Source organism: Coffea arabica, chromosome 4c (assembly GCF_036785885.1).
Source record: "Coffea arabica cultivar ET-39 chromosome 4c, Coffea Arabica ET-39 HiFi, whole genome shotgun sequence".
Classification (NCBI taxonomy): Eukaryota; Viridiplantae; Streptophyta; class Magnoliopsida; order Gentianales; family Rubiaceae; genus Coffea; species Coffea arabica.
Window position 1 is genome coordinate 11,728,025 of NC_092316.1, and position 70,637 is coordinate 11,798,661.

The 70,637-nt window shown below is 36.3% G+C and overlaps 1 protein-coding gene, 2 non-coding genes and 1 pseudogene across 3 annotated transcripts; 3 read left to right on the plus strand and 1 right to left on the minus strand.

Annotated features, from left to right (window-relative positions):
* Positions 1–13,014: 13,014 nt before the first annotated feature.
* LOC113738983 (galactinol--sucrose galactosyltransferase-like) lies at positions 13,015–15,572 on the minus strand (annotated as a pseudogene).
* A 5,421-nt stretch (positions 15,573–20,993) lies between these two features.
* On the plus strand, positions 20,994–21,407 carry LOC113738984 (self-incompatibility protein S1-like). The gene has a single exon (XM_027266240.1). The coding sequence runs from the start codon at positions 20,994–20,996 to the stop codon at positions 21,405–21,407; it is 414 nt and encodes a 137-aa protein (XP_027122041.1).
* A 15,687-nt stretch (positions 21,408–37,094) lies between these two features.
* Positions 37,095–37,201, plus strand: LOC113740483 (small nucleolar RNA R71). The gene has a single exon (XR_003460479.2). It is a non-coding gene; the product is annotated as a small nucleolar RNA R71 (small nucleolar RNA).
* Positions 37,202–51,613: 14,412 nt separating this feature from the next.
* Positions 51,614–51,719, plus strand: LOC113740505 (small nucleolar RNA R71). The gene has a single exon (XR_003460500.1). It is a non-coding gene; the product is annotated as a small nucleolar RNA R71 (small nucleolar RNA).
* Positions 51,720–70,637: the final 18,918 nt, after the last annotated feature.

Here is a 70,637-nt window from a genome sequence, read left to right on the forward strand (position 1 = left end):
AATGCTCCTGCCATCTCGCCTTCTCAAATGCTGATTGCAAGGTCGCAGGTTTGTGGATCTTGACCACAGACTTAATCTCCTCCTTTAGGCCACTTAGGAAACTGGAGATGTAATATGATTCAGTAAGACCAGGGACCTTGAGCATCACGGCAGCTCGCAGCTCTTCAAACCATTCTTGGTAGTGAATTACTGTGGAAGTTTGATGAAGCTTGTTAAACTCCTCTATAACGTCATCCTCCCCTAAATTCCCAAATCGACTACAAAACTCTTGGCTGAATCTATCCCATCGTAACTCCCCCTTGTCCATCTTGAAACCTTGATACCAAATACTAGCTTTCCCATCCAGATGCAATTCCACTAAATCCATATGCTGCGAATCAGGAATGCGACATAAACGGAAAAACTTCTCACATCTCCTGACCCATTCTCTGGGGTTAGAGCCATCAAATTTGGGAAATTCCACCTTAGGAGTCCCTACAGGTAGGAAATTCCTCTCTCCTTGATTGGATAGCCCCAACTCCAAGTTTCTCTGAGGCCTTTGGACAGGTTGCCTCTCCGTATTGTCTGGTGAAATTCCTAAGATCCCTCGGTCGCTTTGCAAGCTTCTCACAAAAGCGGTGTATTGAGCATTCATGGAAACCATGAAATTTTTCATCTCAGCTGAGTTCGCTTCCAAGAGTGCCTTCATATCAGAGTGATTTGTTGCCAATTTCTCTTCCAGTGCTAGTCGTTCAGCTGCATTGGCTTCAAGGATGCCCTGGATCCGAGAATCCTGCTTCCTCAGTTGTTCCTCGAAGCCTTTCATTCTGGTGCCCTCCGCCATAGTCAGCTACAGATTCGGTAGCTGAGCTTGCAGATCCAAGGACCGCAAGCGTCTGATACCAATTGTACTGGACCTGCCCAACAAGGGACGGATTCAAGACAGAAATTGAGAGAAATGCAGATACAGGGGAAATGAGAAGAGAGAGCAGGGGAAGACTAAGATAGTATAGACGGGAAATGAGAATTGTTACATCCAAAAACTACATCCCTTCTCTTCCTCCTCTGCTTTATACTAGTTTCTGGTATTCTAACAATATAACTAACGCATGCAATATGAAAGGACTCACATGCTCGATCAATTAACCGACACATGCAATCTGTTATTTGGAATATCTTCTACAACTAACTTCCTAACGTCAAATAACTAGACTCCAGCTCGGTCATTACATTATGCTTTGATTTTTTGCGAGTATGTTCAAACTCAAGTCAAGTACTCGAACCCGAGATCCTTGTCCAATTCCAGAAATGTAATCAAGTGCTGCTACTCCATTGTTGTGATTAGAGATGTAATCAAATCGAGTCTAAATCGAGTATCGCGGTACTCGAGCTCAGCTCGATAATAAGGAGGCATTGCTCGAACTCGAGTTTGCAACAGAAATGGAAATTGAGTTCGAGCTCAAAGAATTGTTCGAAAACTTGATATCGACTCGATTATGCTCGATTTTCTTGCGAGTATGATCAAACTCAAGACAAGTACTCGAACCCAAAATCTTTATCCAATTCCAGAAATGTAATCAAGTGCTGCCACCCCATTCTTGTGACTAGAGATGCAATCAAATCGAGACTAAATCGAGTATCATGGTACTCGAGCTCAACTCGACGATAAGGAGGCATTGCTTGAACTCGAGTGAGCAGTAGAAATGGAAATTGGGTTCGAGCTCAAAGAATTGTTTGAAAACCCAAGATCGACTCGATTATGTTTGATTTTCGTGCAAGTATGTTCAAACTCAAGTCAAGTACTCGAACCTGAGATCCTTGTCCATTTCCAGAAATGCACAATTTTAATTTTTACTTATCAAATTATTTTTTTCCATGTGAAATGATTATATGACCTATAAATATTTTAAAGTCATAGCCAATATTCTGGTAATTTATACAACTCCCAAGCTTAAAAGAGTAAAACTTTAATAATTAAATATATATTTTTTAATTAATTATTTGGTGCTTGACAAGGGTCGATGAGCTTTCGACCCCAAAAGATAATACTCGGACTGGAATCGAAATACTATTGAGACACCTGAGCACGACTTGCACTCGAGACTCACACTCGGCTTCAAGTGCGAGTCCAGTTCTTTACCAAACTACTTGCAAGTAACTCAATTCGATTACATCTCAACTTGTGACCACCTATTTTTGCTATTTTTCGGAGTTCCAAAGAAGATAACTAAACATGTTTAAAAAACTTGTAATTGCGGATTATTTTTTTAATGGACAATTTCCGTACATGAAGGAGGGACGTCACTCTAGAAATTTAACTGAATAATATAAATTTTTTTGATGAAGGCGGACATACCCTACCTCCCACAAGTGGGAAGCAACTGAAAAAGGAGTATTATCTCCTTGCATATTTTATATGAAAATAATATTTTTAGTCCACATTGTTTCCGACTATGAATGTATTTCAAGTTTTTCTTTTGATACAAGGATCAGGCACTATGAATATACTATAGATTAGATTTTTTTTTTCTCATGTGTAATTATTTAGTGCCTAATTCCTTAATTATACAAAATTTCTTCTTTATGCTAATCTACAGGTTTCTAGCTAGCTCCATGTATTATTAAGTGATTACGTACATACCCTATTCAGCTAAAGATAATGCACCGTTTAAATTGGAGAGTAAGAATCTATTAATGTGACAGAAATTTATAATTATGAAGACTCTAGTAGATTTATAATTATTAATTTTGTGGAATTCGTAACATCAAACCAGGTGATGTAGTTGACTAATAAGTATTACTTCATCTGTCACATTTTACTATGCAAATCGTCATTTTTGCTTATCTACGCAGAACATCAAACTTAAAGAGCATTGATTTTAGAATTCTTCAAAATTTCCTTTATTCACTAAACGTCAAATTTAAAGAGCATTGATTTTTGAATTCTTAAAATTTTGAGAACACCTGTGCAGGCAATCAAATAGCTTGTTTAACAGCAAATCAGAACATATGAGTTATTTTGAAAAATCTAATTTCATTAATCAACTCCATTAAATCAGCTTTTAGAAATCAGAGAGCATTCAAAACAAGTCCTAAGTACTAGAAAGTTAACAAAAGTGACTGCAGATTTAAATATTGAATTGGGTATAATTTAGATGTAATAACGAGTTGGTACCGATAAGAAATTTTCTTAATAGGAAATGTGAATTTCAAGAATCCAAACCAACGTAATAAAGAATCAGAAGATGATAATTTGTGATAAGTATTAGGCCTATATATATACATACATACATATATGTGGAAGACATAAAAGATTGAAACAGAGGCAGCTAGCCACAATGTTTCACAATCAATGTATTGCACACATGTTATCTTCATCTAAAGTCCTAGCTACACCACCTATCAAAAGAAAATTAAGTCTCGTATTAATTGCAAATTGTATGCATTTCCTCTTTCGAATAGGTTTTACTCCAAATGCGTCATCCATGGTTCTTCGCAATTACTGTCCTTCCATAAAAGCCAAAAAACTTGTCTATAAAATGAGACCACAAAGAACTCAAATATATCCATATCTTTTGTTGAAGAACACAAATTTTCTCTTCTTTCCTACTTGAAGTACATCGTTACTTGCAGTGATGAAGTATATCAGCGCATCGTTTTATTGCATTGTTTTCCTACTATCAACATTCGCAATATTACAAAGCAGTGCAAAGGTACATGTGCATATCCAGAACAGGCAAGGAAAAAACATCAACATTCATTGCAAATCCAAGGATGATGATCTTGGCTACCACAATATAGAAAATGGAACTGAATATAGTTGGTCATTTAATCCCAATATTTGGTACACAACATTGTTCTATTGTGCTGTGCTGATGGATCCTGATCCTGTATGGTACCATTTTGACGCCTATCGTCAAAGCAGAGACAGCTATAGATGTGAGTCACAGTGCTTATGGGCGATACTCAAACATCACTCCTTGATCGGATATAATCAGAAAACTGGCAATTGGGAGCGTTTCTTTTTTCGTTCAGATCGATTGCTTTAGAGACTATTGGTTTGTATGATGAATATGTATTCAAGACAGCCTTGATTTGCATATGAGAAATGAAATTATAATGTCTCTGGTTAATTCCTCTATTCTAACTAGGATTATTATAATTAGGATTATAATTATAAGGATTGTAAACAACATGGATGGGGTCTTTATTTGAGCTAGTAAGGAAGCAAAAAAAAAAAAAAAAAGGAAGAAAAGAAATAATTTATACCCTTTTAGCTTTCATTAATGCAGCCAGGACAACATGAAATTTGTCAACTATTAAGCATATTTCTTGTGGTTTGGAGCTCATAATTATCACTGTTATCTATAAAATGTCAATTCAAGAATCCGAACTAAGTAGCGAACAATCGGGAAATAATAGATTTCTTTCTCATAAGAGCATTAACCCTTTTGGTATCTATGAAAGTCACAGAAAGATTGATAGTAAGCTTTACGTTGTTTAGCTTTTTTTTTTTTTTTTTTTAAAATAAGATTACAAGAAACTATAATAGTGTGAGTACTATGAACAAATTGTCACTCAAACTAACCCAAGTTTTTTGGTGGACATTACAAATCTACAAGAACACACAGCAATCTACAAATAGTATGAGAAGAAATTTACACATAATGAGACCTGAACCATAATCTCAAATATCCCAAATGTCTCAGTTTTAACTATTAGACTAAGGTCTCATCAATAAAAGTAAGAAACTCATAATTGTCACCATGCAATATTAGATATCAAGTAAAATATGTGGATTTCAAGAATCCAAACTAATTGCTAACAAAAAATCAGACGCTAACTTTTTTCTCATAAGATCATTAACCTTTTGGGATATATAAAAGACACAAAATAGTGAAAGAAGGGAGTTCATAGTTATCACATTGACAACATCGCACATTAAATACAAATGTAAATTTCAAGAATCCCAACTTCTTTATCACAAGAACATTAACTCAAACATTTAATGAGAGGCAACTAGCCACAATCTTTTCCTTCATCACTCACTATATTAGTATATAGTCTCTTGTTCCCAACATAAAGCACATCCTTATCTGCAGAGATGAAGTACATTAGTACATCTTCTAACGGATGGGAGTGTTTTTCAAATACAATAAAATTTAAAAAAAATACTTTAAAAGGTAATTCAAAAATTAGTTTAAATTTTTAAAAAATATCTTAAAATATTTTCTGAAAATATTCCAAAATATAATTTAAAAACTTTGCTATAGCAAAATTTTTCAAAAACACCCCAAAAACAGCTAATTCAAACGGAGGATGATCTTGGCTACCACAATCTTATAAATGGATCTTCGTACAATTGGGAATTTAGACCCAATATTTGGGGGACAATGTTGTTCTTTTGCAGTATACTGTTTGATTCCGATCCCAAACGGTACTATTTTGTTGCCTATAGTCGAGAAAAGAGATCGTTATATATGTAATGCCTATTGTTGGTGGCAGGCAATTGAAGATCACCATCCACGTCAAGTAAATGAGCAAACTGGCGGATTGATATGCTACAATTTAACTTTAAAATGATTGCTTTCGAGAACATTTTGTAGAAAATGTAATTTCAAGGCATCTTTTATTGGTGCTTGGGGAATAAAAAATGATATGTTTCTAATCAGTTCCTTTTTTCACTTTGAACTATATAGGAACATCAAAAATAAAAAAGAAACATGGAAATGGTGCCACTACGAAAGTAATTAAGTAGGGGACAAAAAGGTGTTAGTTTTGAATGTCCTAAATCTAATCGAATTTGGAGTTTTATTTACACTTCTATATTCATGTAACTTTAATCATGGCGTCTTTATCATTTTCGATTACGTATATTGTTCTGTATAATATAAATAAAAAAGTCCTTAGAATAATTAATCGTGTAGAGAAAACTAGCAAAGAGTTATGATGACGAGATTCTTACCACACTAATATATTATTTTTAAATGTCCCTAATCATAATTAACAACAAATGGTATTACTAATTCTGATAGATTAGCATGTACTGCGCTACTTTATTATAAAGGAAATAATTGATTTCATCGATTATAGTGTGAAAACACTTGTAATCAATGCCAGTTTGATTTGCATGTGAGAAATAAACTATAATGTTTCTAAGTAATTCCTCTGCTATAATTTGCATAATAATAAGAACATAAAAATGATTGCAGGGATGTGGATGGTGTCTTTAATTATTTGAGATATTGAGGAGGAAATTAGAAAAGAAAAATTTACACCTTTTTAGTTTTTCATTAATTCAGCAGGGACACCACGAAATTTAGTTTTTCATTTTGGAAGAAGGGCCTCCCAAATATCTAGTTATGTGAACTAATAAAAATTTATTATAAACTTGTACAATTTTAGTATAAACGTGATTTATAACTGAATTGATAGTTTGATAGAAAGGTGTGTAAGTGAGAAGTTTTGGATTGAAACCCTCCCACGTATACTATAAAATAATTTATAAAAAAAATTAATGTAGAACTCACGATTATGCAAATATATTAATTTACACAGAAATTTTATCAATTGACACAACTGGATATAACTAGACGAATCTCAACTGGAGAGGGCTCTTTTTCTTTTACATTATTCTGATATTGTGTGCCAGGTCATTGACACTTGGCTTCCACATGGGATCAGATGGATTCAGATGTTGCTTTGTGTTAGTGCATATGAAATTAAGGCACAAAAGATTGACGATAAGGAGTTCATAACTGTCATTACAATTTCAAGTACTGAATACAAAATGTGAACTTGAAAAATCCACACTAAGTACTAATAGACAACTGACAAATGCTAATTACTTCGTCATATGAGCATTAACCCTTTTGGCATATATGAAAGACACAAAAGAAAAAGAGTAAGGAGTTCATGACCCTAAGTTTACCAGTATGAGAATTTAATAAATTACAAATTATTGAATTTCAAGAATCCAACCTAACAAGAAATAGGAAAATTAAAATTGTCTTGTCACAAGAATATTAACTCGTTTGGCATATATCAGAGAACCAAAAAAAAGGGATATATTTTTTCTTTGTTAAGCACTACCATGTAAACAAGGCTTCTCCCCAACTTTTAAAAAAAAAACCTTCTCCCCAGCTTAAAATAAATTGTTATACGCAGAGATGAAATCTATTAGTGCATCTTTTTATTGGATTCTGCTACTATTGTGTTTTGGAAACATTGTGCACTTATACCAAAGTTCATGTGATTGTCAAGGAAATTTTAAGCATGATGACCTTGGCTACCACACTTTTGAGATTAGTTATGCATATAAGTGGAAATCTAAATCCAACTTTGGGGCACAACATTATTTTCCGTCCTATGCAGTGCAATCTCGATCCCAAATATGGCTGAAAGACAACCTAGTTGCCAGATACTCGAATTAAGTTCAGTTTGGTAACTGAGTGTTCGAGTTTGTTTCACTAACTCGCCAAATCAAATTGGAACAATATTTTATATTGGTAAACTTTCGAACTTCAAGCTATTCAAACTTGAGTTTAGGTCGATAAAAGTTTGTTTTAGTTTGTCTTGATAAATAAACAAGCCCAACTGAGCCTCAATTTCAAACTTATTAAAGTAATCAAACAAGTTTGAAAGCAGGAGTGTTTAGTTTAATTAGATTTGTTTACACCTCTAATCCCAACTGATACTATTTTGATGTCTATGAGTACAAAGAGATTTGATTAGCGATGTAAGTGGCCACGCAATTGGGAGATACATAGGAAACCTTCAAATTGGCACGCTCCAATTATACTTCAAAGTGATTGATTTAGAAGATGTTGATTTCAATTTCTTTCCAAGATATCTGTAATTGGTGCTTGAGAAGTGAAATCATATGTTTCTAATCACTCCTTTTAATTTCTACGTCCATTTTATAGTCTCTTTTTTATTTTCCTCTGGTTACGCCTTTACGGAAGATGGAATAAATTAAAATAATCCAAACATCTCCTTTACACTCCATAACTTTTTCTTTAAATTTTGATCTCTCTCTACCTAAGTTATTACTAAAAGTTGATTTCTCTTTTTCTTTTTTTGCCAAAAAATTTTGTTTTTTCAATATGTCTTTGATAAATATGATATATCGGTGTTAATACAGCAGTGATTATTTTACTTCGTGCGCTAATCAAGCAAGAAGACGTGTACTGATTCAATAATGTTAGCAAACGGACAGAGTATCATAATGATAATAAAAGTGAGTATGAGTATTTAATTGATGGACTAAATGTAGCTTAGATGTACTAATCCCCCATTAGAAAAATTCAAAATGCAAAATGTGAATTATATTAGGATTCAATAATCCAGACCAAAGTGAAAAAGAATCAGAAAATGACAATCTTTTTGTGATAAGAAACATTAACTATTTTGGCTTAAAGGTAAGGAAACTGTCATCATGACAATGTCAAATATTAAATATAATTATCTGAACTCCAAGAATCCAAACTAAGTCGCAAACAATCGGAAGATTTTCTATTGTAAGAAATTTAAAAGAAATTTCTCATATCAAATTTAAAGTTGTATTTATGTCCTCTTTGGAATATCTACTGTACGTCATACATGGTACCTGTTCGATATTTTATATATATATAAATAAGAAATATTTATTAATGAAAATTTTAAAAATCATCCATCACTATTTGCTTAGCAAAATTAGAAGAGCATTCTATAAATAGTCTCGACAATTAGCAGATTTTGCATAAGAAGCTAAACTACGTGCCAACTGGTACCTACTCGATATTTGTACTGTTATGAAAGCCAATAATCTTATGTAAAATCAGACCATACAGAGCTTGTATCTATAGTTTCAATTGAAAAACACAAAATTCCAACTAAGTCTATTCACTATTATCCATATTCTCTTGTTCCCAACTAATCACAATGTTTTTTATAGGGATAATTTCAGAAACCTCCCCTGAGATTTCTAATAATTGCAGAGACCTTCCCTTAAATTTATTAAATTATATCTACCTCCCTTATTTTTACTATTTGTATAGCAATATAAGTCCAAAAGGCTATTTTTTTTCAAAAATCCTAAGCTACCTTTTTTGTACAAAAATAAAACAAAAATTATTTTGCCAATTGCTTTCTTTCGTATTTCAATCAAACCCACTATACTAACAAATTAGCCTAATAAATAGTCTAATTCCAAATTCTAAACCCAAGCAATTCCATCCTCATAGTCATAAAATTGTTTCTCCCAAAGCATGTATTCAATTCTGAAGATTCATTCCATTCTCTAGAAATATTCTCATGATATGGTTCTATGGAATGGTTAAACTCACAATCAACTATCCTTATGCTTGCATAATCTTCAACATAGAATGCCATGGTTTGGTTCCATATAAATGACTTAACTCCTATTACATGAGCCACATTTATGGTCTTGAAGAAAATCCATAGGGGAGATTTACTCATGGATGGGATTAATCAAGTTTAAGAGAAGGAAATACATCATTATGACTATAGAGATTTTCAAAAAATTCATTTCACCAAAAATCAAAATTTCATTTACAACTAATGGCATCCCAAACTTCAAACCCAATGCCCACACCTTCTCAAAACAAAATAATCTAGCCTACCATTAAATATCCAAATATGTTAATGTCTTAAATACAGAGAAGAAATTCTATCTCCATAACAAAAGCACAACCAACAATTGTCAAGCATAAAAAGAAATGTAAATGTATTTATTAATATTTTAAAAAGTTTTTTGGATCGGTGATAAAAAAAATTAGCAAATTTACCAATTTCAATCCCTCTTCCTCTTTTGACCAATGAGTGCATTATTTGCTCCATTATTATTGTGTGCCTTTTCATCTCCTTTTAGTTTGACCATGAAATCGGATTTTACTTCAACCATCAAATTTAATCGCTTAACTAAACTTGTAATTTGGCAATTCCAAAAACAAGAAAGGAGGAATAAGAATATATAGTAGAGTTTGAGGGATCACTTGGGAGGTGATTGACGAGGAAGGGGTCGATGGATAAGAACGGAGTGATATTAAATGAGAGAGAATCGTTGTTGGTTATTGATAGGGAGAAACACCTCGAGAGAGTCCACCAAAGAACCTAATATGTAAGTCAAGAACCCAATTCTGATCCAAAATCTTAGGCCATTAGGTCTCGGGCTCTTACTTACATATTAACCGCTCTTTTTCTATCTCTCGGACCAATGTGGGACTAACTCTTTACTCATGAACCTAACAAATCTCCCCCTTCATGAGTAACCCCACATTAAATCCAAATTTACAAGCCCTTTTTTGAGCCCACTTTAATACTCAACGCAAGTCCACCTTATCATCTAAGGTCATCTCTTCTCCCAAACATGGACCTACTTTTCTTCAACATCCAAACTACATTCCGGAATCCTACCAACCCTTGATTCCTTAGTCTAACACCAACCGGCCCCCTGCCAAACCCATGGCGCACCTGGTCCAACGCCAACCAAACTCCTTGGCACTTCGGTTTACCACCAAGAAGAGAATTTTCATCGGTCCAACTCTGAGAAGGATTTACATGCCCATGAGTAATCCAATCTTGCAACCTGAAGCTCTGATACTAATTTGATGGGAAGAAACATCTCGAGAGAGTCTACCAAAGAGCCCAATATGTAAGTCAAGAATCCAACTCTGACCAAAAAACTTAAGCCATTCGGTCTCGGACCCTTACTTACATATTAACCGCTTTTTCTCTATCTCTCTGGTTAATGTGGAACTAACTCTTTACTCATGAATCTAACAGTTATAACTTATAAATAGGATAACCGAAGAAGTTAGGTTTCTTTTTTTTAATCTCATTTCATTATACTATAAATTATTTATTAAGTAAAGGTCATTACAGTCATTTTATTGTGATAAGGGAGGTCAGTGTAATTTGTAAAATTTGAGGGAAGCCGAGTGAAATTGTCATAAATTTGAGGGAAGGTTTAGGTTTGTGAAATTATCCCTTATTTGTAGAATGAAACATATTAACACATCTTTTTGTTGCATTATTCTGCTCCTATCAGCTTTTAGAATATCATGCACTTGTGCAAAAGTACATGCAAAATTTTAGAGTAAGTAAGAAAAACTATTAGTCTTCATTGCCAATACATATAAGGATGATGATCTTGGCTACCACGGTATGGAAAATGGATACGTGGACGTTTGGTCCTTATATTATTGGCACAACATTATGCAACTATGATGTCTAGATGGATCTCGATCCAATATGGTTCCATTTTGATGCCTATGATGAAAGCAAGGAGTATTATAAATGCAAGTTGCAGAGCTCAAGGATGATACTCGAACATCACTACTTATTCGAATAAAATCAGCACAGTGGCTATTGGGAGCACTTATATATTAGTTCACATAGATTGCTTTAAAGACCATTTGGTTTGTATGATGAATACCTATTCAAGACAAATTTAAAGTGCATATGAGAAACAAATTAATAATGTTTCTAATTAATTCTTCTATTATACTTTGGATAATGGTAAGAATATAAAAATGATTGTCAACATGGGGATGGTGTCTTTAATTATTTGAGATATTGAGGAGGAAAAAGTGTAAAGAAAAATATTACACCCTTTTACTTTATTCACTAGTCCTGCTAGGACACCATAAAATTTATCATTTACTATATTCTTTGTGGTTTAAAGCAAATTCATTGGTAAAAAATGAGAAGTTCATAACTGTCATTGTCAAATTCAAAGAGTGAATTTTAAGGATCTAAACTAAAGAGCAAACGATCAAAGTGTAAATATTTCTCTCTCGTAAAAGCATGAAATTTTTTGGCATCTGTAGAAGTCACAGAAAAGATTGATCGTAAGGATTTATGTATATGAAAGACATTAAAAGCAACCCACACAGGCAGGAATACTACTAACAAATCATCCCACAAACTAACCCCTAAATAGTAGGAGAAGAAGCTCACACATTGTAAGATTTGAATCGAGTTAAACCGAATTTCAATTTAATTTTATCAAATTCGAACTCGAGTTTGAACTCGGCGAGCTCTCAATGTAAAGCTCGAGCTCAAGTTAAAAAAATAAAAAATAATTATTTTATTTTTTTAATAATTTTTCTTAACAAGTAATAAAATATTATGGACATATATGAAATTTCTCTATTAAAATAAAAAATAATATATATATATATATATATATATATATATATATATATATATATATATATATCGAGCCGACTCGTAAGTTAACGAGTTTAGTAATTTTAAGTTTGAGTTTGAACTCGAACTTGAGCTCGACTTGGTCAGTTCGAGTTCAACTCGAATTCGATGTTAATTGATCGTGAGTTGAGTTTTGACTCAAACTGCTCACGATTGATTTGCTAATAACTCGAATCATGTGCAACCCTAACTGTGACAATACTAAAAATCAAGTGAAAGATGTAAATTTTAGGAGTCCAAACTAATTACTAACAAATATCACAGAATGTTAATTTCTTTGACATAAGAACATTACACTTTGGCATAATGGAAAAAGAAAAGAGTGAAAGTACAAAAGTTGATAGTTACCAAGTCCACAACATCACACATTAAATAGAAATGCGAATTCTAAGAGCCAGATAAGTAACAAACAATCTCAAAGTATAAATTTCACGTCACAAGAATATTAACTCAAACATTTAATGACTGCTAACTAGCCACAAAATATCAATTTCTCTGACATAAGAGCATCACACATTTGGTGTAATGGAAAAAGAAGAGTGAAAGTGCAAAAGTTCATAATTGTTACATCGACAACATCCACAATAACTACTAATGTATATTCCAAGAGTTTAGACTAGGTAACCAACAATCTAAAACTATAAATTTTCACGTCGCAAGAATATAAACTCAAACATTTAGTGAGTGGCAGCTAGCCATAATGATTTTTCTTCATCACGAACCAAATTAGTATATATAGTCCATTGTCCTTAATTGGCATTCTCTAATTTATTAATTTGGCTAAATAGAAAAGCATAACTAAATGTGAGAATAATATATTATTCAGGTTAGCTTACCAACACGTCCAAGAGCTATGGCCTCTGTTCCAAGATAAAAGATATCATTGCAGTGCTCCTAAAGCTTTAAATTGCTTTCTCACTGAAGCTTTTAAGGCTTTATAGTAAGCTTTAGCAAGCTCAACTCGAAACCAATAGAATGTTTCTGTAGTTTTAATACTATATTAATCTTAATTTGCTATTAAGTCCGTTGTTTTACAAGCCATGTTGACATATACAAAGGATCTATGTCCCCCAAGCTCCTAAAAATACTAGCACTTAATTTGTCTGTATATAGCAAAACTCAATGATACATATCTTTCAATTTCTTTCCATTGTTGAATAAATTAATTTGCTCCTTTGAAGTATTCTTCTTCCATTTTTACTACATCTTTCTACTTCTTCCATTTTGTCTTTACATGGGGTCTAAGTCTCGTTTTCCTTTCATTTTCCTATTAAACCTGATTTGGAAAAGAGCAATCGTTTACTCTACATAACAGGGTGAGCCAATAATATTATTATCAATTACAGTCGATGCCCTCTACATTATCAACAACATGTCATATTAGAAGACCTAAAGATAGTAATCCATGCAAGAAGATTATAAGCCAGCCAATTATAAACATCCCTGTAAATATATGTAGTAGACCACTATGATCCAAAAGGATAAAAATGGAATAAAGGCATTATATTTTTTTTCTTTTGAGCAATAAATTAGCAATTTAAAAGTTTGATAACTTATTTGTATAACATCCACCTTGACCCCATCAATGCCAGCAGATCCAATATGTGAATGCAATCCTTCATACATCGCCCGAACTTCTTCTGGTGGGACCAGTCCAACTCCATTGTTGACAATTTTGTCCACAGCCAAATCTTCCATTGTCATCTGCAATCCCCGTGACAGTTTAGGACTAATGACCCTAGACTCAGGCATGTTTGGGACATTAGGTCTAATCCCATCCCAGTATCAAAACAATGCATGCCAAACATAAACATGCTCTACACTCCTAAAGTCCTCCTTAAGATCACTAATAAATGCACCCATGCCCTTATCATAGGGTACCCTAGAACTTGTATAGTCTCTAAATTTGTAATTTTCTTCAAATTTTACTAACCTACAAGGCATTTGTTCACCAGCTGAAGTCCTATTCATGCCTTTTTGGTCATTAACACCATCATCATCATGACAAATGGATTGCCATCCATCATCTATTAGGACCATTCCTGGAGGGAACCCACCCTCCACTAGGGTTTTTACCCCTTCCCTAACCCCTTTAGGGGTTACCTTAAGATAAAAGGCATCCCAAGTGCACCAACCAAATTTATCAACTATACCTGGTGGCTGTGTTTTCAAACTCGGACCGGACCGGCCGGTCCGACCGGTTGAACCGGGAACCGACCAAGTGTCCGGTCCGAGTTGGTCATCAGAACCGGGAGATTCAAGACCCGGTCACTCCGGTCAAAAACCGAGTTTGACCGGTACAAAACCGGAAAAACCGGTCCAACAGGAGCTTTTGTAAAAAAAGTTCAAATTTTTTTAATATTATGTTTTGGCCCCCTAAATTGTGAAAACTTATTAATATACCTCAAATATTTCATATTTTATAAATATTGTCCTAAAATTTGATGTTATTTTTCAATTAAATCCATAATTTTAATTCTAAACTTGTTAATGTTTATTAAATAATATAAATTGTTACTTGATTGTTCTAATTTCTTTGTATTTTCTTGTTAAATATATTTGAAACATCAAATATATATGAATATACATTTATTAATATCAATATGTTATTGGATATTTTATATACAATAATTTAATTTTTAAATAATTTTTATTTATGACGTCATCCGGTTCGACCCCTATCGACCCCCGGTCGAACCCATTGACCCCTGACCCCTGACCTCGGCCGAGTCGATATCCGGTCCGGTTCTGAAAACATAGCCTGGTGGACGCTTCTCCTCAAGAAGCTTAAAGGTCCCTAGACGGACCTTGATCACCTTCATTGCCTTCCTTACTAGATAAAATGGATCATCTCCAACGTGCGTGTACAGACAACTGCAAAAACGCGATCAGCAAACTTTGTTTGATCCACTCTCCAAGGAAATATCCAAGTAATCCTCCATGCCAGGCTGCAATGAAGCTCTAAAGGGTCCTTCAAGAATTGGAAGGAGAAGAACATAGGGGCGGCCATTGTCTGATTTATCAAGAATCATCATTTGTGTCTCATGTTCGACATCCTTACCAGAATTTCCAACCCAATGAGTGGTCCACCAGACTTTAAATCTAAATATGCTCATGAATCTTATGTTCTTGAGCTTACCAAGAGGGACCACATGGTGGCTTTTTGGTTCTATAGCATCAAATCCAATAAAACTGCGGACCATTTTTTTCTGGTTAAAGAAAAGCGGAGATGGTGTGGCAACAATGTTGGCAGGGACTTCAGTTAGAATTGGATGACCATTGGCTAGAAATTGTGTCCCTTCAAGAGTGATTGACAACGGTTTTTTATCATCACCAACCCCTATTACTTCAGGGGCACCTTTGCCCAAGCTAGGAGCCATAACTGTTAAGGAATCCAGAAACTGGTTTTGAGCATATAAGTAGAAAAGTAGAAAAGAAAGGAGCTATTTAAATTCTTTGGAATGAAATGTTGTGATCAATGCAAGACTGGAGAGGGGTTTATATAGACATTTGTGGGGGGAAATCGAATCTAGAGGTATGTGATCAAGTACGAAAAAATAATTTCTGAAGGTATGGTTGTGGTATAGTGATTTGTGGAACAACCAACAAGTTGGCTACAGAGAGATTTGCTTTCAAGGCCATAGGGCCTTCTAGTAGCTAAGCCAGCGCTGCCGTGTGAGATTGATGGTCATTTGGGCGGTTAGAATAAAGTTAGTAGGACCAATTGAATTAGTATAATAGTATGTGCCCAAGAAAATACATTTTGGATTGTCATTTTTTCTAAAAAAAATTTTTTGCATTTTTTATAAACACCATTTCAATCAACTTTTTATCTTATATTTATTAACTCGCTATAATATATTTTTCTATAAAATTTTCAAAAAATAATAATCCAAACAGGATATTAGTTTCTCCTTTTCCTTTTTTACCAACAAAACAAGAAGAAGATATTTAAATAGTGGAGAGTATGTGACTACAATATGTTAATAGACGTTCGAATAAACCAAATCACTTAGGCTATTCCTCTTTTCAGAAGAAAATCTATAGTTGATCTCAGAGGATAGTTTGGCCTAGAAAAAGAAAATAAATCTCAACCGTATAAGACCAAAAACGCCCTAAGATTTTCAATTTCTCTCCATCAACTTCATTCTCATAATCAATATCTACTGTATCTAACCTGATCCATTCATCCAAGGAGATAGAGAGTTTGATTAACTCAGCAATACCATCATCCCCTTTGACATCCAAAAGTTGCAATGGAGTGGATCCCAAAGATCCCATAACCCCACCTAGTTTAACATTCTGGCTCACGGAGGTCCAGTTCTTAGTAAACTGGGGCCTAATGCTTGAAGGTGCTTCTACATCTGACTAGCCACATTGAATCCTCAACCCTTCAATGGAGAGAGCTTCAAAATTACCCATTGCTAATGGAACAAGATCTTCCAAAGACACATAATCTGAATGTACTTTATCTGATATTGAGCCTAAGTTTGGAGCATTCTAACTGTGATCTATTACTTTTTGTGAATCTTTAAAGGGAGCTTCCTATTATGTCAGAAGAAATTAACGATGCAAGAAAATCCCTATCGCTTGCAGTAAGGTTCCAAATGATCCAAAGTCTGAGCAGGAACGAAGCAGAGCAAAAGGAAACAACAAAAGCAACTAAAATGTTACATGGATACAAGCCAACATCCACTAAGAGAATGAACATATTTCCTACAGCCAGCTCAATAATGACCGAACGCACAGTATACAATATAGCGCCACACAGTCACCAACAACAGCACCCACTAACATGCACCCGATTCAATAAACCCCACTAGGAGCACCCACTGAACAATAGTTATTGGCACCACCGTAATAAAAGGCCCCTCAAATTGATGAAAATTACTGCAATAACCGGACCACAATTGCTATGGTAACTTGAGCTTGGTACTTTTATATCTGGTAAGATATACAATCGCTTTATCTTGTAGCACTGTATTTTTCAATATCTTTCATGATTTGGTTGTCGGCCCTGGCATGAGAATCATCCAAAAAAAGGAAAAAGTATATCCAAGAGATGATCAACTGTACAAAGCTTGGGACATTCAAGAAAATCTTGCTTCTTACTAATTCCAAAAAGTATATAAAGTAGAGGCACCTTCGAGGCTTGAGTAAAGGTCTATGTTTAACTAAAGTTCTCCTTGAATTAAGGGACAGATTGTGAATCAAAAGTGTTGGATTAATTCCTTCAAAACAAAAAAAAGGTGTAGGAGTAATTTGGTTCATGGCAAGATGGAATTCAAACATGCATGGTAGAAAAATTTTACCTTATGCTCCCCTTCTATGAATTCGAGTTTTTGCAATTACAGATACCAATTATATCCTATAATTTAGACACTAAAGCAACAAAATATGAAAATGTAATAATCTTTTCACTTGTTAATAAATATGCCTCATCATTACTCCATCCATTCAATTTCAAATTCACCATATTTAAACTATTAATTGTATGGACCAACTGCAATTACAGGAGCCCCTTCCCTATTCTTTCTGTCACAATAGTGAATGTAAAGGAATACAAATTTAAATTAGGCTCTTACAAGAATTATAATTTACCCCATAAAAAAGTTATTTTTTATTACAACTCACCCTCCTAAGAGTTAGCACATACAAATTTCACCCTCGCAACTCTCAAAGTTTGTATCTAATGCCGGTCTCAAAGATTGTTGACCCCATTTACACGTGAAACAAGTTATCTCCATTTACACGTGAAACAAGTTATCTCCATTTTTTTTTTTTTTGCGTTAGATTAATAACGTTGGTAGAAGGACAACATGCATATATTAAGGGGAGAGAATAGCAGCTCACACCCACCATATATCAGTTGCTTTCCATTATATATTTTCCCCACTTTTGGGGACTTTTGTCAGTTAATTTACCCTGAGATTCAAGGATCCTACTTCATATATAGGTGTCAAGAACAAAAACACACACAGCTGATGGAAAGATGCCACGTTCAAGTGTTGGATATTTTAATAAAAATATCATTATTATTTTGAATTCATTCACATGCTTATTTTGAATTCAAATGCAATGAGTTACAAATTTTGAAATGAATTTTCAGTTACAAGATCACCATTAAAAATGTAACTTATGAGATTTATATCTTGTTTTTGTAACCTATGTAATGATTAGGTTTTAAGAATTGATTTATTAAATTTTGACTATTATACAATGACCTAGACCTTTTCAAATTTTGTAACTGAAAAATATGATACATTTATTCCATTTAATGGTGGTATTCTAATACTCCTAAAATTTTAGCCTATAAATAGAGGCCACTATCAACCAAGTTTGATACACTTTTCTTGCTATCTCAAAAAACTATCTTCCTCTCACTTCTATTGGGCATTAGTTAGGTGTTGAGAAGAGTTTTAACTTCTCTAAATTGTGTAGATTTAGTAGAAGCAACAGCATAGGCTGGGCTGTTGTATCCCAGAGGCGACGTGCCATCAACCTTCTACACCGGGTCTAATCCTGAGAGGGGCGCGAATCGTCTTAAGAGAGCGATTTAGTCCGCGCCTCACCTAACTAAAATTACTTTACTTCTCTTTCTTTAACTTTTGTTTTGCAGGTTGATCGGACATATCAAGTTCTAAAGGAACAACATCAAGAACTCTTTCAATAAGACTTGGGATTGTAATATTTCATCTTCTTGGGTTTGTATGAAGAGAAGTTGAAATAGTCAAATAGTGATATTGACAATTTGACATTTAATGTAAATATTTAAAATTTTCCCCATTCTCCAACCTCAAGTGCTGCCACTCCATTCTTGTGACTAGAGATGTAACCAAATCGAGTCTGGATACTCGTGGTACTTGAGCTCGACTCGACACTAGGGAGGCACTGCTCAAAATCGAGCGAGCAGTAGAAATGGAAATCGAATTCGAGCTCAAAGAATTGTTTAAAAAATCAAGATCGACTCGATTATACTCGATTTTCTTGCGAGTATGATCAAACTCAAGTCAAATTCTTGAATCTGAGGTCCTTATCCAATTCCAGAAATGCACAATTTTAATTTTTACTTATCAAATTGTTTTTTCGATTCAAAATGATTATAGGACCTATAAATATTTTAAAGTCATAGCCAATATTCTGGTAATTTATACAACTCCCAAACTTAAAAGAGTAAAAATTTAATAATTAAATATATAATTTTAATTAATTATTTGGTGCTCGATAAGGGTCGATGAGCCTTCAACCCTAAAAGATAATACTCAGACTCGAATCGAAGTACTATTGAGACACCTGAGCTTGACTCACACTTGGGACTCACACTTGGCTCCGAGTGCGAGTCGAGTTCTTTGCCAAACTACTCGCGAGTAACTCGGTTCGATTACATCTTGTGACCACCTGTTTTTGCTATTTTTTGGAGTTTGTGGATTATTTGTTTTAATTGAAAATTTCCGTACAAGAAGGAGGGACGTCACTCTAGAAATTTAATTGAATAATATAAATTTTTTTGATGAAGGTGGACATACCCTACCTCCCACAAGTGGGAAGCAACTAAAAAAGGAGTATTATTTCCTTGCATATTTTATTTGAAAATAATATTTTTAGTCCATATTGTTTCCGACTATGAATGTATTTCAAGTTTTTCTTTTGATACAAGGATCAGGCACTATGAATATACTATAGATTAGATTTTTTTTTTCTCATGTGTAATTATTTAGTGCCTAATTCCTTATACAAAATTTCTTCTTTATGCTAATCTACAAGTTTCTAGCTAGCTCCATGTATTATTAAGTGATTACGTACATACCCTATTCAGCTAAAGATAATGCACCGTTTAAATTGGAGAGTAAGAATCTATTAATGTGACAGAAATTTATAATTATGAAGACTCTAGTAGATTTATAATTATTAATTTTGTGGAATTCGTAACATCAAACCATGTGCTGTAGTTGACTAATAAGTATTACTTCATCTGTCACATTTTACTATGCAAATCGTCATTTTTGCTTATCTACGCAGAACATCAAACTTAAAGAGCATTGATTTTAGAATTCTTCAAAATTTCCTTTATTCACTAACCGTCAAATTTAAAGAGCATTGATTTTTGAATTCTTAAAATTTTGAGAACACCTGTGCAGGCAATCAAATAGCTTGTTTAACAGCAAATCAGAACATATGAGTTATTTTGAAAAATCTAATTTCATTAATCAACTCCATTAAATTAGCTTTTAGAAATCAGAGAGCATTCAAAACCAGTCCTAAGTACTAGAATGTTAACAAAAGTGACTGCAGATTTAAATATTGAATTGGGTATAATTTAGATGTAATAACGAGTTGGTACCGATAAGAAATTTTCTTAATAGGAAATGTGAATTTCAAGAATCCAAACCAACGTAATAAAGAATCAGAAGATGATAATTTGTGATAAGTATTAGGCCTATATATATACATACATACATATATGTGGAAGACATAAAAGATTGAAACAGAGGCAGCTAGCCACAATGTTTCACAGTCAATGTATTGCTCACATGTTATCTTCATCTAAAGTCCTAGCTACACCACCTATCAAAAGAAAATTAAGTCTCGTATTAATTGCAAATTGTATGCATTTCCTCTTTCAAATAGGTTTTACTCCAAATGCGTCATCCATGGTTCTTCGCAATTACTATCCTTCCATAAAAGCCAAAAAACTTGTCTATAAAATGAGACCACAAAGAACTCATATATATCCATATCTTTTGTTGAAGAACACAAATTTTCTCTTCTTGCCGACTTGAAGTAGATCGTTACTTGCAGTGATGAAGTATATCAGCGCATCGTTTTATTGCATTGTTTTACTACTATCAACATTCGCGATATTACGAAGCAGTGCAAATGTACATGTGCATATCCAGAACAGGCATGGACAAAACATCAACCTTCATTGCAAATCCAAGGATGATGATCTTGGCTACCACAATATGGAAAATGGAACTGAATATAGTTGGTCATTTCAACCCAATATTTGGGGCACAACATTGTTCTATTGTGCTGTGCTGATGGATCCTGATCCTGTATGGTACCATTTTGACGCCTATGATGATAGAAGAGACCGCTATAGGTGTCAGTCAGAGTGCTCATGGGCGATACTCCAAGATCACTCCTTGCTCGGATATAATCAGAAAACTGGCAATTGGGAGCGCTTCTTTTTTCGTTCAGATCGATTGCTTTAGAGACTATTTGGTTTGTATGATGAATATGTATTCAAGACAGCCTTGATTTGCATATGAGAAATGAAATTATAATGTCTCTGATTAATTCCTCTATTATAATTAGGATTAAAATTATGATTGTAAACGACATGGATGGTGTCTTTAATTGAGCAAGTAAGGAAGCAAAAAAAAAAAAAAAAAAAAAAAAGAGGAAGAAAAGAAATAATTTATACCCTTTTAGCTTTTCATTAATCCAGCCAGGACAACATGAAATTTGTCACCTATTGAGCCTATTTCCTGTGGTTAAGAGCACATAGTACTCATTGTTATATACTAAATGTCAATTTCAAGAATCCGAACTCAGTAGCAAACAATCGGGAAATAATAAATTTCTTTTTCATTAGAGCATTAATTAACCCTTTTGGTATCTGTGAAAGTCACAGAAAGATTGATAGTAAAGTTTGTGTTGTTTTCCATTTTTTTTTTTTTTGTGTAAGATTACAGGAAACTATACTATGAACAAATTGTCACTCAAACTAACCCAAAATTTTCGGTGGACATTACAATTCTGCAAGAACACAAACTAATATATAAATAGTACGAGAAGAAATTTGCACATAATGAGATCTGAACGTATAATCCCAATTGTCCCAAATGTCTCAATTTTAACTATTAGACTGAGCTATCATCAATAAAAGTAAGAAGCTCATAATTGTCATTATGCAATATTAGATAACAAGTAAAATTATGTGGATTTCAAGAATCTAAACTAATTATATTACTACAAAAAAATCAAAAAATGTTAATTTTTTTCGCATGAGATCATTAACGTTTCGGCATATATAAAATACACAAAATAGTGAAAGTAGAGAGTTCGCAGTTATCACATTAACAACATTGCACGTTAAATACAAATGTAAATTTCAAGAATCCCAACTTCTTCATCAAAAGAAGGGAAATCATTCAAAATGACTCTTACATTTTATAAAATGACTTTTTTCAGCCGTCACTTTTAAAAGTGTAATTTTACATCTCTTACAAATTCACATTATTCAAATTTAGTCTCTACCTAAGTTTCCAACTAATTTTTTTATCGGGACTCACCACGTGCCTTGTTGGTGATCATTTTTTAGGAACAAAATTATCAAATCAAATTTTATATAATCCGATCCATAGTCTCTCACATTTCACAAAATAAATTTTTTCGTCCCTCACGTTTTACAAAATGAATTTTTTTTATCCTTCATCGACCATATGTATAAATAGCTTTTTTTTAAAACACATGTATAAATTTATTTGATTTTACCTAAACAGTAAGAATAGCATGTAATATATCTCTATTTGATTTCATCTAAATAGGCTAATTATAGTTGTACACATGCTATTCAATAAATATATCCATGGGTTTAAACCTAAAAATTTTGTTTTAAAACCATGTATATATCTATTTGATTTTATCATGTGAACCTATTCATTATTAGTAGCCCTTTCTCTTTTGGTAATAATTCATTTAACGAGTTGTATCATACGGCCATCTAACTAATGGGTCCTAATTTGAATTCTATAATCATACTAACAAATTGTAGTTTAAATCCGAAATTTCTACTCATCACCTTTAATACCAACAGTTGAATTACATTCCCTGTGATTGTTTTAAAATTTGAAAATGCCAATCACTTACTTCTTTTTGTCATACTTTTCTTTTGTTTATTTTTTCTGTCCATGTTCAATTCGATATAAATACTTGATAATGTTCAGGATAAAATATCTTCTTTATTTTCAATTTTTGAGTAAAAAATGAACATGAATGAAAAACTGACAAATTTTTTAAAATTCATGTATATATCTATTTGATTTCAGTATGAATAACATTTAATATATCTCTATTTAATTTCGTCTGAACATGCTAATTGGAGTTGTATACATCCTATTCATATTATTCAGGTGAAATCAAATAAATATATATATGAATTTAAAAAATAAAAACTATTTGTACACATGATCAATGAGGGATGAAAAATTTATTTTATAAAATGTAAGAGACGAAAAAAATTCATTTTATAGAGGGAGAAAAAATTCATTTTATGAAATATAAGGGACTATGGATCGGATTATGTAAAATTTGATTTGACAATTTTACTCTCCAAAAATTATCCCGTGCAAGTCGCATGGTTGATTCCGACAAAAAACTAGTTGAAAATCTAGGTAGAGATCAAATTTGATCAATGTGAATTTGTAAGAGACAAAAAATTACATTTTAAAAGTGAGAGAAAAAAATTTATCTTACAAAATGTGAGAGACATTTTGAATGATTTTTCCTCATAAGAACATCAACTCAAACATTTAATGAGAGGACACCAGCCACAATCATTTTCTTCATCACTCACTATATTAGTATATAGTCTCTTGTTCCCAACCTAAAGCAAATCATTATCTGCAGAGATGAAGTGCATAAGTACATCTTTTTACTCCATTCTGCTACTATCAATTTATGAAACACTATGCACTTATGCAAAAGTACAAGTGCTTATTAAGAATGCACAAGTAAAAAATAATCAATCTACATTGCAAATCAAAGGACGACAATCTTAACTGCCAGATTCTTATAAATGGATCTTCGTACAATTGGGAATTTAAACCCAATATTTGGGCGACAACTAGGAATGGCAAGGGGGAGGGGTCCCCCACCCCGTTGCCTAAACATATCTCCTACCCCTCGTCACCCGCTCCTCCCACCTCACCCCACTTTCCCCGTGGATGCCCATAGGCGAAAAAGTCTATAATTAGTAAAATATTTAATTAGTAATTTAGTATAAATATATAATTAGTAAAAAGAATATAATAAAATAAATGTATAATTAGTAAAAATTATAATTAGTAATTTAGTATAAATATATTAGTCTAAATAATCAATAATTTGTATTAATATAAATATATAATTATTAGTATAACTAATAATCTTAAATATATTATGTATATAATTAATATATATATTATTTTTATTTAAGCTGGGGACGGGACAAGGGATGGAGCGGGGTTACAATCCCCCGTCCCTTGCCCTATTTTTTAACCGGGGGGGGAGCATTTTACCCCCCATCTTGCCCCATCCCCCGCCTTAATAACTCCCGTGGGGCCGGTACTCACGGGTACTCGCCCCTACCGGCTCCAATTGCCATTCCTGAGGACAATATTGTTCTTTTGCAACGTATTGTTTGATTCCGTTCCTAGATTGTGCTATTTTGTTGCCTATAGTCGAAAAAAGAGATTGTTATGTATGTAATGCCTATTGTTGGTGGTAGGTAATTGAAGGTCACTAGCCACGTCAAGTAAATGTGCAATTTGACGGATGGATATACTACAATTTAATTTCAAAATGATAGCTTTGGAGAGCATTTTGTAGTAAATGTAATTTCAAGGCACCTTTGATTGGTGCTTGGGGAATAAAAAATGATATGTTTCTAATCAGTTCCTTTTTTCACTTCAAACTATATGAGAATGTCAAAAGAAAAAAATCAAAAGGGGCTCATTATGTAAGGAAATTAAGTAGGGGAGACAAAGGTGTTAGTGTTGTATGTCCTAAATCTAATTAATTTGGAGTTGTATTTGCACTCCTATATTCATGCGACTTTAATCATGACATCTTTATCATTTTCGATTACATATATTGTTCTATATCTTTATCTTTATACTATAAAATAATGAGTTGTGGTTAAAGAGATTTGAATTTCAACTACATGGATAGGGATTTTTTGGAAATGTGGAATTAATGTTGTGGAGTATTTTTAAACCTTTTGGTACAACTGAAGGCAGTATGCCTTTAGGTATATTTATCAAAATGCCCTCATTTTGATATATTTAAAGTTTTGATTTATATAGATATCTGGGTATTTCTGGAACATGAAATTATTTTATAACCATTTTTGTATCGAATATAACTCATATAAACTAATGTGTTGGTATAATTATTGAAATAGTATTATAGACACATTTAATTGAAGTGTAACTTTTGTTGTGCAATTAACACAAAGGTATATTGACATTTTGTGCAATTAACATGTTGCTATATGAGTTGCTGGAACAAAGATTGTACTTAAGCCCAAGCTTTTATGTAGCAAAATAAGAGGAACATAACTGATTAATTCCCTATGTCTTTTGGTTGGAATCATTGTATTTTCCATTCAAAATCGAAAAAAAAATTGCGTCTACTCCTTAGGTTCCATTCATTCACTTTTCATTATTGTAAGCCATTTTCATAGATTAACAACAACTAAAATGACTTGTAAATGGTGATCAAACATTCACAAGTGTTAAAGCATGAGCAAATAAACTAGCAAGTACAAGATATAGCAATAATCAACTTTATTCAACCATAGTCAAGGCACAAATAGCTTCATCTATCCCTAAAACAAGAAGATTTAGCTAGACATGGTCGATTTAACAATCAAGCTCATATCTCTAATGTAACAAAGCATTAGTGAGACAAATAAAGAGAGTAAAGAGGAAGAAATGCTCATTCAAATGAAGAAACATGATCTTCAAGCTCCATCATCTTCATTGCCATAAAAAATCCTTTAATACATCAAGAGTTCTTCAAGTTCTTCAATAGAAATGAAAACTAAACTAAAACTATCACTAAGCTAAGCTAGAGAGAAAAGAAAGGAAAGTTCTATTTCTTGTCTTCAATTTTTTTTTCCAATTCTTCTTTCTCTCTTCAATTATGTGCTTTTTTTTCTACATGTTTCCTCATTTCTTGTTCCAAAAATGCCCTTCATTGGAATCTTCAATATTCCTTCTTCAAGTGTAAGATGCTTTGCCAAATTCCACTTGGAATTTGTTGTGAAACAAGAGTAAAAAAAGTAAGTGTGAAATGTATACAAGTTGTTCTGCAAATTGCAGAAGAAAGAGAAAGATCTAGGTGACGGGTGTTTACTTTAAGTGCAAGTTTAATTCCGAATTATACCCATTTTACTGCAAGTATACAGGCCAAAATTGTAATATTGGGTATGTATCGGGTCGATCCCACGAGGAGCAATTAAACAATTATTAGATACTAATTTACTCTATTATTTAGACTCACAATAACTTTGAGGAGAAAATTCAGAAGTTAATTCAACTACCAAATTCTTAACTAGATAAATGCAATTTCACAAAAGGACTAGAATTCACTAAATATTAAGATCTAGGGATGTAGATTCCACATATAATACAAAAGATCTAAAACGAATGTATTTAACACTTGTTACTACTCTTGTTTAACAAAGGATTCATTTCCAACAATACCAAAATCACATTCTCATGATAATAATGGGTTAAAACAGATTAGTTTTTCCTAATCTCTTGGTAAATACTAAATCTGTTTTGTGCATACATGAAATGTAGATTTCATCCACTTGAATGTATTTCTATTCTCATGAATATACTCTTCAAGCTCTACTTGTCATTCTATTATTTTTACCATTTCTCAATGAGTAAAAACAACTACAACCTTGCTATTGGTGATCAAACAACAACAAGTAATCCAACATACACAAGTAGATAAGTTAATACAAGATATAACAAGTATAAATCACAATCACTTCATATCACTTGGCCATAAGCTTCATCTACTCCCTAGATAAAGGAAATTAGCTACTCATGAATGATGAAACACTCATAACTTCATTAATGCAAATCATCATGAATTTACAAATACAAAAAGAGTAAAGAAAGTCTTAGCCAAGATATGGTGAAGCCTTCCAAAAATCTCCTTGTCTTCAACTTAGATGATTACAAGATGAAACCTCAATTGTCCCTTTTGCAAGTACCTAGCTAGAGAGACTATGTTTTTTTAGTGAGGACACTAGCTACGAATGGATGTCCAGACCTCCCTCAGTGTCTCTGCATAAAAACTACTCAAAGGCTCCCTTTTTCCAAGTCAAATTCTAACCTTTGATTCCCAAATCTCCACTTTGTTAGCATAGTCAAAAACCAATATTTTTGACTTGAAAATAAGCCCCCTTTCTTGCCCTTTTGTCTTCTGAGGCATGTGCACCGAATTCTCTTGCAGATTGTAGCTGGAAAGTAGTTTGAACATAAGAGAATTGATTGAGCAAATTGCAGAATTACGGCCAGAAAACGCGCCTACACAAAACGCGGTTACAAGTCACGTTTTGTGTACTCGCGTATTCACTTTGGCCTTACTTCATCTGCGATTTTCTCTATCATAAAGGCCGAACTGGCTTTTGTACAAAACACCAAAGTTGTAACCCTTTGAGTTAGCTTTCCAATACTCTAAAAATCATCCAGATCGAAGTTGTCTAGCCTGAGATATGACCAAAATACCAAAACCTGGTAAAACCCCTGTTTCAGATTCCGACCACAGAGTGCAGCTTCTGTATTCCGACATTTTTGTCCATGAAGATGGTAGAACTGGATTTTAATGTCTTCATACAAATTGTAGCTCTCTTTCTTAGCTTTAAATTGGTATAAAGATCACCTCAATCCGATCAGTGTAGCTCCAGATATAGTCGAAATACTGAAAAGTGTCAAAACTGTCTTGACTTGCATTTCCTTACTTAAACGTTTTTCACTTCATTTTTCTTTTTACCACTTTGAATTCATCACCAAATTTCTATTTTTCACTTCAATTAACATCCTTTGGTGATTGAATCATCATTCCTGCATAAAAATGAAGTTTTTACCATTAAAATCACTAAAACTGCAATATTATCCACTTTTACCAAAAATATATAATTTTACCAAAAACCTATTTATTTTATTTATAAAACTAAATAATCACTGAAAATTAACTAATAAAACACACTTAAAAATACGTAAAATAAACTCTTATCAAATACCCCCACACTTGAATCATTACTTGTCCTCAACCAATATAAAATTCCAACCATCAATGATCCAAAAATTTGAAAATAAACATATGTAGTATTTCAATTCCATTTCCTTGAATCAGGGTAAATAACCCTTATGTGATCTTTCAATTAACCTCAAGTACTCATCATATCAAGCAAAGAGGGGCCAAATATACCATAATTTTTACCAATTCAACTCAATTTCTTATTTTTATCCAATTTCGCAAGCAAGCAACTCCTATAGTCAATAAAGATGCTAACTAATCTCATGATCAACTTCTTATTTATTTAATTTTTTTTTGTTTTTTTTTTGTATATATTTTAAGGGTTAAATATTACTTAAGTTGTGAAAAATGCCTTTTGACGCGAAAATCAACATTTTTAGATGAAGATCCCCGGTTACTCAACATTTCACATACTCAAGTGGCTTTTCATACTCTTAATTTAAGTACCGTTTACGCGAAAGTCGACATTTGTAGATGAAGACTCCCGGTTACTAAGTACAAAAACTATTGGAGTAGAATAACCCCTTTTTTTTCTTTTTTTTTTAACATATATATATAATAAAATTCCCACTAAGAATAATCATGAGAAAAGTATGACACTTATTGACCATATTAATTTCTTATCTTATAAAATCAAATAAAAAGAAGAATTTTCATCAAATATGCAAAATGTAGGCATAATTTTCTCCACTTTACTAGATATACTTTCCTATTAGATGTAAAAAGTATAATCACATAAAAATCACTTCCAAATTCCATGAGAAAAGAAGTTTCAAAACCACATATATTTATTTCAAAAGGATAAGTGACAAAATTTTATTTATTTATTATGGTTAATAACATATATATGTATAAGGTTTTGGAAAAATTTGGACAGAGTCTCCCCTTAAAAGTGGACTAAAACTCCTTGCCAGCAACCACAAGAAACACAATTTAAGCACAAGAATTATATCGAACACCAAACACAACTAAAATCACAAGTACCACACATTTCTTCCCCCACACTTAGAATACACATTGTCCTCAATGTGTAGGGAAAGAAAAGAAAAGAAACAAAAGAAAGGAACAAGTGACTCCCCAAGTGAGATGACTGCGGTCCAGTGAAGCCTTGAATCATGAGTCATCGACCGCTCAACCATCTACAGTCAACGATCTACTAGTTACTGCCACAAGTTCCAATATTCAAAATAAGGAATGTAAGTTAACATTTTTCAAACAAAAGATAAAAATAACAAACAAACAAGCAAACAAAAGAAAAGCCAGCCAAAGGGCAGCCTCAATCATCCTCTTCATCGCCATCTTCATCATCATTGACGGGAGGTGGATATAAGCCTAGATGATGTTCAATGTGGTCCAGGCGAGTATCCATTCTGGCTAAGCGATGATCGATGTCATCTAAACGACCAAAGAGCCGCTGCCAGTTGGTTTATGGCGGAGGAGGAGGTGGTGCTGCAGTTGATGGACCAGCTCCATCGCGACCATGTCTAGCCTTCTGTCTCCGCTCCTGAACAGGGCGTGGAATGTCCCCCGTGCCAATACCAAGGCTACGAAGAGTAGTGATAGTCATCTCAACCCGTGGTGGAACAATCTCCCGCCTCATTCCTTCCAACGGAACCTCAAAACGTGGGAAGATTAAGGTTAGTAGACGAGGAAATGATAATTTGAAAGAAGTTGTCTTACGCTTCGCCGTAGACCGAATGTGGCTAATGATGATGTTAGGCAGCGAAATGCGAGCATATGGAGACGTCCGGTTATGGAACATGTAATCCAAGAAGTAGATATCGCTCTTGCGAACCTCCGTGTGCCCCGTCTTCTTAGGAATAACATTGTGAGCCATCATATAAATGATAAGACGATGACGAGGTTCGAACACATTCGCCAATATGGTCTCCTTCCTTGTAGAGCGAAAAGGTTGGTACTCGAGACCAAATCTGGCCATGGCCAATGATGGATCCCACCTCCTATTCGGGGGAACAAACTCCTTCTTCAGATCTACTGGACGTCCATCATCCATACACCCCAAAATAGCAGGCAAATCTTGACGTGACAAGGTGATTTGTCTTCCACGCACCCAGGACTCAACTATTTCTCCACTATGGCGCGCCTTACTTTCAATGTTGGCGTAAAACTCGCGCACCAAGTCTGGGTAGTAATGGTTTGGAAGGGTGAGAATCGGAGCCCATCCTAGCTGAGCAAAAGCCTCTGAGATGTTATACATCATCTCAACTGTTGGGTTGACATGCATCTCAAACAGGAATTCCAAGTTAGCATGCTCCTCATGCCATTCTTGATTCCTGCGAGTATTGAACCTAGCACTGTCAAATACCGATCTACCCGCTCCACGGGAGCTGCCCTCACCAGGCTGTCGACTAACCGGTGGCGGAGAAGGTGAACTCTCCTCCTCAGACACTTCCATTTCTTCATTAACCTCTCTCTCCTCACTACTAGAGGATGCAAGTACCACTCTTCTTCCCCTTGGCATAGTACCTAAAAGAAAATATTGTAATTAACCACATGTATTTAGACACAATGCACAAGTTGGCAATGAATATCTGAAAATGATCCAAATAATCTCTAAAGTGTCCTTACAAGTGATAATTCGTCCAATAACTAATGTAAAAGACCGAATCAAGAAGAGCCATAATTTTTGCCAAAAATTGTTCAAAATCACCAATTGAAACAAGATATTGAATAATTATAACCCAATAAGTGAAATTAACAACAATTATGATTATAACTATTTAGAATTAACAATAATAACAAGCCTTTAGCTATAATCATGTTTAAGCAAAAATTAAACCAATTAACTCACTAAATCAACCAAATTACTCCATATACACAATGCACATGCCCAAACATCATCAACTAACCATCCTTAACCATAATTAATCATCACCAATGGCTCAAAAACACCCTAACTTCATTTTCCGATTTCCTTCAAATATAGCAATTATGAATTTTATAAAGCAATAATGACCAACAAATTGCTACATTTAAACTCATAAACATACTTAAACAATCTCAATAAGCATGAATAAATTCAAAAATAGTCAAATACATCATCAAATTTTCAACATTAAAAGATGTCAGATAGCTCAGGATAAAAAATATAACTTTCTAAAATCAAAAGATTTGATGAAGAACTTACCTCAACCACGTAGAAGGATGTTTGGTGATGCTAAAATTGCAAAAAGCCCTATGAAACAAACTCCAATTGACCTCCAATTGAAGAAATTAGAGTTGAAAAACCCCAACCTTCAATCCTTCAAAAACTGAATTTAAGGTGTTTTTCTTGGATTTTAATCAGTTAAAAAGGTTGTATGAAGCTCAAAAGGTGTTGGGTTGATGATTTCTAGCAAGATTATGGAGTAAAAATGAAGAATTACGAGTTGGGTAGAAAGGAAGAGGAAAAACGCGCCTGGAAAATGGAGAAGAGGAAGAAATGAAGCTGAAATCGCGTTTCTAGAAGCTATATTCGGTCACATAAAACGCGAGTATAAACGCCCCTTCAACTCGCGTTTCTGAAGCCGCGTTTTGTTCCCAAATGTTGCAGCACTGAAAACGCGATTTAGTGACAAAACGCGACTCAAGTCGCGTTTTATGTATCGCGTTTTTTATCTTGATCCAGGCTTGAAAACTCGATTTACATAAAAACGCGACTTTGAGTCGCGTTTTCAAGGCGTGTTTTTTGTTCTGTAGGTGCAGAATTGAAAACGCGATTCTGCACAAACGCGACTCGGAAGCGCGTTTTATGCTGCGAATTTTAGCAGAAATTCATTTTTTACAAAATTACAAATGGTACCCCAATCACTCAAAATTCATCCTAGATCATTTGTTTGCCAAACTTACCAATGTATGCACATGTAAAACACTATAAACATGCATTTTACCCCTTTTCAATGAATCAAAAATACCTTTGACGCAAATCAAGGGGTTGAGTTGCTTGATCAAAGTTCGCCTTTTTCTTCTCATTTGGTCACTTTTGCTTCCATTTGTCAAACCTATAACACAAAAACAACAAATTAACTAAAACACTTATTCAAACCACAAAATCACACCTAATTAACACATATAACATAAACATTGGGTTGCCTCCCAATTAGCGCTTTTGTTTATAGTCGTTCGCTCGACTCACACGTTCAGTTTCTTAATTTGAAGAAGAGTCGCCCAAAAGACATATGAGTCCTTTGGGCACAATTTCACCTGCCAAGTAGGGTTTCAATCGTTGTCCATTGACCTTAAACCTTTCATTTCTTGAATTTGCCACTTCAACCGCTCCATAGGGAAATACTTGAGTGACTTCAAATGGTCCAGACCACCTTGACTTCAATTTTCCTGGAAATATCCTCAGGCGTGAATTGAATAAAAGTACTTTTTGCCCTACCTGAAATTGTTTAGGAATAATGTGCTTATCATGCCAATATTTGATCTTTTCTTTGTAAATTTTGGCATTTTCGTATGCATGTAACCGGTGTTCCTCCAATTCACTAAGCTCAAGTAATCTCCTTCCACCTGCAAGATTAAAATCCATATTAATTGCTTTAATAGCCAAATAAACTTTATGTTCAATCTCTACAGGTAAGTGACAAGCTTTTCCATAGACTAAACGATACGGCGACATCCCTAAGGGAGTCTTAAATGCCGTTCGGTAAGCCCATAGTGTGTCATCTAGCTTTGTAGCCCAATTCTTGCGTGATTTATTCACAGTTTTCTCCAAAATGAGCTTTATCTCATGATTAGCTAGCTCCGCTTGTCCATTGGCTTGAGGGTGGTACGGGAGTGATGTCTTGTGCCTACAGCCATATTTAAACAATAAGGAATCCAGTTGTTTGTTACAAAAATGTTTTCCTTCATCACTTATTATGGTCTTAGGTATACCAAATCTACAAAAAATATTCTTTTTAAGGAATCGGAGTACAACCTTAGAGTCATTAGTAGGTGAAGCGATTACTTCTACCCATTTAGAAACATAATCCACTGCTACTAGGATGTACTTTTTATTAAAAGAATTTGGAAATGGTTCCATAAAGTCTATACCCCATATATCAAATAATTCAACTTCTAAGAAGGTAGTTAGGGGCATTTCATTCTTTCGAGATATATTTTCAGTTCTTTGGCATGCATCACAACTTTTAACATATTCCCGAACATCTCGATACATAGTTGGCCAATAAAACCCTGATTGCCATACCTTTGCCACAGTTTTTGAAGTGCTAAAATGACCACCTGTTTTAAGGTTATGACAATGATATAAAATATTATGTATCTCATTTTCGGGAATACATCTACGTACCATACCATCGGCACAATGTTTATACAGCAATGGTTCCTCCCAAAAGTAACTTTTGACATTATGTAAGAATTTCTTCTTTTGATGGTAATTAAACCCCCTTGGAATCTCTCCACTTACCAAAAAATTAGCAATATCAGCATACCATGGAGAATTGATAATTGCTAGGACAAACTCATCGGGGAAATTCTCTTGAATAGGAACTTGATCCTTGACTGGAATATATTCTAGGCGTGATAGATGATCCGCTACTAAATTCTCCGTTCCCTTTTTGTTTTTTATCTCCACATCAAATTCCTGCAATAAAAGAATCAACTGAATTAGTCTTGGTTTTGCATCTTTTTTATGTAACAAATATTTAAGAGCCGCATGGTCCGTATATATAATAACTTTAGATCCTACTAAATAAGGTCTAAATTTATCCAAAGCAAATATCACTGCCAATAGCTCTTTTTCTGTAGTTGCATAATTGAGTTGTGCCTCATTTAGCAACTTGCTAGCATAGTAAATGACGTGCAACCGTCCTTCTTTCTTTTGTCCCAAAACAGCTCCAATCGCATAATCACTTACATCACACATCAATTCAAATGGTAGTGACCAATCGAGCGAAGTTATAATTAGGGCTGAAATCAATTCCTTCTTCAACCTTTCAAATGCAACCAAACAATTGTCATCAAATTGAAAAGGGGTATCTTTACATAATAAATTATATAATGACTTTACTATTTTAGAAAAATCTTTAATAAAACGTCTATAAAAGCCAGCATGTTCTAAAAAATTCCTTATCCCCTTGACATTGCTTGGGGGTGGCAATTTTTCAATGACTTCTATTTTGGCTTGATCCACCTCAATTCCTTTGGAGGAAATCTTGTGTCCTAGGACAATTCCTTCTTTTACCATAAAATGGCATTTCTCCCAATTCAGTACAAGATTTGTTTCCTCACATCTCTGCAAAATCAATTCCAAATTATGAAGACAATGGTCAAAAGATGAACCATACACAGAAATATCATCCATAAATATCTCCATAATTTTCTCAATATAATCAGAAAAAATAGCCATCATGCATCGTTGAAAAGTTGCAGGAGCATTGCATAAACCAAATGGCATTCTTCTAAAGGCAAAAGTGCCATAAGGACATGTAAATGTGGTCTTTTCTTGATCCTCTGGAGCTATAGTTATTTGATTATATCCTGAAAAACCATCAAGAAAACAGTAAAATTCATATCCAGCTATTCGCTCCAATAATTGATCAAGAAATGGTAAGGGAAAATGATTTTTTCTTGTTACCATATTTAACTTACGATAATCAATACACACTCTCCACCCTACCACAAGTTTAGATGGAATTAATTCATCATTTTTATCCACGATTGTAGTCATTCCATCTTTCTTTGGTACCACATGAATTGGACTAATCCAAACACTATCGGAAATAGGAAAAACTATACCTGCGTCAAGCCATTTAAGAATTTCATTTCTTACCACCTCTTTCATGTTTGGATTGAGTCTTCTTTGTGTTTCCACCACTGGTTTGCAACCGTTTTCCAATAAAATTCGATGCATGCATATAGAAGGACTTATACCTTTAATATCTGAAATTGTCCATCCAATTGCCTTATTACGCCTTCTTAGAACTCTTAACAACTTTGCACACTGTTCATCATCAAGGTCAGCACTAATAATTACAGGTAAAGTTTTATTTTCTCCAAGAAATTCATACCTTAGATGAGTCGGAAGTGGCTTGAGCTCTAACTTTGGAGGTTCAATTTCTGAAGGTTGTGAAAATCCTTTTTCTTGGCCAAGACTTTCATACAAATTACCCCTTTTATAAGGTGCTTGAAAATCCAAGTACTTGGCCAATTCTTCAATTTCTTCACAAACATCTTCTTGCTTACCTAAACTCATTAAACAATACTCAAGAGGATCTAAGTCAAAGTTGACTTGACTCATCTCTTGGGTTAGTTTATCAATTGTGCCAATAGAATAAGCATGATCGGTAAAAGAAGGGTATTTTTCCATTTCATTCAAATTAAATTCTACCTCTTCTTCACCTACTTGAAACTTAATCTTGTCATTTTTGACATCAATAATAGTACCTGCAGTAGCTAGAAATGGTCTACCTAGAATAATTGGCATAGATATATATTCTTCCATATCTAATACCACAAAATCCACTGGAATGATAAATTTTTGAACTTTTATCAATACATTCTCCAACACTCCCAATGGATATCTAATAGACCGATCCGCTAGTTGCAAAGTAATATTAGTGCGTTTAAACTCATGCAAACCCAATTGTCTAGCCACCGTTAAAGGTATTAATGATACACTAGCACCAAGATCACACAATGCCTTAGAAAAATCAACGTTACCTATGGTGCAAGGTATAGAAAAACTTCCCGGATCCTTCAACTTCGGTGGTAGCTTATTTTGAATAATTGCACTACATTCCTCCGTTAATGCTATTGTTTCGCAGTCTTCCAACTTTCTTTTTCTAGTCATGATTTCCTTGAGAAATTTCGCATAAGACGGAATCTGCAAAATAGCATCGGCAAAAGGAATATTAATGTGCAATTGTTTGAAAAGTTTAACAAATTTTTCAAAATCTTTATCAAACTTATTTTGCTTTAATCTTTGTGGAAATGGAACCGCAGGAGGTATTGGAATGGTAGTGAAAGATGATGGTTGCTTTTCTCTTGGATTCTCCCGACTATTTTCCTCCACAATCGCCTCTTGGTTCCTCTGCTTTTTTTCTTGTTTTTCGTTCTCATCTTTCTCAATTTCCACCACTGGAGGATCTTCTAATTGTCTACCACTACGAAGAGTAATGGCTTGCACATGCTCCTTAGGATTGACCTCTGTTTTGTTAGGTAATTCTCCTTGATTTCGATTATTCAAAGAACTAGCAATTTGACCAATTTGGACCTCTACATTCCTGTACATTGTAGTGAGTTGATCCAGTCTCCCTTCTACTCGTTCAAATCTGTCCGAGGTAACCTTAGCAAGTTTTTCCACTGCAATCTCCCAACCCAGTTTAGTTTCAGCTTGTGGTTGCCTTGATTGGAACCCCGGTGGATTGGTTGGCCTTGGTTGATTTCCTTGGTCTTTCCATCCAAAATTTGGATGATTTCTCCACCCTGGATTGTAAGTATTCGAGTAGGGGTTATTTTGAGCATTACGATTGTAATTATTGACGAATTGTACCTGCTCAGAATCAACACACTCATTAGTATCATGTTCACCTCCACATATAGAACAACACGCTACATGTGCATTAGATGAACTTGGACCAACTCCACTTTGTCTACTTAGCAACTTCATCACATTATTCATTTGAGCACTCAGCATATTGAGAGTGTCCATTTCGATCATACCTGCGTGACGTCTCGTATTATCTCTTTCATTGGCCCATTGGTAGTTATTTGCAGCCATTTCTTCTATCAAATTCTGAGCTTCTTGGGGTGATTTACCCATTAAAGCTCCACCTGCAGCTGCATTGATCATAGTTTTAGTGGAAAAAGCTAAACCATTATAGAAGGTTTGTATGATTAACCACTCCGGCAGTCCATGATGTGGACATTTCCGAAGCAAATCCCTAAACCTTTCCCATGCCTCATATAATGATTCACCTTTCAATTGGCTAAAACTAGTGATATCCATTCTTAGCTTAGTAGTCTTACCTGGTGGAAAATACTTATTCAAGAATGCTCTTGATAAATCATCCCATCCGGTGAAAGTATTACGAGCATGAGAGTGTAGCCAAAGTTTGGCCTTATCTCTCAATGAAAATGGGAACAATCTTAGCCTTATAGCATCATCACTAACTCCATTCATTTTAATTGTATCACAAATTTCCAAAAATGTAGTTAAGTGTGAATTAGGATCTTCTACTGCATTACCTCCAAATTGAGATTGTTGAACCATTTGGATAAGTGATGGTTTAATCTCAAAATTGTTAGCATTTACCGCTGGCCTTATTATACTTGTTTGAGATCCTGGTGTTCCTGGTAAAGCAAAATCTCGTAGAACTCGCCTATTTGCTTCATTTTTGGCCATCTCTTCCTCAAATGGTAGATCTATTGAGATTTCCTCTATAGGTTGCCAAATCTCTTGTTCCTCTTGCTGTGGTGGATGCCTCCTTTGTCTATGTAGTGTCCTCTCAATTTTTGGATCGAAAGGTGTAACTTCCCGAGACGCCCGGTGCATACACTACAAATAGAAATAAGAGATATTATGCAATTTCAATTGTCAAAAACTGATTACAATATAAGATTAAATATAATCAGCTCAACTAATAGAAATAAATCTGTCTAAATTAATAGAGTTGATTAGGCTCTAATATTGCCGCTCCCCGGCAACGGCGCCAAAAACTTGACGGGTGTTTACTTTAAGTGCAAGTTTAATTCCGAATTATATCCGTTTTACTGCAAGTATACAGGCTAAAATTGTAATATTTGGTATGTATCGGGTCGATCCCACGAGGAGCAATTAAACAATTATTAGATACTAATTTACTCTATTATTTAGACTCACAATAACTTTGAGGAGAAAATTCAGAAGTTAATTCAACTACCAAATTCTTAACTAGATAAATGCAATTTCACAAAAGGACTAGAATTCACTAAATATTAAGATCTAGGGATGTAGATTCCACATATAACACAAAAGATCTAAAACGAATGTATTTAACACTTGTTACTACTCTTGTTTAACAAAGGATTCATTTCCAACAATACCAAAATCACATTCTCATGATAATAATGGGTTAAAACAGATTAGTTTTTCCTAATCTCTTGGTAAATACTAAATCTGTTTTGTGCATACATGAAATGTAGATTTCATCCACTTGAATGTATTTCTATTCTCATGAATACACTCTTCAAGCTCTACTTGTCATTCTATTATTTTTACCATTTCTCAATGAGTAAAAACAACTACAACCTTGCTATTGGTGATCAAACAACAACAAGTAATCCAACATACACAAGTAGATAAGTTAATACAAGATATAACAAGTATAAATCACAATCACTTCATATCACTTGGCCATAAGCTTCATCTACTCCCTAGATAAAGGAAATTAGCTACTCATGAATGATGAAACACTCATAACTTCATTAATGCAAATCATCATGAATTTACAAATACAAAAAGAGTAAAGAAAGTCTTAACCAAGATATGGTGAAGCCTTCCAAAAATCTCCTTGTCTTCAACTTAGATGATTACAAGATGAAACCTCAATTGTCCCTTTTGCAAGTACCTAGCTAGAGAAACTATGTTTTTTTAGTGAGGACACTAGCTACGAATGGATGTCCAGACCTCCCTCAGTGTCTCTGCATCCCTTTTTCCAAGTCAAATTCTAACCTTTGATTCCCAAATCTCCACTTTGTTAGCATAGTCAAAAACCAATATTTTTGACTTGAAAATAAGCCCCCTTTCTTGCCCTTTTGTCTTCTGAGGCATGTGCACCGAATTCTCTTGCAGATTGTAGCTGGAAAGTAGTTTGAACATAAGAGAATTGACTGAGCAAATTGCAGAATTACGGCCAGAAAACGCGCCTACACAAAACGCGGTTACAAGTCACGTTTTGTGTACTCGTGTATTCACTTTGGCCTTATTTCATCTGCGATTTTCTGTATCATAAAGGCCGAACTGGCTTTTGTGCAAAACACCAAAGTTGTAACCCTTTGAGTTAACTTTCCAATGCTCTAAGAATCATCCAGATCGGAGTTGTCTAGCCTGAGATATGACCAAAATACCAAAACCTGGTAAAACCCCTGTTTCAGATTCCGACCACAGAGTGCAGCTTCTGTATTCCGACATTTTTGTCCATGAAGATGGTAGAACTGGATTTTAATGTCTTCATACAAATTGTAGCTCTCTTTCTTAGCTTTAAATTGGTATAAAGATCACCTCAATCCGATCAGTGTAGCTCCAGATATAGTCGAAATACTGAAAAGTGTCAAAACTGTCTTGACTTTTTTTTTCCACGAATTTTCTCCAATTAACTGATAAAAAAATCACAAATCCTCAAGCAAAACTGTCTTGACTTGCATTTCCTTACTTAAACGTTTTTCACTTCATTTTTCTTTTTACCACTTTGAATTCATCACCAAATTTCTATTTTTCACTTCAATTAACATCCTTTGGTGATTGAATCATCATTCCTGCATAAAAATGAAGTTTTTACCATTAAAATCACTAAAAATGCAATATTATCCACTTTTACCAAAAATATATAATTTTACCAAAAACCTATTTATTTTATTTATAAAACTAAATAATCACTCAAAATTAACTAATAAAACACACTTAAAAATACGTAAAATAAACTCTTATCACTAGGGCCTTGGATCCAAGGGTTTTACATAGATCCGAGCTCGGATCTAGTTTTTTCCATTTTTGTTTCCTTGTTTAGCAGTAAGATCCGAGGCCTCTTTTATATAGATCCGAGCTCAGATCCATTGCTCTCGGATCCACTTCTCCAGAATCTCAAACGAGGGCTCGTATGTGTAGCTTTTGAAAATGGATTCGAGGTCGGATCTCCTTCCCCTGATTCTAGCTTCAATTGTCTTCCTTTTTCATGCAACTTCTCTTCTTGTTTCACTTATACGTTATTCTCCATGAAGTGCATTGCATTTTCTCCAACTTAAAATGGTGTTTCATGCACCAATAATCTACAAAATACTACATGTTTATGTATTAATCCACTCATTTTGCACATTTAGTTCACAAGTAACACTTGAAAAAATTTTGCACTAAAAGGTTTAAACATGGCTATGAACCCCTAAAAACCCAACAAAAACTTGCATTTTATCAAATGAAATCAATGTGAAATATTCACTTATCAAAACTCCCCCACACTTGAATCATTGCTTGTCCTCAAGCACTACAACAAACCATTCAAACAATAATTCAAGTGCCAAATAGAACATATGCTTTATCAAATTCAATTCTTTCAACTCGACCTTTAATCATTATGCAATTCCTCACAATGTACTTAATACTCATCATACTTAATAAAGGGAAAACAATTATACCTGAATTTAACCACATTCAAATCAATCTCTCTCCCTTAATTGGCTCCACAAATAACCGACTCTCACCATCGCGAGGTAACATTTTCCTTTCCCATTTGTTTACTTCTCAAAATTTCTGCTAATGAGAGAAGCTCACATACATACTAATTACTAATACCTGAAATGTTGCAAATGCCTTTTGATGCGAGAATCGACACTTTTAGGTGAAAACCCCTGATTACTCCGCACTTACACATTAAGTTCTCCATACCTTTCTAACCCAAATACCTTTTTACGCGAAAATCAATATTTTTAGATAAAGATTTCCGGTTACTTAGTACTTAAATCGACGGCGTGAATTTATTATTGTTTCTCTTTTTTTTATTCCACCCCTCTTTTAGCATGAAAATGAAAAAATATTACCAACAGACAATATCACTGCTGGGCTCTCGGCTCTTGAACACTAGGGCCAGGCTGAGGGCGAGTGGAAGTAGAAGCTTCGCCAGTAGTGCCACCTCAAATCAAAGAAGCTCCAAAATCCATTGGGATTGCCAATGATTTCAGCAAGGCAATCGTGACTTCATTAATGGATTTGGTAGGCATTGATTTGTCGACACTAACATTAACCTAGAGCTTGTCAAACAGTAAGGAAAGGAGACGAGGAAATCCAAAACAAGAATTGTCGAGTCGCATTCGGGCTGTGGTGTACATATAATTGATGATGATACTCAGCAATGGAATGCCAGTTAGTTGCGCTCCCACTCCATGCATCACTTTATCCAGGAAATAGATATCACTATTCCAAAACTCTCGTTTACTACTTTTCTTTGGAACCACATTATGCACAAAAAGATATTATATCAAGTGATATCGAGTTTCAAATGAATCTACGTATACTATCTTCTTCCTGAAACTTCTTCAATCTCTATATTGACCTTTGAATCATGCCACAACTTCCTCAATCTGCCAAGGATCACACGCCTTAAACTCTTTAGTTAGCTTCACATCAACCCCGTCATCCTTAATTTTGATGAATTTAGCAATTGTTTCCTGTTTGATGACTAATCTTTTTCCACGGACCCAGGAAATGATTTTGTTACCATTATGTCTATGCTTATCCTCCACATTTGTATAAAATTCTCTCACCAAATTTGGATAATAGTGTTGCGGCAAATGAAGAATATTCTTCCATCCAAGTTGAGCAAATACCGTGGAGACATTGTAATGATCATCCACCTCGGGCGCTAAATGTTTTTCGGTGATAATCTCCTTGGCTAATCCTGCCTCATACCACGCTTGGTTCTCGAGAGAGGTGAACCGTGTGGTATAGTTCGAAGGTACTTCTTCTTGACTTGTTGATGCTTGCTTGCATCCTGATCGAGGTGGTCGTTCAGGTGAAGAAGACTCTTCCTCCGAAGAAGGTGTTTCTTCATGACTCGGTGAGGGAGTCGACTCACGAATAACAACTTTTCTTGTGTGAACCATTGTGCCTATATAAATAGCCAAGTTAGCTCATGTGATCATGCAAAGGTGCACTTAGTACAAAAAATATCTATTAAAATCAAATTCTTGCTCCAATCATCCTTTTTAATTCCAACTAATCCACATTAACACAAGTTGAATCATAACTCAAGAATTCTCTTGATTGCAACTCATGTCATACACTCTCAAGGCATAATCAACATGAAAAGAGTAAGTACTACAGAATTTCCACTGCTAATGTCACATAAAATCACCTTTCCCTAACATCTTAAGGCCTAAACACTTCACATATAACTCACGGTTGAGCAATGTTCATCCAAATTGTTACATTTTGACTTGCAAATAAATCATAATATTCTAATAATTCTAAACAAGTCAAATTTAACAAAAATAAGGCATGAAAAACACAAGTGAATTGTGACAATTTTTATTAGCTTAATATATGAGAAAAAATAAAAATCTACACCACAAATATCTCATTACTAAGCATCAAATAAGTGTAATGACATTTCTAAGCATAATAGAACATCGAAACAACTAAACATCACAACTAATATGCATACCCCAAAACATATCAGAAAACTCAGGAAATTGAATTTTAGGAATTCTAAAATACCACAAGTAGTTGAGAAATCTTATCTCAAATGTGTACAGTGATGCTAGAGGATGCTAAAGATGCTAAGTGCAGGAAAAAAACAAGCACAAATTCAGCCCCCAAATTGATGAATTGTAGTTTGAACTTCCCTCCCTTTTTGAAGATCAAAGACCACAAAATTGATGTTTTTGATGCAAAATTCTTAATGGTTAATGATCACAAAATGTTGGAGGATGATTTCATGGTAGAAGATTGGAAGATTTTTGGTTGAAATGGAAGATTGGGCAAAAGAGGGTTAGGGTTTTGAAAGAGCGGGTTGAAGATGAGAAGAAGAAATTTGAAACTGAAGCGAAGAACTAATTTTTTTTTTAACATTCTGGACCGATCCTAGCTCAGATCTTTTTGATAGGGGCTCGGATCTATGTCCCCTCGAATCCATGTCCACAGAAGATCAGCCGATGCTTCGGATCCAAGGCATTTCTCTTGGATTCGAGCTTGGATCCTTTTTCTGCAAAAATTGCAGAAACTGAAATTTTTCCAATTCTAATGAACTTTTTGTGCAATTTTCGAATTACAGTTGAAATGAAAATTTTCACACTTTTACCACCACACTCAAGTGTAATATGCCCTAAACAACCAATCCAACCCTTTAAAATGAATAAAAAACATCTAGATTGTAAATCGAGGGTTCAAGTTGTTGAATAATTTTTGCATTTTTGACGCGAAAAATGCACTTATTAGCACTAAAAGCAATCAAATAAGTACATGAATGCATATAAACATATTATCATCAAAACTCACTTGAAAATCATAAAATTAAGTGTATCTTTTGACGTAATATTGAGAAATTTAAGCACTCAAGATCAGAAAGCAAGATTAAACTTCCTCATTTCAACTTTAGCTCTTGAAGTGAACTTTAAAGATGATCCTTCAAAATTAGGTAGCCCTACAAAACCAATGAAACACATTTAATTGGATAAAAATCAAACCAAACTGCAAGAAATACATAAAAAAACAAACACAACTAATAGAAATTTTGGATTGCCTCCCAATAAGTGCTTTGTTTAAAATCATTAAGTTTGACTTTCTTCATTCATCTTGAATGATTAGATGAGATTCCCAAGGAGTAAATCACTCCTTTAGGAACTATCTCTCCGGCCAAATAAGGTTTCAACCTTTGACCATTCACTTTGAATGTGACACCATTTTCACCCTTAATTTTCACCTCTCCATATGAAATACTCGAACCACTTCAAATGGGCCGGACCATCGAGACTTAAACTTGCCAGGGAACAATTTAATCCATAAGTTATACAATAGTACCTTGTGTCCTTTTTCAAAGTGCTTAGGGATCTTGTCATGCCAAAATTTCACTTTTTTCTTGTAAATTTTGACATTTTCATATGAAATTAAGCGCAACTCTTCCAACTCACTAAGTTCGAGCATTCTCTTTTCACCTACAAGTTTAAAATCAAGATTAATAGCCTTAACAGCCCAATAAATTTTATATTATATTTCTATAGGTAAATGACACGCTTTCCCATAAATGAGCTTATATGGAGATATGCCTAACGACGTTTTAAACACCGTTCTATATGCCCACAAAGTATAATCTAGTTTTCTTGACCAGTCTTTTTTCAATCTATTTACGATTTTCTCCAAAATGAACTTAATCGCCGGATTCACCCACTCCACTTAGCCATTGGCTTGAGGATGATAAGGAAACGATATTTTATGCCCACATCCATATTTAAACAACAAAGTATCAAATGATTTGTTATAAAAAATACTTACCTTCATCGCTTATAATAGCTCTTAGGACACCAAACTTATAAAATATGTTTTGTTTAAGGAAGTTAAACACAATTTTAACAGCATTAGTTTGAGAGGCAATGGCCTCCATCCATTTGAAGACATAATCAAGTGCTAAAAGAATGTATTTATTGTTAAAAAAGTTAGGCAATGGTCCCATGAAATCTATGTCCCAAACGTCAAATAATTCAACTTTCAAATACGTAGTTAGAGGCACTTCATTTTTTCTAAAGATATTACCAATTTTTTGGCATTGATCACAATTCTTAATCCAATTTCTAGCATCTTGGCAAATAGTAGGCCAATAAAAACTCAATTGTCATACCTTTGTCACGATTTTAGTTATACTAAAATATCCTTCCGTTTTAAGGGTACGACAATGTAATAAAATGCTATGTAACTCTTCTTCTTGAACACATATTCTAATTACACCATCCGTACAATATTTGTAGAAGAATGGCTCCTCCCAAAAGTAATATTTGGCATCATTTAAAAATTTCTTTCTTTGGTAAGAATTCAAATCACTTGGTAGCACTTTACTAACCACAAAATTGACCAAATCGGCATATCATGGTGATTTTTGAATAGCCAATAAGAACTCATATGAAAATTCCTCTTTAATGGGAATTTGATTTTCTTATGGGGTGTTCTTGATCAAAAAAGTTAATCCGCGACTAGATTTTCCGAGTTATTTTTATCCTTGATCTCCAAATGAAATTCCTACCATAAAATCCATCGAATTAGTCGAAACTTTACATCTTTCTTATTTAAAAAATATTTAAGTATTGCATGATCGGTGTAGACAATGACTTTAGATCCTACTAGATAAGATCTAAACTTTTTCAATGCAAATATCACCGCATACAACTCTTTCTCCATTGTCACATAATTGATTTGGGTTTAATTAAGCATTTTACTTGTATAGTAAATGATATGAAATATCTTATCATGTTTTTGCCCAAGAACGGCTCCTACCACAAAATCACTAGTATCGCACATCAATTCGAATGGCAAACTCCAATCTAGTGATGTTATTATTGGTGCAGAAACAAGTTCCTTCTTCAACCTATTAAAAACAAATAAACATTTTTTCATTCAACCTATTAAAAGCAAATAAACATTCATCATTAAAGTAAAAAGGAATATCTTTGGAAAGTAAATCACATAAAGGTTTAGCAATCTTGAAAAAATCCTTAATAAACCGTCGACAGAATCTTTCATGTCCAAGAAAATTGCGAATACCTTTAACATTGGTTGGTGGAGGCATTCTCTCAATCACTTCCACTTTTGCTTGATCTAACTCAATACCTTTTGAAGAGATCTTATGGTTAGAACAATACCCTCACAAACCATAAAATGATATTTTTTTCAATTGAGTACAAGATTTGTCTATTTACATCTTTACAAAATTAGATCTAAATTGCTAAGACAATGATCATAAGTAGATTCAGATACAGAGAAGTCATTCATAAATATTTTCACGATTTTCTCACTAAAATCGAAAAAATTGCCATTGTGTATCGTTGAAAAATGGCAGGCCCATTGCACAATCCAAAAGACATTTTTCGTAAGGTAAAAGTGCCTAGGGACAAGTAAATATGATTTTCTCTTGATTTTTTTGGTGCAATAACTATTTGATTGTATCCTGAAAAGCAATCCAAGAAACAATAAAAGTCATATTCCGCCAACCTTTCTAAAATTTGATCTAGAAAAGGAAGAAAAAAATGATCGTTTCTAATAGCCGCATTGAGTTTTCTATAATCAATACAAACTCTTCACCCAACTGCAACTCTTGAAGGAATCATTTCATCATTTTTACCACATAGTATAATTATTCCACCATTTTTAGGCACTACATGAATAGGAAAAATTCAAATACTATCAGAAATTGAAAAAATTATACCTGCATCAAGTCATTTAAGGATTTCTACCCTTACCACTTCCTTCATTTTAGGATTTAATATCCGTTGGGTCTCAGCCACTGGCTTAGCATTTTCTTCCAATAAAATTCAAAGTATACAAATGGCTGGACTAATTCTCTTGATGTCGGAAATGGTCCATCCTAGGACCTTTAGATGCTTCCTCAAAACTCGTAAGAGTTTGTTAAGTTGCTCCTCATCAAGGGTTGCATTGACAACTACTGGCAATGTCTCTTTTTCTCCAAGAAATATATACTTAAGGTGGTTGGGAAGCGGTTTGAATTCAAGCCTTGGAGCTTGCTCATAAGATGGTAGAGGAAGCCCCTTTCTTATCTCGAAATCTTCGTATGCATTGTTTTTTTTTGTAAGGGATTTGTGCCTGCAAATAATGAGTCATTTTTTCTACTTCTTCCTCTTGCAATCCTGCACCATTTAAACAAAGTTCAAGAGAGTCATAGTCAAGATTAACTCGACTCATCTCTTGTGTCAATTCATTACATATGTCAATGGAATAAATATGATCGGTAAAAAAAAGATACTTTTTCACTTTATTCAAATCAAACTCCATCTCTTTTTCGCCAATTTGAAACTTGAACTTACCATATTTAATATCTATTATAGTACTTGCAGTGGTCAAAAATGGTCTACCAAAAATAATGGGTATATTGACATCCTCCGCCATGTCTAAAACAACAAAATCAATGGGGATGATAAATTTTTACACTTTAATAAGCACATTTTCAAGTATACCCAACGGATGTCTAATAGACCTGTTAGTCAACTATAAAGAAATGTTAGTACGTTTTAATTCATTCAATCCCAATTGCCTAACCATAGTTAAAAATAGGGGTGCAAACGAGCCGAGTCGAGTCGAGCTTTGGCCTTATCGAGTCGAGCCTTGACTTAATTTCATCGAACTCGAACTCGAGCTCGAGCTCGATGAGCTGGTAATTTTCAAACTCGAGCTCGACTCGATTCGAGCCGAGCTCGAGCTCGAGTTCGAGCTCGAAAAAAATAAAAATAATTATTTTATTTTTTAAAAAAATAAATAAAATAATATTTTTTCTTAATAAATAATAAAATATTACGGATATTTATGTAATTTCACTATTAAAATAAAAAAAAATATATATATATACTCGAACTCGCGCGCGAGCTAACGAGCATAATGTTTTGAGCTCGAGTTCGAGCTCGACTTTGGCTCGACCAGCTCGAGCTCGACTCGAGCTTGAATCGAGCGGCTCACGAGTGGCTCGATTCGTTTGCACCCCTAGTTAAAGACATCAATGAGGTACTAGCACCAAGGTTGCATAGTTTTTCAAAGAACTCTACACTACCAATAGTGCAAGGAATCGTGAAATTCCCTGGATCCTTCAACTTTACCGGCAGTTTGTTTTTTATAATAGCAGCACATTCCTCCATTAATGCAATAGTTTCAATATCCTCTAATTTCTTCTTTTTGGTCATTATTTCCTTGAAAAACTTTGCATATGAAGGAATCTATAAAATAGCATTCACAAATGAAATGTTAATATGTAATTATTTAAAAATATTGACAAATTTTTCAAGTTCGTTATCAACTCTTAATGGCTTCAATCTATGTGGAAATGGAACTGGTGGAGGAATTGGAATCATTTTAGAAACCGATTGTTCACTCACTTCCACTTTGTCTTTTCCTTTACTTTTTGATAGTGAGATAATTGTGCATTTTATTCGTTGGTGTTTGGTCTTGATTTTGACCAATTATTGTGCAGAGTAATGGGTTTCTGTTCATATTTGGTATTTGTGTTATTTGCAAGCAACCGATGTCAAAGTGACAAAAAGAGACAAATTTCCAGAAGACTAGTCATTTCAGAGTGTGCCCACGCCAAAGACTGCATAGCTGCGTTAAAAAGACGGACCGCGCGATCCATTCCTAAAAGCTGCCACTACTCTTGGGAGATGTGTTTGGAGCTACGTGGGATTAGGAAACCTCTTCAGAGAAGACTTTTGACAACAATTCAAGGAGGAAAATAAGGAAGCAATCCTTTTTAGAAACAAACTCTGATTTGGCAAGTAAGAGGGCGACGGAAAGACTTTAAAAGGAAGACTGCAATAGGCTAGGAATCTTATCTTCTATCTTGGACCTTTGTCTTGTTGGCTTTTATCTTTGTCTTTTCTTTGATAGTGCATTAGAGAGCCTAGCCGCCGTATCTACTTCTTCTTCATAGACAAAATTACTTTGAAGCTTGGAATCACATAATTGTTATGAAGCAAGGCTAAGTTCTTTAATCTAGTTGAGAAATAATTAAGACCCAGTGCACAAACAATTGTGAGATCATTTTAATTGTTTTGCTCTATTTTAAATTCCGCATTCGTGGGTATTTAATTATTCTTTGTTTTAACAACCTATTATTGTTTAGATTTATTGGATCAATTTGGCTAGTTGTTCAATAGTTTGAATAATATACCGCCAATTAGGGCAAGAGTGCATATCACTTGATTGTCTTAAATTAGTGGCGAACGACACAATTTCATTGCCTCACAAATAGTCTAATCTGGGTCGTAGGAATAGTTAATCTAGTTTAAATGAACCCGCATGTGTGTTTGTTAACTAGAATTGGGTCTCTCTAATTCCTAAAGCTGTGAATAGATTAAATCCTTCGAGCATCTCTAAGGTTATCTATTTTACAAGGGAGTAGTTTAAGAGCGTCTCTGGACTACCGTAAAATTAAGGAGAGATTGAGAGTTTGGCGGTTGTTAAATTGCTAGAACCAATTTATTTGTGAGCGTGTGAATTATTCTTGGTATCTATGATCAATTGCATGAACTGGTGCCGAAATTATCTCCTTGATTAAGTCGTGTCAATTAATTATTTATTATAGTCTTTAACTATTGCACTTTTGTGAATTAGACATTTGGTACCCTTGCATCTTTAATTTGTTTCTTTTATCTCTCTTCCAAAAAATTCCCCAATTATCTATGTGTGATAAGTCTACTAGTTCCCGAGGAGACGACCCTACTCACTACTATACTCATTCAGTTTTGGTAGTAGGTCTAATATAAATTTTATTTTTGGTAGTTTGACAGCCTCCACTTTTCTTACTCTCCTCTACTAACTCACTCCCCTGCTTGTCTTCTTTACTCTCATCTTCTCTTATTCTCTCAACAATCGGCGGCTTACTCAATTGCTTGCCATTACGGAGGGTTATAGCCTTCACATGTTCCCTTGAATTCACCCCAGTCTTGCTAGGTAACTCTTCTTGGTTCCTATTGTTGATAGCATTGGTTATTGGACCTAATTAGATTTCAACATTCCTTTACATATTGGTTAGTTGATCCATCTTACCTTCAATTCTTTTAAACCGTTGAGTAGTAGACCTAGCTAACTTTTCAATTTTATCATCAGATGCATTTGCCTACTTCTCAATTGCCAACTCTCAAATAGGTTTAGACTCCGTAGGTGGTCGTTTTGGTTGAAAGTCTGGTGGATTCGTTGGTCTTAGTTGATTTTCTTGATTCTTCCATCCTAAATTTGGATGATTTTGCCACCCCGGATTATAAGTATTGGAGTATGGATTATTTTGAGGCGGACGGTTGTAATTATTGAAATATTGAACTTACTCAATGCTCGTACAAATAGAATCATCGTGATCCCCTCCACAAATAGTACAACATGCGACAATTGCACCTTAATTAGAACTAAAACCAACTTGCTTATTAAGCATCTTAACTACATTATCCATTTTTGCACTTAACATATTCAATATATCTATTTCAAACATACCTGCAGGTCTTCTAGTATTACCTCACTCGTTGACCCATTGGTAATTGTTGGCAGCCATTTTCTCAATTAGTTGTTGAGTTTTCTCGGCTGATTTACCCATAAAAACTCCTCCCTCTGGTGTATTTACATGAGCCTTTGTTGAATAGGCGAGTCCATTGTAGAATGTTTGTACTATAAGCCAATCAGGTAAATGACAGATGTCGAGCCTGTACAATAATAATTACCTACTCAAGAAAAATACAAATTTTGTATATAGCAGTGAGTAGGGTCGAATCCACAGGAATTGGGGATAATTTGTTTCTTCCAGAGTCCGAAGTATGGGGGATTTTTGAAGAATATAAAATAACTAATTAACTAATTAATGAAACAAATAATAGAAATAAACAAGAATTAATCAATAACCAATACGATTCTAACCAAAAGTACAACTTTTCAGACACGATCCATTCAACTGATCATCGATGCAAAGATAATTCAATTACTCATTAATAGATTGGTTATAATTGTCATACACGCGATAAACAACCAGTCTTTCCTTATTTTTTCGATAGTCAAGGTACGACCATTAACTATTTTCCTAATTAAGAAATAACCCTATGTACGACCATAGGATTTAATTTCTCGATTGCAATAAGAATTAGAAAAGCCCAACCCTAACCAACAAACATGCTACGAGGGTTCATTTAAGTTAGATCATACGTTTTCCTAACATGAAACCAATCATGCTAGTCGCCACTGGTATTAATCAATTGAACAATTACAGATTCAATCAATTAATCTGACAGTAGATTATTAGATTAATTCGAATATCGGGCCCTTGACATTCAAATAACAAAACAATCATAAGAAATTAAACTAAAAAACGTACAAATACCAATGAATAAAAGAAATAAGTAAAATAATTCGATCTCACAGATGTTTGGAACCGAGTCTTCAAGTTGACTTTCGACTAGATGAGGAACTTAGCCACGTCTCGTAGAGAAATTTCCACTCGAATTAGTAGAATTCATGAACATCAAACTTTGTTCTTAAAACAATCTAATATATTTCACACAAGAAGAGTAAAGGCACGAAGAAGAAATTATCTCCTGTCTTGCGGCCTCAGGACCAAGACGAATAATAGAAGAATCTCCCTAATCTAAACAATGACTAGTCCCTCATCTCATTGGTTTTTCCACCGAATAAGGAAAACAAAGAGATAAGGCAACTAGTGAAGTTTCCTTCTTTCTTGTTTCCTAATGCTAGTAAACTACTAGTCACGAAAGGAAAGGCATTGGTTTAGCACATCTTGGAGCCGGATTTGCAAGGATTCTCAAGACTTCCCATGTGCACGGCATTTTCTCAAGAAAGTCACCATTTTTCTACTCCACTTCCTGTAATTAGATCCAAATACCAAATATAAGTATATTTCAACAATTAAAACAATATTTGATAAGGACAAAGAGGAAAATTAACCATAAAATTAATAACAAATTATGCCCTATCAGAAAATCATGGTGTGGACATCTTCATTGTAACTCTCGATAACGCTCCCAAATTTCATATAATGTCTCTCCTTCCTGTTGAGAGAAACTAGTTATATCCATATAAAACTTTACAGTCTTGCCAGGTGAAAAGAACTTATTAAAAAAAATTTTAGATAAATTTGTCTAGGTGATAAAAGTATTAGGAGAATGAGATTGTAACCAAATCTTGGCCTTGTCCCTTAGTAAGAATGGAAACAATCTAAATTTAATTGCATCATCACTAATCTAGGAATATAGACAACTGAGAATTTGGGCCTTCGATAGCATTACTTCCATATTAAGATTGTTGCACCATTTGTATAGGAGATGGTTTAATCTCAAAATTATTCATAATTACCGTAGGTCTCACTATACTCGTTTGCAAAGCATCACCTCCAGGCAATGCGAAGTCCCGTAATGCTCTTCTATTCATTTCGTCAGCCATAGGTTCAATTGGTGGAGTATTTCTCCTTCTCCTAGAATCTCCACAGCTTCTTGTAGTACTTGCCTTCATTGTCGCCTCAGAGTTCTTTCAATTTCTAGATTCAATGAAACCATTGCGCGTAGAGTGTGATGCATGCACTACAAAGATCAAAATACAGAAAATCTTACCACAACTAAACAAGCTAAGTAAAACAAATAAACAGGCCACTCTACCTACTAACTAAAAGATATTTACTATACAACACAATGTTTAGATTAATAAAACTCACTTAGCCTTAATATTGTCGTGATTCTCCGACAATGGCACCAAAAACTTGATGAGACCTATACCTATACTCTAAATTTTAACCTAAGTCCCTCGTTTACTGCAAGTGTGTAGGCCATAGTTCGTAGTACTAGGAAATTAGGATTGATCCCTCGGGAAGTCACCTTCAACTACCAAGGCTTTTAGGTCACACTATTATTTGAAGTTATTAAGAATTTTAACTAGTTTAATCAACTAAATGCCAAAGTAATGCAATGCAAATTAACAACTTGAAGTAACTCAACTAAACACAAGTGTTCTAGGGTATAGAATCCACTAAATTTACCTAATCATGGATGAATTAGTTAACTATCACTCATGCTCTTGTCTTGCTAAGGATGCATTTCACTCAAGCCATCAGAACTCGCTTTTGCCAATGAATTGAACTTATCTTACAATAGAGTTTCCCTACTTTCATGGTTGCATCTCAAGTATAAACTAGATCAAGCACAAGAAATGTCATAAACATCCACCTAAGTTCACCACTACTTTTATGTATCTACTCTTTCGGTTCCATTCATTCATTTTCCATTATTGTTAGCTATTTTCATATATTAACAATAACTAAAATGGTTTGTAAATGGTGATCAAACATTCACAAGTGTTAAAGCATGAATAAATAAACTAGTAAGTACAAGATATAACAATAATCAACTTTATTCAACCATAGTCAAGGCACAAATAGTTTCATCTATCCCTAAAATAAGAAGATTTAGCTAGACATGATAGATTTAACAATCAAGCTCATATTTCTAATGTAACAAAACATTAGTGAGACAAACAAAGAGAGTAAAGAGGAAAAAATGCTCATTCAAATGAAGAAACATGATCTTCAAGCTCCATCATCTCCATTTTCATCAAAAATCCTTTAATACATCAAGAGGTCTTCAAGTTCTTCAATAGAAATGAAAACTAAACTCAAACTATCACTAAGCTAAGCTAGAGAGAAAAGAAAGAAAAGTTCTATCTCTTGTCTTCAATTTTTTTTCCAATTCTCCTCTCTTTCTTCAATGATGTGCTTTTTTTTATACATGTTTCCTCATTTCTTGTTCCACAAATTTCCTTCATTGGAATCTCCAATATTCCTCCTTCAAGTGTACAAGATGCTTTGCCAGCTTCCAGCCAGCATTTGTTATGAAACAAGAGTAAAAAAAAGTAAGTGTAAAATGTACACAAGTTGTTCTGCAAATTGCAAAGGAAAGAGAAAGATCTGCGACCTTGGATCCGAGGGCTTCACACAGATCCAAGCTTGGATCTAGTTTTTCTCATTTTCCTTTACTTGTTTTGCAACAAGATCTGAGGCCTCTTTTATATAGATCCGAGCTCGGATCCATTGCTCTCGGATCCACTTTTCCAGAATCTCAGATAAGGGCTAATATGTGTAGCTTTTGAAAATGGATCCGAGGTTAGATCTCCTTCCCCTAATTCCGGCTTCAATTCTCTTCCTTTTTCACGCAACTTTCTCTTCTTGTTTTACTTATACGTTATTCTCCATGAAGTGCATTGTATCTTCTCCAACTTAAGAGGGTGTTTCATGCACCAATAACCTACAAAATACCACATGTTTATGCATTAATCCACTCATTTTGCATATTTAGTTCACAAGTAACACTTGAAGAAATTTTGCACTAAAAGGGTTTAAACATGGCTATGAACCCCTAAAAACACAACAAAAACTTGCATTTTATCAAATGAAATTAATGTGAAATATTCACTTATCATTACTTATCAAATTATTTTTTTCCATGCGAAATAATTATATGACCTATAAATATTTTAAAGTCATAGCCAATATTCTAGTAATTTATACAACTCCCAAGATTAAAAGAGTAATATTTTAATAATTAAATATATAATTTTTAAAGAATTATTTGGTGCTTGATAAGGGTTGATGAGCATTCGACCCCAAAAGATAATACTTGGACTCAAATTGAAGTACTATTGAGACACCTGAGCTCGACTTGCACTCGGGACTCACAACTACTTGCAAGAAACTCAATTCAATTACATCCCAACTTGTGACCGCCTGTTTTTGCTATTTTTTGGAGTTCCAAAGAAGATAACTAAACATGTTTCAAAAACTTGTAATTGTGGATTTTTTTAATGGACAATTTCATTACACGAAGGAGGGACATCACTCTAGAAATTTAACTGAGTAATATAAATTTTTTGATGAAGGCGGACATACCCAACCTCCTACAAGTGGGAAGCAACTAAAAAAGGAATATTATTTCCTTGCATATTTGATATGAAAATAATATTTTTTGTCCATATTGTCTCCGACTATGAATGTATTTCAAGTTTTTCTTTTGATACAAGGGTCAGGAATTATGAATATACTATAGATTAGATTTTTTTTTCTCATGTGTAATTATTCAGTATCTAATTCCTTATACAAAATTTCTTGCTTATGCTAATCTACAAGTTTCTAGCTAGCTTCATGTATTATTAGGTGATTACGATAATGCACCGTTTAGATTGGAGAGTAAGAATCTATTAATGTGACAGAAATTTATAATTATGGAGACTCTAGTAGATTTATAATTATTAATTTTGTGGAATTCGTAACATCAAACCATGTGATGTAGTTGACTAATAAGTATTACTTCATCTGTCACATTTTACTATGCAAATCGTCATTTTTGCTTATCTACGTAGAACATCAAATTTAAAGAGCATTGATTTTAGAATTCTTCAAATTTTCCTTTATTCCCTAAACGTCAAATTTAAAGAGCATTGATTTTTGAATTCTTAAAATTTTGAGAACACCTGTGCACGCGATCAAATAGCTTGTTTAACAGCAAATCAGAACATACGAGTTATTTTGAAAATTCTAATTTCATTAATCAACTCCCTTAAATCAGCTTTTAGAAATCAGAGAGCATTCAAAACAAGTCCTAAGTACTAGAAAGTTAACAAAAGTGACTGCAGATTTAAATATTGAATTGGGTATAATTTAGATATGATAACGAGTTGCTACCGATAAGAAATTTTCTTAATAGGAAATGTGAATTTCAAGAATCCAAACCAACGTAATAAAGAATCAGAAGATGATAATTTTCCTGTCATGAGAACATTAACTCTTTTGGCACATATGCAAAATACAAAAGGATTGAAAGTACGTAAGAAAACTGCCAACATGACAATATGAGATGTTAAATCAGATCTGGATTTCAAGAATCCAAACTTAGAAACTATCAGAAAATGTTAATATTTGTGATAAGTATCAGGCATATATATATATATATATATATATATATATATATATATATATATGGAAGACATAAAAGATTGAAACAGAGGCAGCTAGCCACAATATTTCACAATCAATGAATTCCATACATGTTGTCTTCATCTAAATTAAATTAAGTCTCGTATTAATTGCAAAATTTGTATGCATTTCCTCTTTCGAATAGGTTTTACTCCAAATGGGTCATCCATGGATCTTCGCAATTACTGTCCTTCCATAAAAGCCAAAAAACTTGTCTATAAAAGAGACCACAAAGAACTCATAAATATCCATATCTTTTGTTAAAGAACATAAATTTTCTCTTCTTTCCGACTTGAAGTACATCGTTACTTGCAGTGATGAAGTATATCAGCGCATCGTTTTATTGCATTGTTTTCCTACTATCAACATTCGCAATATTACAAAGCAGTGCAAAGGTACATGTGCATATCCAGAACAGGCAAGGAAAAAACATCAACATTCATTGCAAATCCAAGGATGATGATCTTGGCTACCACAAGATAGAAAATGGAACGGAATATAGTTGGTCATTTAATCCCAATTTTTGGGGCACAACATTGTTCTATTGTGCTGTGCTGATGGATCCTGATCCTGTATGGTACTATTTTGACGCCTATGATGATAGAAGAGACCGCTACAGATGTAAGGCACAGTGCATATGGCTGATACAGATACATCACACCTTGATCGGATATAATGAGAAATCTGGCGATTGGGAGCTTTTCTTTTTTCGTTCAGATCGATTGCTTTAGAGACTATTTGGTTTGTATGATGAATATGTATTCCAGACAGCCTTGATTTGCATAAAAGAAATGAAATTATAATGTCTCTGATTAATTCCTCTATTATAACTAGGATTATTATAATTAGGATTATAATTATAAGGATTGTAAACAACATGGATGGTGTCTTTATTTGAGCTAGTAAGGAAGCGAAAAAAAAAAAGGAAGAAAAGTAATAATTCATACCCTTTTAGCTTTTCATTAATCCAGCCAGGACAACATGAAATTTGTCAACTATTAAGCATATTTCTTGTGGTTTGGAGCTCATAATTATCATTGTTATATACAAAATGTCAATTTCAAGAATCCGAACTAAGTACCGACCAGTCGAGAAATGATAAATTTCTTTCTCATAAGAGCATTAACCCTTTTGGTGTCTATGAAAGTCACAGAAAGCTTGATAGTAAGCTTTACGTTGTTTTAGCATTTTTTTTTAAAAAAAAATAAGATTACAAGAAACTATAAAAGTGTGAGTACTATGAGCAAATTATCACTCAAACTAACCCAAGTATTTTGGTGGACATGACAAATCTACAAGAACACAAACTAATCTACAAATAGTTTGAGAAGAAATTTACACCCAATGAGACCTGAACCATAATCCCAAATATCCCAGTTGTAACTATTAGACTAAGGTCTCATCAATAAAAGTAAGAAGCTCACAATTGTCACTATGCAATATTAGATATCAAGTAAAATACGTGGATCTCAAGAATCCAAACTAATTCCTAACAAAAAATCAGATGTTAATTTTTTTCTCATAAGATCATTAACTTTTTACGATATATAAAAGACACAAAATAGTGAAAGAAGGGAGTTAATAGTTGTCATATTGACAACATCGCACATTAAATACAAATGTCAATTTCAAGAATCCCAACCTCTTTATCACAAGAACATTAACTCAAACATTTAATGAGAGGCAACGAGCCACAATCTTTTTCTTCATCACTCACTATATTAGTATATAGTCTCTTGTTCCCAACCTAAAGCACATCCTTATCTGCAGAGATGAAGTACATTAGTACATCAATTTAGTCCATTCTGCTACTATCAATTTATGGAACACAATCTTATATGCAAAAGTACAAGTGATTATGAAGGACGCGCAAGAAAAAACAATCAATCTACATTGCAAATCAAAGGACGATGATCTTGGCTACCACAATCTTATAAATGGATCTTCGTACAATTGGGAATTTAAACCCAATATTTGGGGGACAATGTTGTTCTTTTGTAGTATACCATTTGATTGCGATCCCAAATGGTACTATTTTGTTGCCGATAGTCGAAAAAAGAGATCGTTATATATGTAATGCCTATTGTTGGTGGCAGGTAATTGAAGATCACCAGCCACGTCAAGTAAATGAGCAAACTGGCGGATTGATATACTACAATTTAACTTCAAAATGATTGCTTTGGAGAACATTTTGTAGTAAATGTAATTTCAAGGCATCTTTTATTGGTGCTTGGGGAATAAAAAATGATATGTTTCTAATCAGTTCCTTTTTTCACTTTGAACTATATAGGAAGATCAAAAATAAAAAAGAAACATCGAAATAGTGCCACCGCGTAAGTAATTAAGTGGGGGAGAAAAAGGTGTTAGTGTTGTATGTCCTAAATCTAATCGAATTTGGAGTTGTATTTACACTTTAATATTCATGTAACTTTAATTGTGGCATCTTTATCGTTTTCGATTACGTATATTGTTCTGTATAATATAAATAAAAAAGTCCTTAGAATAATTAATCGTATAGAGAAAACTAGGAAAGAGTTATGATGATGAGATTCTTACTACACTAAGATATTATTTTTAAATGTCCCTAAACGTAAAATTAACAACAAAAGGTATAACTAATTCTAATAGACTAGCATGTACTGCGCTACTTTATTATAAAGGAAATAATTGATTTCATCGATTATAGTGTGAAAACACTTGTAATCAATGCAAATTTGATTTGCATGTGAGAAATAAATTATAATGTTTCTAAGTAATTCCTCTGCTATAATTTGCATAATAATAAGAATATAAAAATGATTGCAGAGATGTGGATGCTGTCTTTAATTATTTGAGATATCGAGGAGGAAAATGAGAAAAGAAAAAATTTACAGCCTTTTAGTTTTTCATTAATTCAGCAAGGACACCACGAAATTTAGTTTCTCAAATATCTAGTTGTGTGAACTACTAAAAATTTATTATAAACTTGTAAAATTTTAGTATAAACATGATTTATAACTGAATTGATGTAGCAATGGGGGTTAGGATGGGTTAGATATAGACCTGGCAATTATGCCCAAAACCCAATAACTCACCCAACCCACCCACTAATTTGACAGATTGGGTTGGGTAAGTTGGGTATTGGGTCAATTTTGGATTGGGTAATAAAAATTCATACATATTTTGGACGGTTTGGGTATTTGAGTTGGGTACGTATTACCCAACTTAAATTAAAAAAACAAATTAAACGCAAAATGCATCAATTTTGTGGCCACTTCAAGATTTTAATATTCTCATCAATTTTGTGGCATCAGACGCACTTGCTTTATAGAAAATAAGGGAATCATCAACAACAAAATGTGAAAAATGTCAGGACTACCTCAAAAATTCGCAATGAAGATAATATATTTTTCTTAAGTGCTTTTTGATTAAGTTGGAATGACATTTAAATTTCATATTTGTATCTATCAAATAGACATGTCATAATTTTTAATCTTTTTTTTTTGTAATTAAAATCTATTCTAATTAACCGACGGAATAGGCCATCCGGCATTCACGGATGAAATAGGTTATCTAGCATTCATGGACAAAAGGTACAAATGTTTCTAGTTAAATGTGATAATAGAAAGTGATTAGAATTGATGAAGGTACAACCAAACTTGATGAGAATGCATGGCTTATACTAAGCAGATGTCTAGTTGCATAGAAAGTAGGAAATAGAAATTGACTAGAGGCAATGAGAACGCAATACGAACACGCATGTGGACGCAGATGAAATTTCGACTTGGAGGTCCACATCTACAGATGTTAGTAATATCTAGATTTTCAATAGCCTTGGCTCTGTTTGGATTAGCTGTTTTGGGGGTATTTTTAAAAAGTTTTGCTGTAATAGAGTTTTTAGATTATATTTTGAAATATTTTCAAAAAATATTTTGGGATGTTTAAGAGTAGAAGAGTTTCTAAAATATATTTTAAGATATTTTTTAAATTTTAAACTAATTTTTAGACTACCGTTTAGAATACTTTTTAAAAAGAACTTAAAAAGTGAGTGTGTGTTTGTATCTGTGAGTGTTTTAGTGTGTGAAAATATATCTATCTATGTGAAAATGTATTTATGTGTGTGAATTTTTTTTTTGTATGTGAAAATATATTTGAGAGAGTTTATGTATCAAAATTTATTATTTAATATATTGGGTCATATTTGGATCATGAGTTTAAGATAACCCAATATGACCCAACCCAAAATTAACCCAATCTAAAGTTGGACGGATTGGGTGTAATCCATTTAAATGAAAACCCAACATCAACCCGCACAAAATCCACCCAACCCGCCCAATTGTCAGGTATATGGTTTGAGAGACGGGAGTATAAGTGAGAAGTTTTAGATTCGCACTCTCCCACATACAATAAAAAAATAAAAAAAATTTAAAAGAATTCATGAATATACTAAAAATATATTAGTTTACATTGAAATTTTATCAATTTACACAACTGGATGTAACTAGACGAATCTCAACTGGAGAGGGCCAGACCCCTTTTTCTTTTACATTATTCTGATATTGTGTGCCAGGTCATTGACGCTTGGCTTCCACATAGGATCAGATGGATTCAGATGTTGCTTTGTGTTAGTGCATATGAAATTAAGGCACAAAAGATTGACGACAAGGAGTTCATTAACTGTCATGACAATTTCAAATACTGAATAAAAAATGTGAACTTGAAAAATCCACACTAAGTACTAATAGACAACTGACAAATGCTAATTACTTCGTCATATGAGCATGAACCCTTTTGGCAGAAAGACACAAAAGAGTAAGGAGTTCATGACCATAAGTTTACCGGTATGAGAAATTAATAAATTACAAATTATTGAATTTCAAGAATCCAACCTAACAAGAGATGGGAAAATTAAAATTTTCTTGTCACAAGAATATTAACTCGTTTGGCGTATATGAGAGAACTGAAAAAAAAAAAAAAAAAAAAAGGGATTCCAGTGGCAGTTAGCCACTATATTTTTTCTTTGTTAAGCACTACTATGTATATAGCCTTCTGCCCAGCTTAAAAAAAAAATACACAAAAGGCCCTCTTCCGAGCTTAAATAAATTGTTATACGCAGAGATGAAATCTATTAGTGCATCTTTTTACTGGATTTGTTCTGCTACTATTATGTTTTGGGAACATTGTGCACTTATACCAAAGTTCATGTAAATGTCAGGGAAATTTTAAGGGATAATTTTAGAAACCTCCTCTGAGGTTTTTAATAATTTCACTCGACTCCCTTGAAGTTTACATAATTACAAAGACCTCCCTTAGTGACAAAAAGACAATAATGTCCTTCATTAATTGTCAATTTATGGAAAAACTCTATCAAATATTAAACTTCTCTCATCTATTATCAACCAATAATTCAAACTACAGTCTTTCACATTTAACTGTCTATCATCTTCCTCCTATATCTATTTTTCTTTCAAATTTATTTATTTATTATTAGCAACTAAATATGTACTATCGCAGCTAATAAAATCACCATACACACCAAACCATATCTTGGTATCTATTCCCAATTCTCGATTTCTCATTATTATTAAATAGTTTCCTTACGTCCATTTTTGTTTCCAATTTTTTATAGGCATTAGCAAATTGAAATTGTCAAATGACAAATTGAGTGCTAATTTCATTATCAAACTGATGGAGATGAAGATAGTGACAGTGATAAAAAATAAAAATTAAGGATAGGAAGTGGAATATGAACTAAATATAGGTTATACTATTATGATTGCCGTGAAAAAAAGTGTTCTTGGTATATATTTATAACTGCATTGTGTTTCTATTTTTTTATTTACAATTATTGCTGTTATTCCTATAGAAAGAATTTGATTGATTTTGAATTCTATGCCAATGGAGTATATTGGATATTGATATTAGTAGTGATGATTTAGATTATTTTGTATTAAAAAGGTGATAGCCATGGAATTGAAATTTAGGGATATTGATGAATATTGTTATATATTAAGTAAAATCTGATATTGATATAAGATTGTAGGTAAACTTTTGGATATCTGATATAGCATTTATAGTTGATACAATGGTCTACATAAGAAAGTTTTAGGTAAAAGAGGAATATTAGAACAAAGATAAGTATTTATTTAATGGTGATTTGGATGTTGATGGGTAGGTAATAATGATAGCAAGTAAAGATAAATGAAATAAAAACTGTAAACCATTTTTTGCCTTTACATTTTTGTTGTGAATTATAACTCAAAGACATTGTATGAATTTTGAAAAAAAAAAGTATAGACTTTCGGCCTAAAATGTTAAATAATGAAAATAGGGGAGATAGGTGTAATTTTTAGAACTCGAGGGGAGCTTTCTATAGTTATTAAAAATCTTAGGGGAGGTATGTGAAATTAACCCAAATTTTAAGCATGATGACCTTGGCTGCACACTTTCGAGATTAGTTATGCATATAACTGGAAATCTAAATCCAACTTTTGGGGCACAACATTGTTTTCAGTCCCATGCGGTGCAACTTCGATCCCAAATATGGCTGAAAGACAACCTAGTTGTAGGATTCTCGAATTAAGTTCGGTTAAGTAACTGAGTGTTCAAGTTTATTTCACTAACTCTCCAAACCAAATTGGAACAACATTTTATATTAGTAAACTTTCGAACTTCAAGCTATTCAAACTCAAGATTAGGTCGATAAAAGCTCATTTTAGTTTGTCTTGATAAATAAATAAGTCAAATTTAGAATCAATTTCAAATTTATTAAAGTAATCAAACAAGTTTGGACATATGAATGTTTAGTTTAATTAGATTCGTTTACAACTCTAATCCCAACTGACACTATTTTGATGTCTATGAGTACAAAAAAGATTTGATTAGAGATGTAAGTGGCCACGCAATTGGGAGATACCTTCAAATTGGAATGCTCCAATTATACTTCAAAGTGATAGATTCAGAAGATGTTGATTTCAATTTCTTTTCAAGATATCTGTAATTGGTGCTTGAGAAATGAAATCATACGTTTCTAATCACTCCTTTTAATTTCTACGTCCATTTTATAGTCTCTTGCTTATTTTCCTCTGGTTACGCCTTTACAGAAGATGGAATAAATTAAAGTAATCCAAACCTCTCCTTTACATGCCATAACTTTTTCTTTAAATTTTTATCTCTCTCTGTCTAAATTATTACTAAAAGTTGATTTCTCTTTTTCTTTTTTTGCCAAAAAATTTTGTTTTTTCAATATGTCTTTGATAAATATGATATATCGGTGTTAATACAGCAGTGATTATTTTACTTCATGCGCTAATCAAGCAAGAAGACGTGTACTGATTCAATAATGTTAGTGAAGAAGCACGGAACTTCCCCGGGTAGAGCTGACCTGATCAGCTCGGGGTGCTGATGGAAGAGCTGACTCCGAGCCTGCAAAACAGAAAGGAAGAGCTAACAAAAAAGGGGGGCCCGAGGGTTGTCCCCGAGGGCACTCCGACGGTCAAGTTAGTTCTCCGGTGAGTAGAGTTTACTGGAAGTGGTAACAGCCGGGAGTAATTTGCCTATAGTGAACGTACCTTGTACAGTTGACGTGTGCTACCATTTATACCTGCGAGAGAGTCCGACCTCCGTACGTTTCGGGGCCTGCCCGGAATAGCCGGTATCCCACACTTAAGGGGATTCCCTCCGACCTCTTCGGGATGAACCCTTCCCCCCTCGGGAGCCCTAGTGGTGCGGCCCAGGTCGGCTGCCAGGGGTCAGGGGCCGAAGCCCAGCTCGGCCTTGCCTGGGCTGCCACGTGTCCGGGCCCAAGATGGGGCCTCTGCACTAGCCCCCTAGATTAGGTTGGGCTGTCAGGCAGACCTAATCTAACTCTGCCACGTGGGAGGCCAGGGCCGCGCACTACCCTGCCCAGGTCACTTCTGGTACAGTGCTGTCGCAGGGATGCCGCGCCCACGTCCCTTCAGTTGTCACGCCTCTTCGGTTTCCGTACCAGCATTAAATGCATTCACATGGGGGTCGGTTCGAATTCACCCGACCGTTTTCCCCCCATTTCTCCTCTTATAAATAGGAGTTACCAGATTTCAATCGACTCCATTTGCCATTTTCTCCCCCTCTCACGCATTTTGCCCTTCCATCTTTCTTTGTGCACTTGCATTTCCATTTTTCAACAACTTCCGGCGTCCCACACCCAGATTCCGGCGAGCTTTCCCTCCATCTTCTGTGTCAACATCATCAGTAAGTTCTCCTTTTGCAACTTTTCTCCCTTTTTGCAGTGTCTCCTCCACCCTCTGCTACTCCTCACCTTTTATGTCCGGTCATCCCGGCGACGCTTCCCCCGTGCCCAGAATCATCATATTGTCCTCTCCTTCTCTTTCGTCTTCATCACCATCTTCTCCTCCTCCCCTCTCTTCTTCTTCACCTGACTCCGGTCCTAGCTCCCATTCTCGCGCTCCTGATTTGCAGGAACCTCTAGCCGCGATGAGCTCCTCTTCTGACCATTCCCCGTCAGCTCATTCCCCTACAGCCCGGGAACTGGAGGAGGCGGCCGAGCTCGACGCCTACCTCGAGCAATCCTCCACTTCCTCCCCCAGGTCTCCCCATGGCTCTCCTGGTGGGGCCCAGGGGGGAGTTGGGGAGGACAGGGACTCTTCCGAGGGGACCCCCGACATCCCGCAGGGGGACGCCCCTGAATTCAACTTCGGCCACCCCGACCGCGAGGAGGTCACCATCTCACCCGAGGCGGTGGCCGGCCTGGTCAGGACCTACTCCATTCCCCCGGCCTTCGAGCCAAGGGCGGCCGGGCCCGGCGACCGAGCCTGCCGACCTCCCCCTGGCTTCGTATCCATATACAAGGAGCAGCTGATCGGAGGGCTCCGCCTTCCGGTTACTCCAGCCCTGGCCGAGGTCCTGGGCTACTTCGGGCTCAAGATCACCCAGGCTCACCCCAACTCGATCAGGATCGTCATAGGATTCCTGATCTACTGCCAGCTCTGCTCCATCCCTTACTCACTCTCCTTGTTCCGAGCTGCTTTCGTCCTCAAGGCATCCTTCCCCGGGTGGTATTACTTCTGCCGCCGGGCAGGGGACCAGAGCCGGGGGGACAAGGGCTGCCAGGACTTGTTCTACAAATTCCCCTCCTCCGTCAAGAACTGGAAAGGGGACTTCTTTTTCATAAAGTCCATCGGCCTCGACGCCACCGCCTGGAGGGTCGGGGCGGTCAAGCTCGACCCCTACACTAAGGACCTGGACTCTGACACCCTCTTCCAGCTGCTGAACTCCAAGGTGAAGCTCACTGCCACCAAGTTCTCCAGCGAGCAGATCTCTGCCGCCGGACTGACGGGGACATTGTCCGGGTCCTCTGGCGAGGTGGAGGCCTCCCCTGTCGACCTCGACGCCTGTAACGCTGCTCCTAACCTTGTAACCCGTTGCATTTGCATATATACGTATACTGACTTACCATCCTGCTCCGGCTGACCTTGTTGTTCTTTTGCAGTGAGGAATCTGTCCAAGCTGCTGGGTGCGCCCCTCGAGGAGGCCACCTCCACCTCTCCACCAAAAACCGCCCAGGGGGCTTCTGCGGCCTCCCAGGGCCCAGGGGGCAGCTCAGCCCCCCAGACAGAGGTGCCGCAGCCATCTCCCTCCAAGCAGGCCGCCAACAAGAAGAAGGCGGCTGGGCAGAAGAGAGGCAGGGCTGAAGAGCCCTCCCAGGTCGGGCAGAAGAGGCTCGCGCCGGCTGCTCCGACGCCCCCCCTGGTGTCATCGGGGGGTCCAGTCCACGTGGGCGTTGGCTCCGCTGAGGAGCATGCTCTGGAGTCCCCTCCTCCGAGCTTGTGGCACTTCCGCCACATCCTCCCCCAGAAGCCGGGCCAAGCCCCCACCATGCACGATCCCCGTCACTTCTGCCCCTCCTGGAAGCTCTCCATCAACGACCGGGCCCAATTCCCTGAGGCAGCTCGGGAGTTGATGGTGGGCTCGGTCCTCCCGCGGGACAGGAGGTGGATGGAGCTCGCCGACCCTGCCGAACTCCAGGACATGTACTTCACCTCCCAGGCCCAAGTAAATTTTCCACCCCTGGGATAATTTTGCCTCCATGTCTTAGTTAGGTAGTGTAACATGCTGACCTGTTCCCCTTCCCCTTCAGGCCAACGCCGCTGGAGCCGCCCTGGCGACCCACTTCTCCGAGCTGTCTCCCGACCTGGAGAAGTTACGGAAGAAGAACCTGGAGGCGGAGAAGAAGCTGTCCCAAGCCCTCAAGGAGGCCAGCTCCCTCAAGGCCAAACTGGACAAGGCCGAGAAGGAGATGGACGCCGCCCAGGTCCAGCTCGCCTCCACCAGGTCGGAGCTCGACCAGGAGAAGGCCGGTGCAGCCAAGCTGAAGGAGGAGCACGTCATCGAGCTCTCCGGCACCGTCAGCCGGGAGCGGAAGAGGGCTGTTCGGGAGTTCCTCACTTCCGAGCAGTTTGAGGAGGACATCGCCCACCTCAACCTGCCCATTCTCCAGGTCGGCTGCACCAGGGCCCTGGACCAGGTGAAGAAGCTCAATCCTCCCGGCCTCGACTTGGCGAGCTTCAAAGACTACAACCCCGCAGCCGAGGCGAGACTGGACTAGCTCTTCGACGGGTACCGCAAGGGGCACTCCCTGAAGGAGCTGGCGGGCCGGTCTGACACCGGGGCTGTGCTAGAGGAGGTTCCCTTGGAGGAGGGCGGGTCTCCTGGCCGAGCTGCCGGGAAGGAGCCGGTGGTCTAGGGCAGCGGCCACTCCAGAGATCCTTTCTGTCTTCTTATAAGGATGTGACCATGCTCCAGTTGAAAATGCTCTCGGAGGTCCATCCAAGACGAAAGGGCTCCCCTGCTCCCGGGTTCCTGAATAGCCTTCACCATGCGCCTCTCAACATGCTTAAGATGTACTTTCAGCTCCTGCTCCGGACGAGGAAAGCCTTCACCATACGCCTCTCAGCATGTTTAAGGTGTACTTTCAGCTCCTCCCCGGTCGGGCCACCAGCAGGTAGAACGGACATCGAAAGAGATCGCCAGCTCGGAAATTTTGCGGTAGATAGGCAGGGTGCTTTGTAATAGATAGGCGGCTCAGAAACTCTGTTAGCCTTGTAATAGATAGGCTTTGGATGTATATATAAAACTTGAGGAGACCTATTTTGCATTTCTTGCCTGCTCCCCATTCTGTCGTGCCGACCTCTAGGGGTCAAGCATCAGCTCCCATCCAAGTTCTCAATCACGCCGATCTCCTGGGCCAAGCCTTGACTTGGGAGCCTTGGAGTATTTAAGCCATGCCAACCTCTTGGGGTCGAGCATGTCAGGCGTCGAACTCCTTTCCGCCGACCTCCTGGGCCGAGCGTGGAGTTTTCAGAACCCAGAACCCTTCCAAGTTTCCTCGTTTTTCCTCGATCATGCCGACCTCGTGGGCCGAACACTATACCTTGATCGTGCCGACCTCCTGGGTCGAGCACCGACTTAGGAGCCTTGGAGGACTTAACCCCTGTCGACCTCTAGGGGTCGAGCATGTCAGGCGTCGAGTTCCTTTCCGCCGACCTCCTGGGTCGAGCGAAAGGTTTTTTTTGGCACCCTTCGCGGCTTTCAAGTCTCTCTTCATCGTGCCGTATTGGGATCGAACACCATGTGCCAGCCCCTTGGGGCTGAGTACTTTAAGCATCAAGTGCGTTTTGTGCCGACCTCCTGGGTCGAACACCTCACACTCGGCTGAATACTTAACCTTTGAGTGCGTTCGCGCCGACCTCCTGGGCCGAACGCTTCACACTTGGCCGCTTAGTACCCCTAGCCCCCCACTAGGACATTGAGCGAGGGAACGCTAAGTGTGCTAGTGTGAGGTGCAGACTTGTAAAAAATGTTACAATGGAACAAGTACAAGTGGAATTGAAATTGTAAAGTCTGACTTTTATTGATTGAGAAAACAAAAATTCTGATTCAGAGTACAGACAACTGGGATTTCTAGGCTATCCTATGCTAAAAACAGTCGCAGATTGGAGAAGTGCCAAGTATGGGGTACCTCGGATCCATTCATGCTGGCGAGCTTGCAGTAACCAGCTCGGCTCACCTCAAGGACCTTGTAGGGGCCCTCCCAATTTGGGTCGAGTTTGTTGGAGTTTTGAGCTCGGCTGATCGAGTTCTTTCTTAGAACGAGGTCTCCGGGCAGGTACTTTATAGTCCTCACTTTGGCGTTGTGATAGCGGGCGAGCTGCCTTTTATACTTAGCCATTCGAACAGCCGCTTCCTCACGCCTGACTTCGAGCATATCCAAGTTGCACCTGAGCTCTTCCTCGTTGGAGGTTGCCACGAAGTTCTGTGTTCTGGGTGAGGGAAGACCGACCTCCGCGGGCACCACCGCCTCTACTCCATAAGTTAGGGAGAACGGGGTCTCTTGGGTTGCCGTTCGGGGCGTAGTGCGGTAAGCCCAGAGGACACTGGGGAGCTCATCCAGCCAGCTCGATTGGGCGGACTCCAGTCTAGTCTTCAACCCTTGCAGAACGATTCGGTTAACGTTCTCCACCTGACCATTGGCCTGCGGGTGACCAACCGACGTGAAGTGTTGGTTGATTCCGAGCTCGGCGCACCAGCTGCGGAAAGGGTTCTCGGCGAACTGGCGGCCGTTGTCGGATATCAGGACATGCGGAATCCCAAACCGGCAAACTATGCTCTTCCAGAAGAATTTCTGAATTGCCTTCCCCGAGATAGAGACCAGGGGCTCCGCTTCCACCCACTTAGTGAAATAGTCTATTGCCATCACAAGGTGTTCATATCTTCCCGGGGCTCGAGGGAAGGGACCCAGGAGGTCTATCCCCCATTGAGCGAAAGGCCAAGGACTGTGGATGGAAACCATTTCTTGGACTGGCTGATGGCGCAGCGAGGCGTGCACCTGGCAAGCTCTGCATTTCCGGACCAGATCTGCCGCATCTCGGAAGACAGAGGGCCAGTAATAGCCCAGAAGGAAACACTTTTTAGCCAACACCCGAGACCCCACATGCGCCGCACATATTCCTTCATGGACCTCGCGCAGGACATAATCACCTTCCTCGAGAGTCACGCACTTTAGCCAGGGGGACAAGTACGACCTCCTATAGAGGGTTCTCCCGGCGTAGGCGTATTTGGCAGCTCGGAGCTGGATTCGGCGGGCCTCTGCTTTGTTTTCGGGGAGGGCACCCGAGCTGAGGTAGTCTACGAGGGGCGTCATCCAGGTGGCCGAGCTGTCTATAGCCAGGACCTGGACCTGATCGATACTCTTTTGTTTTACCACCTCCACCAAGACCTCTTTGCTCAGATGGGCAAAAGAGGAGGACACCAGCTTTGAGAGGGCATCTGCCCGCTTGTTCTGAGACCTCGGCACCCGCTCGATTTCAAAGGTTCCGAACAAGGCCACCGCCTCTCTTACCTTGGCCAGGTATTTCTTCATGACCTCATCCTTGGTTTCGTACTCCTCGCGGACCTGGAGGACGACGAGCTGAGAGTCACTCCAGACTCTGATCGCGGTGATGCCCATCTGGTGGGCTATCCACAGCCCCGTCAACAGGGCCTCGTATTCCGCCTCGTTATTGGACGCAGGGAAGTCGAACCTAAGCGCGTAGGTCAGTTCTTCCCCGGTAGGCGAGGTGAGCAGCAGGCCAACTCCGCTCCCTTCCTTGCTCGAAGCGCCATCCACGAACAGCACCCATGGCTCCTCGGCCGGGGTGTCCGTGGGGGTCGGGACTAACTCGGCCAGGTTTAAGTTAGCCCCCTCTGCAAGGAAGTCTGCCAAGGCCTGGGCCTTGATTGCGGTGCGAGGCCGATAACTAAGGTCATGCTCGGCCAGCTCGACGGCCCACTTGGTCATCCTGCCCGAGACCTCGGGCTTGGTGAGTATCTGACGCAAGAGCTGGTCGGTCAGGACTACAATGCCGTGAGTCTGGAAGTAAGGGCGGAGCTTGCGTGCCGCATGTACCAAGGCAAGGACCAGCTTCTCGGCTGGCGAGTATCGTATCTCTGGCCCCTGTAGAGCTCGGCTTACGTAATACACCGGCCTCTGATCCCCCCCGTCTTCCCGCATCAAGACCTCACTGACGGCCTCGTTGCAAGCGGACAGGTATAGGAATAGGGTCTCCCCCGGCTCTGGGACGGTCAGAGTTGGTAGCTCGGCCAAGTAGGTTTTTAGGTCGGTGAAAGCCTTCTGGCACTCCTCAGTCCAGTGGAAGTCCTTCGGCGCTTTCAGTACTCGGAAGAAGGGCAGCCCCCAGACCGCAGAGCGCGAGAGGAACCTATTCAGGGCGGCCATCCTTCCTGTTAGCCGTTGGACTTCCTTCACGCTCCTCGGAGGGGCCATGTCCACGATGGCCTGGAGTTTGTCCGGGTTGGTCCGGATTCCCTCTCGGGACACCAGGAAACCGAGAAACCTTCCCGACCTGACCCCAAAGGTGCATTTCTTCGGATTCAGGCGCATCCGGCTCTCCAAGAGGATGTTCAAGATCTCCTTAAGATCGGGTATGAGCCGCTGGTCCGTCCGGCTTTTGACGATCATGTCGTCCACATAGACCTCCATGTTTCTGCCGATCTGGCCTTGGAATAGCTTGTTGACCAGGCGCTGGTAAGTGGCCCCCGCGTTCTTGAGTCCGAATGGCATGGTCCTATAGCAGTAGGTCCCTTCCTCGGTGATGAAGGAGGTCTTATCCCGGTCCTCCTCAGCCATTTCTATCTGGTGGTATCCCTTAAAAGCATCCAGGAAGCATAAAACATCAAAACCCACAGTAGAGTCTACTAACCTGTCGATTCTGGGCAGGGGAAAGCAGTCCTTCGGGCAGGCTTTGTTAAGGTACGTGAAGTCTACGCACATCCTCCAGGTCTGGTCCTCCTTCTTGACTAGGACCGGATTGGCCAACCAGGTCGGGTAGTAGACCTCCAGGATAATCTTGGACTCCAACAACTTGCCGACCTCCGCCTTGATCATCTCGTTCCTCTCAGGGGCGAAACTCCTTTTCTTCTGCTTCACCGGCTTGAAGTGAGGGTCGACAT

What these genes read in the sequence shown, in the direction of transcription:
- LOC113738984 (XM_027266240.1), top strand. Translation starts at nt 20,994, where the DNA reads ATGAAGTATATCAGCGCATCGTTTTATTGCATTGTTTTACTACTATCA.